The sequence below is a fragment of the Electrona antarctica genome (assembly GCF_951216825.1).
Source record: "Electrona antarctica genome assembly, chromosome: 10".
Lineage (NCBI taxonomy): Eukaryota > Metazoa > Chordata > Actinopteri > Myctophiformes > Myctophidae > Electrona > Electrona antarctica.
The window spans coordinates 31,592,830-31,664,918 of NC_136791.1; positions in this window are offsets into that span (position 1 = coordinate 31,592,830).

A 72,089-nucleotide genomic window follows, 5' to 3' on the forward strand; every position below is an offset into this window, starting at 1 on the left:
ACTATAGCCCATGGTCTCGGAGTGATTTTCGTCTTTTTTTCAAATCCTCAAAAATGATGAAAAACACTCCGAGACCATGGGCTATAGCCCATGGCCTCGGACGGCATACTATAGCATGCCGTTTTTCATCATTTTTGAGGATTTGAAAAAAATAAGAAAATCACTCCGAGACAATGGACTATAGCCCATATATATAGTTTTTCTCAGCTCAATCAACAGGACCAGAACACACCTGGGCTGGCTGCCAGGATCACATCCACCAATGGGGAGGCTGTCTGTGTCCTGTCATGGTTTCTCCTCTGTATTATCTGATTAACATCCACGATAACACTTAAAAGCACTAAAGACACCTTTGATGCACAGCACCATTCAAATGCTCTGTACATGATCCCAAGGCCCCATTTTAAAAGTAAGACCAAGAAGAACAACTTACAACCTAAAAATCACTGAGAGCTCAGTGGCACCCTTGTTAAGATGATGTCCATGTGAGCCAGAGGTTTTGAGTTCAAATCCAGCTGAGTTCCTGCTAATTTCACTTTGCAGCATGTTTTGGAGAATAACATCCAGAAGAGAACTGGAAAGAGATGGAAAGCTGAGGAGATTCTCAGAGAGCATGGTGGCCTCTGTGATAAGCTGCTGTCTATGTGAACCACAGGTCGTGGGTTCAAGTTCAGCCCATGGCCTCAGACGGCATACTATAGCATGCCATTTTTGAGGATTTGAAAAAAAGACGAAAATTACTCCGAGACCATGGGCTATAGCCCATGGCCTCGGACGGCATACTATAGCATGCCGTTTTTCATCATTTTTGAGGATTTGAAAAAAAGATGAAAATCACTCCGAGACAATGGACTATAGCCCATATATATAGTTTTTCTCAGCTCAATCAACAGGACCAGAACACACCTGGGCTGGCTGCCAGGATCACATCCACCAATGGGGAGGCTGTCTGTGTCCTGTCATGGTTTCTCCTCTGTATTATCTGATTAACATCCACGATAACACTTAAAAGCACTAAAGACACCTTTGATGCACAGCACCATTCAAATGCTCTGTACATGATCCCAAGGCCCCATTTTAAAAGTAAGACCAAGAAGAACAACTTACAACCTAAAAATCACTGAGAGCTCTGTGGCACCCTTGTTAAGATGATGTCCATGTGAGCCAGAGGTTGTGAGTTCAAATCCAGCTGAGTTCCTGCTAATTTCACTTTGCAGCATGTTTTGGAGAATAACATCCAGAAGAGAACTGGAAAGAGATGGAAAGCTGAGGAGATTCTCAGAGAGCCTGGTGGCCTCTGTGATAAGCTGCTGTCTATGTGAACCACAGGTCGTGGGTTCAAGTTCAGCCCATGGCCTCAGAAGGCATACTATAGCATGCCATTTTTGAGGATTTGAAAAAAAGACGAAAATCACTCCGAGACCATGGGCTATAGCCCATGAACTCGGACGGCATACTATAGCATGCCGTTTTTCATCATTTTTGAGGATTTGAAAAAAAGACGAAAATCACTCCGAGACAATGGACTATAGCCCATGGTCTCGGAGTGATTTTCGTCTTTTTTTCAAATCCTCAAAAATGATGAAAAACACGCCGAGACCATGGGCTATAGCCCATGGCCTCGGACGGCATACTATAGCATGCCGTTTTTCATCATTTTTGAGGATTTGAAAAAAAGATGAAAATCACTCCGAGACAATGGACTATAGCCCATGGTCTCGGAGTGATTTTCGTCTTTTTTTCAAATCCTCAAAAATGATGAAAAACACTCCGAGACCATGGGCTATAGCCCATGGCCTCGGACGGCATACTATAGCATGCCGTTTTTCATCATTTTTGAGGATTTGAAAAAAAGACGAAAATCACTCCGAGACAATGGACTATAGCCCATGGTCTCGGAGTGATTTTCGTCTTTTTTTCAAATCCTCAAAAATTATGAAAAACACTCCGAGACCATGGGCTATAGCCCATGGCCTCGGACGGCATACTATAGCATGCCGTTTTTCATCATTTTTGAGGATTTGAAAAAAAGACAAAAATCACTCCGAGACAATGGACTATAGCCCATGGTCTCGGAGTGATTTTCGTCTTTTTTTCAAATCCTCAAAAATGATGAAAAACACTCCGAGACCATGGGCTATAGCCCATGGCCTCGGACGGCATACTATAGCATGCCGTTTTTCATCATTTTTGAGGATTTGAAAAAAATAAGAAAATCACTCCGAGACAATGGACTATAGCCCATATATATAGTTTTTCTCAGCTCAATCAACAGGACCAGAACACACCTGGGCTGGCTGCCAGGATCACATCCACCAATGGGGAGGCTGTCTGTGTCCTGTCATGGTTTCTCCTCTGTATTATCTGATTAACATCCACGATAACACTTAAAAGCACTAAAGACACCTTTGATGCACAGCACCATTCAAATGCTCTGTACATGATCCCAAGGCCCCATTTTAAAAGTAAGACCAAGAAGAACAACTTACAACCTAAAAATCACTGAGAGCTCAGTGGCACCCTTGTTAAGATGATGTCCATGTGAGCCAGAGGTTGTGAGTTCAAATCCAGCTGAGTTCCTGCTAATTTCACTTTGCAGCATGTTTTGGAGAATAACATCCAGAAGAGAACTGGAAAGAGATGGAAAGCTGAGGAGATTCTCAGAGAGCATGGTGGCCTCTGTGATAAGCTGCTGTCTATGTGAACCACAGGTCGTGGGTTCAAGTTCAGCCCATGGCCTCAGACGGCATACTATAGCATGCCATTTTTGAGGATTTGAAAAAAAGACGAAAATCACTCCGAGACCATGGGCTATAGCCCATGGCCTCGGACGGCATACTATAGCATGCCGTTTTTCATCATTTTTGAGGATTTTAAAAAAAGACGAAAATCACTCCGAGACAATGGACTATAGCCCATGGTCTCGGAGTGATTTTCGTCTTTTTTTCAAATCCTCAAAAATGATGAAAAACACTCCGAGACCATGGGCTATAGCCCATGGTCTCGGAGTGATTTTCGTCTTTTTTCCAAATCCTCAAAAATGATGAAAAACACTCCGAGACCATGGGCTATAGCCCATGGCCTCGGACGGCATACTATAGCATGCCGTTTTTCATCATTTTTGAGGATTTGAAAAAAAGATGAAAATCACTCCGAGACCATGGACTATAGCCCATGGTCTCGGAGTGATTTTCGTCTTTTTTTCAAATCCTCAAAAATGATGAAAAACACTCTGAGACCATGGGCTATAGCCCATGGCCTCGGACGGCATACTATAGCATGCCGTTTTTCATCATTTTTGAGGATTTGAAAAAAAGATGAAAATCACTCCGAGACAATGGACTATAGCCCATATATATAGTTTTTCTCAGCTCAATCAACAGGACCAGAACACACCTGGGCTGGCTGCCAGGATCACATCCACCAATGGGGAGGCTGTCTGTGTCCTGTCATGGTTTCTCCTCTGTATTATCTGATTAACATCCACGATAACACTTAAAAGCACTAAAGACACCTTTGATGCACAGCACCATTCAAATGCTCTGTACATGATCCCAAGGCCCCATTTGAAAAGTAACACCAAGAAGAACAACTTACAACCTAAAAATTACTGAGAGCTCAGTGGCACCCTTGTTAAGATGATGTCCATGTGAGCCAGAGGTTGTGAGTTCAAATCCAGCTGAGTTCCTGCTAATTTCACTTTGCAGCATGTTTTGGAGAATAACATCCAGAAGAGAACTGGAAAGAGATGGAAAGCTGAGGAGATTCTCAGAGAGCATGGTGGCCTCTGTGATAAGCTGCTGTCTATGTGAACCACAGGTCGTGGGTTCAAGTTCAGCCCATGGCCTCAGACGGCATACTATAGCATGCCATTTTTGAGGATTTGAAAAAAAGACGAAAATCACTCCGAGACCATGGGCTATAGCCCATGGCCTCGGACGGCATACTATAGCATGCCGTTTTTCATCATTTTTGAGGATTTGAAAAAAAGACGAAAATCACTCCGAGACAATGGACTATAGCCCATGGTCTCGGAGTGATTTTCGTCTTTTTTTCAAATCCTCAAAAATGATGAAAAACACTCCGAGACCATGGGCTATAGCCCATGGCCTCGGACGGCATACTATAGCATGCCGTTTTTCATCATTTTTGAGGATTTGAAAAAAAGACAAAAATCACTCCGAGACAATGGACTATAGCCTATGGTCTCGGAGTGATTTTCGTCATTTTTTCAAATCCTTAAAAATGATGAAAAACACTCCGAGACCATGGGCTATAGCCCATGGCCTCGGACGGCATACTATAGCATGCCGTTTTTCATCATTTTTGAGGATTTGAAAAAAAGACAAAAATCACTCCGAGACAATGGACTATAGCCCATGGTCTCGGAGTGATTTTCGTAATTTTTTCAAATCCTTAAAAATGATGAAAAACACTCCGAGACCATGGGCTATAGCCCATGGCCTCGGACGGCATACTATAGCATGCCGTTTTTCATCATTTTTGAGGATTTGAAAAAAAGACGAAAATCACTCCGAGACAATGGACTATAGCCCATGGTCTCGGAGTGATTTTCGTCTTTTTTTCAAATCCTTAAAAATGATGAAAAACACTCCGAGACCATGGGCTATAGCCCATGGCCTCGGACGGCATACTATAGCATGCCGTTTTTCATCATTTTTGAGGATTTGAAAAAAAGACGAAAATCACTCCGAGACAATGGACTATAGCCCATGGTCTCGGAGTGATTTTCGTCTTTTTTTCAAATCCTCAAAAATGATGAAAACACTCCGAGACCATGGGCTATAGCCCATGGCCTCGGACGGCATACTATAGCATGCCGTTTTTCATCATTTTTGAGGATTTGAAAAAAAGACAAAAATCACTCCGAGACAATGGACTATAGCCCATGGTCTCGGAGTGATTTTCGTCTTTTTTTCAAATCCTCAAAAATGATGAAAAACACTCTGAGACCATGGGCTATAGCCCATGGCCTCGGACGGCATACTATAGCATGCCGTTTTTCATCATTTTTGAGGATTTGAAAAAAAGATGAAAATCACTCCGAGACAATGGACTATAGCCCATATATATAGTTTTTCTCAGCTCAATCAACAGGACCAGAACACACCGGCTGCCAGGATCACATCCACCAATGGGGAGGCTGTCTGTGTCCTGTCATGGTTTCTCCTCTGTATTATCTGATTAACATCCACGATAACACTTAAAAGCACTAAAGACACCTTTGATGCACAGCACCATTCAAATGCTCTGTACATGATCCCAAGGCCCCATTTTAAAAGTAAGACCAAGAACAACTTACAACCTAAAAATCACTGAGAGCTCAGTGGCACCCTTGTTAAGATGATGTCCATGTGAGCCAGAGGTTTTGAGTTCAAATCCAGCTGAGTTCCTGCTAATTTCACTTTGCAGCATGTTTTGGAGAATAACATCCAGAAGAGAACTGGAAAGAGATGGAAAGCTGAGGAGGTTCTCAGAGAGCATGGTGGCCTCTGTGATAAGCTGCTGTCTATGTGAACCACAGGTCGTGGGTTCAAGTTCAGCCCATGGCCTCAGACGGCATACTATAGCATGCAAATTTTGAGGATTTGAAAAAAAGACGAAAATTACTCCGAGACCATGGGCTATAGCCCATGGCCTCGGACGGCATACTATAGCATGCCGTTTTTCATCATTTTTGAGGATTTGAAAAAAAGATGAAAATCACTCCGAGACAATGGACTATAGCCCATATATATAGTTTTTCTCAGCTCAATCAACAGGACCAGAACACACCTGGGCTGGCTGCCAGGATCACATCCACCAATGGGGAGGCTGTCTGTGTCCTGTCATGGTTTCTCCTCTGTATTATCTGATTAACATCCACGATAACACTTAAAAGCACTAAAGACACCTTTGATGCACAGCACCATTCAAATGCTCTGTACATGATCCCAATGCCCCATTTTAAAAGTAAGACCAAGAAGAACAACTTACAACCTAAAAATCACTGAGAGCTCAGTGGCACCCTTGTTAAGATGATGTCCATGTGAGCCAGAGGTTGTGAGTTCAAATCCAGCTGAGTTCCTGCTAATTTCACTTTGCAGCATGTTTTGGAGAATAACATCCAGAAGAGAACTGGAAAGAGATGGAAAGCTGAGGAGATTCTCAGAGAGCCTGGTGGCCTCTGTGATAAGCTGCTGTCTATATGAACCACAGGTCGTGGGTTCAAGTTCAGCCCATGGCCTCAGACGGCATACTATAGCATGCCATTTTTGAGGATTTGAAAAAAAGATGAAAATCACTCCGAGACAATGGACTATAGCCCATGGTCTCGGAGTGATTTTCGTCTTTTTTTCAAATCCTCAAAAATGATGAAAAACACTCCGAGACCATGGGCTATAGCCCATGGCCTCGGACGGCATACTATAGCATGCCGTTTTTCATCATTTTTGAGGATTTGAAAAAAGAGACAAAAATCACTCCGAGACAATGGACTATAGCCCATGGTCTCGGAGTGATTTTCGTCTTTTTTTCAAATCCTCAAAAATGATGAAAAACACTCCGAGACCATGGGCTATAGCCCATGGCCTCGGACGCATACTATAGCATGCCGTTTTTCATCATTTTTGAGGATTTGAAAAAATGACGAAAATCACTCCGAGACAATGGACTATAGCCCATGGTCTCGGAGTGATTTTCGTCTTTTTTTCAAATCCTCAAAAATGATGAAAAACACTCTGAGACCATGGGCTATAGCCCATGGCCTCGGACGGCATACTATAGCATGCCGTTTTTCATCATTTTTGAGGATTTGAAAAAAAGATGAAAATCACTCCGAGACAATGGACTATAGCCCATATATATAGTTTTTCTCAGCTCAATCAACAGGACCAGAACACACCTGGGCTGGCTGCCAGGATCACATCCACCAATGGGGAGGCTGTCTGTGTCCTGTCATGGTTTCTCCTCTGTATTATCTGATTAACATCCACGATAACACTTAAAAGCACTAAAGACACCTTTGATGCACAGCACCATTCAAATGCTCTGTACATGATCCCAAGGCCCCATTTTAAAAGTAAGACCAAGAAGAACAACTTACAACCTAAAAATCACTGAGAGCTCAGTGGCACCCTTGTTAAGATGATGTCCTTGTGAGCCAGAGGTTGTGAGTTCAAATCCAGCTGAGTTCCTGCTAATTTCACTTTGCAGCATGTTTTGGAGAATAACATCCAGAAGAGAACTGGAAAGAGATGGAAAGCTGAGGAGATTCTCAGAGAACCTGGTGGCCTCTGTGATAAGCTGCTGTCTATGTGAACCACAGGTCGTGGGTTCAAGTTCAGCCCATGGCCTCAGACGGCATACTATAGCATGCCATTTTTGAGGATTTGAAAAAAAGACGAAAATCACTCCGAGACCATGGGCTATAGCCCATGGCCTCGGACGGCATACTATAGCATGCCGTTTTTCATCATTTTTGAGGATTTGAAAAAAAGACGAAAATCACTCCGAGACAATGGATTATAGCCCATGGTCTCGGAGTGATTTTCGTCTTTTTTTCAAATCCTCAAAAATGATGAAAAACACTCCGAGACCATGGGCTATAGCCCATGGCCTCGGACGGCATACTATAGCATGCCGTTTTTCATCATTTTTGAGGATTTGAAAAAAAGATGAAAATCACTCCGAGACAATGGACTATAGCCCATGGTCTCGGAGTGATTTTCGTCTTTTTTTCAAATCCTCAAAAATGATGAAAAACACTCCGAGACCATGGGCTATAGCCCATGGCCTCGGACAGCATACTATAGCATGCCGTTTTTCATCATTTTTGAGGATTTGAAAAAAAAGACAAAAATCACTCCGAGACAATGGACTATAGCCCATGGTCTCGGAGTGATTTTCGTCTTTTTTTCAAATCCTTAAAAATGATGAAAAACACTCCGAGACCATGGGCTATAGCCCATGGCCTCGGACGGCATACTATAGCATGCCGTTTTTCATCATTTTTGAGGATTTGAAAAAAAGACGAAAATCACTCCGAGACAATGGACTATAGCCCATGGTCTCGGAGTGATTTTCGTCTTTTTTTCAAATCCTCAAAAATTATGAAAAACACTCCGAGACCATGGGCTATAGCCCATGGCCTCGGACGGCATACTATAGCATGCCGTTTTTCATCATTTTTGAGGATTTGAAAAAAAGACAAAAATCACTCCGAGACAATGGACTATAGCCCATGGTCTCGGAGTGATTTTCGTCTTTTTTTCAAATCCTCAAAAATGATGAAAAACACTCCTGGCCTCGGACGGCATACTATAGCATGCCGTTTTTCATCATTTTTGAGGATTTGAAAAAAAGACGAAAATCACTCCGAGACAATGGACTATAGCCCATGGTCTCGGAGTGATTTTCGTCTTTTTTTCAAATCCTCAAAAATGATGAAAAACACTCCGAGACCATGGGCTATAGCCCATGGCCTCGGACGGCATACTATAGCATGCCGTTTTTCATCATTTTTGAGGATTTGAAAAAAACATGAAAATCACTCCGAGACAATGGACTATAGCCCATATATATAGTTTTTCTCAGCTCAATCAACAGGACCAGAACACACCTGGGCTGGCTGCCAGGATCACATCCACCAATGGGGAGGCTGTCTGTGTCCTGTCATGGTTTCTCCTCTGTATTATCTGATTAACATCCACGATAACACTTAAAAGCACTAAAGACACCTTTGATGCACAGCACCATTCAAATGCTCTGTACATGATCCCAAGGCCCCATTTTAAAAGTAAGACCAAGAAGAACAACTTACAACCTAAAAATCACTGAGAGCTCAGTGGCACCCTTGTTAAGATGATGTCCTTGTGAGCCAGAGGTTGTGAGTTCAAATCCAGCTGAGTTCCTGCTAATTTCACTTTGCAGCATGTTTTGGAGAATAACATCCAGAAGAGAACTGGAAAGAGATGGAAAGCTGAGGAGATTCTCAGAGAGCATGGTGGCTTCTGTGATAAGCTGCTGTCTATGTGAACCACAGGTCGTGGGTTCAAGTTCAGCCCATGGCCTCGGACGGCATACTATAGCATGCCGTTTTTCATCATTTTTGAGGATTTGAAAAAAAGACGAAAATCACTCCGAGACAATGGACTATAGCCCATGGTCTCGGAGTGATTTTCGTCATTTTTTCAAATCCTTAAAAATGATGAAAAACACTCCGAGACCATGGGCTATAGCCCATGGCCTCGGACGGCATACTATAGCATGCCGTTTTTCATCATTTTTGAGGATTTGAAAAAAAGACGAAAATCACTCCGAGACAATGGACTATAGCCCATGGTCTCGGAGTGATTTTCGTCTTTTTTTCAAATCCTTAAAAATGATGAAAAACACTCCGAGACCATGGGCTATAGCCCATGGCCTCGGACGGCATACTATAGCATGCCGTTTTTCATCATTTTTGAGGATTTGAAAAAAAGACGAAAATCACTCCGAGACAATGGACTATAGCCCATGGTCTCGGAGTGATTTTCGTCTTTTTTTCAAATCCTCAAAAATGATGAAAAACACTCCGAGACCATGGGCTATAGCCCATGGCCTCGGACGGCATACTATAGCATGCCGTTTTTCATCATTTTTGAGGATTTGAAAAAAAGACAAAAATCACTCCGAGACAATGGACTATAGCCCATGGTCTCGGAGTGATTTTCGTCTTTTTTTCAAATCCTCAAAAATGATGAAAAACACTCTGAGACCATGGGCTATAGCCCATGGCCTCGGACGGCATACTATAGCATGCCGTTTTTCATCATTTTTGAGGATTTGAAAAAAAGATGAAAATCACTCCGAGACAATGGACTATAGCCCATATATATAGTTTTTCTCAGCTCAATCAACAGGACCAGAACACACCGGCTGCCAGGATCACATCCACCAATGGGGAGGCTGTCTGTGTCCTGTCATGGTTTCTCCTCTGTATTATCTGATTAACATCCACGATAACACTTAAAAGCACTAAAGACACCTTTGATGCACAGCACCATTCAAATGCTCTGTACATGATCCCAAGGCCCCATTTTAAAAGTAAGACCAAGAACAACTTACAACCTAAAAATCACTGAGAGCTCAGTGGCACCCTTGTTAAGATGATGTCCATGTGAGCCAGAGGTTTTGAGTTCAAATCCAGCTGAGTTCCTGCTAATTTCACTTTGCAGGATGTTTTGGAGAATAACATCCAGAAGAGAACTGGAAAGAGATGGAAAGCTGAGGAGATTCTCAGAGAGCATGGTGGCCTCTGTGATAAGCTGCTGTCTATGTGAACCACAGGTCGTGGGTTCAAGTTCAGCCCATGGCCTCAGACGGCATACTATAGCATGCCATTTTTGAGGATTTGAAAAAAAGACGAAAATTACTCCGAGACCATGGGCTATAGCCCATGGCCTCGGACGGCATACTATAGCATGCCGTTTTTCATCATTTTTGAGGATTTGAAAAAAAGATGAAAATCACTCCGAGACAATGGACTATAGCCCATATATATAGTTTTTCTCAGCTCAATCAACAGGACCAGAACACACCTGGGCTGGCTGCCAGGATCACATCCACCAATGGGGAGGCTGTCTGTGTCCTGTCATGGTTTCTCCTCTGTATTATCTGATTAACATCCACGATAACACTTAAAAGCACTAAAGACACCTTTGATGCACAGCACCATTCAAATGCTCTGTACATGATCCCAATGCCCCATTTTAAAAGTAAGACCAAGAAGAACAACTTACAACCTAAAAATCACTGAGAGCTCAGTGGCACCCTTGTTAAGATGATGTCCATGTGAGCCAGAGGTTGTGAGTTCAAATCCAGCTGAGTTCCTGCTAATTTCACTTTGCAGCATGTTTTGGAGAATAACATCCAGAAGAGAACTGGAAAGAGATGGAAAGCTGAGGAGATTCTCAGAGAGCCTGGTGGCCTCTGTGATAAGCTGCTGTCTATGTGAACCACAGGTCGTGGGTTCAAGTTCAGCCCATGGCCTCAGACGGCATACTATAGCATGCCATTTTTGAGGATTTGAAAAAAAGACGAAAAACACTCCGAGACCATGGGCTATAGCCCATGGCCTCGGACGGCATACTATAGCATGCCGTTTTTCATCATTTTTGAGGATTTGAAAAAAAGATGAAAATCACTCCGAGACAATGGACTATAGCCCATGGTCTCGGAGTGATTTTCGTCTTTTTTTCAAATCCTCAAAAATGATGAAAAACACTCCGAGACGCCCATGGCCTCGGACGGCATACTATAGCATGCCGTTTTTCATCATTTTTGAGGATTTGAAAAAAAGATGAAAATCACTCCGAGACAATGGACTATAGCCCATGGTCTCGGAGTGATTTTCGTCTTTTTTTCAAATCCTCAAAAATGATGAAAAACACTCCGAGACCATGGGCTATAGCCCATGGCCTCGGACGGCATACTATAGCATGCCGTTTTTCATCATTTTTGAGGATTTGAAAAAAGAGACAAAAATCACTCCGAGACAATGGACTATAGCCCATGGTCTCGGAGTGATTTTCGTCTTTTTTTCAAATCCTCAAAAATGATGAAAAACACTCCGAGACCATGGGCTATAGCCCATGGCCTCGGACGCATACTATAGCATGCCGTTTTTCATCATTTTTGAGGATTTGAAAAAATGACGAAAATCACTCCGAGACAATGGACTATAGCCCATGGTCTCGGAGTGATTTTCGTCTTTTTTTCAAATCCTCAAAAATGATGAAAAACACTCTGAGACCATGGGCTATAGCCCATGGCCTCGGACGGCATACTATAGCATGCCGTTTTTCATCATTTTTGAGGATTTGAAAAAAAGATGAAAATCACTCCGAGACAATGGACTATAGCCCATATATATAGTTTTTCTCAGCTCAATCAACAGGACCAGAACACACCTGGGCTGGCTGCCAGGATCACATCCACCAATGGGGAGGCTGTCTGTGTCCTGTCATGGTTTCTCCTCTGTATTATCTGATTAACATCCACGATAACACTTAAAAGCACTAAAGACACCTTTGATGCACAGCACCATTCAAATGCTCTGTACATGATCCCAAGGCCCCATTTTAAAAGTAAGACCAAGAAGAACAACTTACAACCTAAAAATCACTGAGAGCTCAGTGGCACCCTTGTTAAGATGATGTCCTTGTGAGCCAGAGGTTGTGAGTTCAAATCCAGCTGAGTTCCTGCTAATTTCACTTTGCAGCATGTTTTGGAGAATAACATCCAGAAGAGAACTGGAAAGAGATGGAAAGCTGAGGAGATTCTCAGAGAACCTGGTGGCCTCTGTGATAAGCTGCTGTCTATGTGAACCACAGGTCGTGGGTTCAAGTTCAGCCCATGGCCTCAGACGGCATACTATAGCATGCCATTTTTGAGGATTTGAAAAAAAGACGAAAATCACTCCGAGACCATGGGCTATAGCCCATGGCCTCGGACGGCATACTATAGCATGCCGTTTTTCATCATTTTTGAGGATTTGAAAAAAAGACGAAAATCACTCCGAGACAATGGACTATAGCCCATGGTCTCGGAGTGATTTTCGTCTTTTTTTCAAATCCTCAAAAATGATGAAAAACACTCCGAGACCATGGGCTATAGCCCATGGCCTCGGACGGCATACTATAGCATGCCGTTTTTCATCATTTTTGAGGATTTGAAAAAAAGACAAAAATCACTCCGAGACAATGGACTATAGCCCATGGTCTCGGAGTGATTTTCGTCATTTTTTCAAATCCTTAAAAATGATGAAAAACACTCCGAGACCATGGGCTATAGCCCATGGCCTCGGACGGCATACTATAGCATGCCGTTTTTCATCATTTTTGAGGATTTGAAAAAAAGACGAAAATCACTCCGAGACAATGGACTATAGCCCATGGTCTCGGAGTGATTTTCGTCTTTTTTTCAAATCCTCAAAAATGATGAAAAACACTCCGAGACCATGGGCTATAGCCCATGGCCTCGGACGGCATACTACAGCATGCCGTTTTTCATCATTTTTGAGGATTTGAAAAAAAGATGAAAATCACTCCGAGACCATGGACTATAGCCCATGGTCTCGGAGTGATTTTCGTCTTTTTTTCAAATCCTCAAAAATTATGAAAAACACTCCGAGACCATGGGCTATAGCCCATGGCCTCGGACGGCATACTATAGCATGCCGTTTTTCATCATTTTTGAGGATTTGAAAAAAAGACGAAAATCACTCCGAGACAATGGACTATAGCCCATGGTCTCGGAGTGATTTTCGTCTTTTTTTCAAATCCTCAAAAATGATGAAAAACACTCCGAGACCATGGGCTATAGCCCATGGCCTCGGACGGCATACTACAGCATGCCGTTTTTCATCATTTTTGAGGATTTGAAAAAAATATGAAAATCACTCCGAGACCATGGACTATAGCCCATGGTCTCGGAGTGATTTTCGTCTTTTTTTCAAATCCTCAAAAATTATGAAAAACACTCCGAGACCATGGGCTATAGCCCATGGCCTCGGACGGCATACTATAGCATGCCGTTTTTCATCATTTTTGAGGATTTAAAAAAAAGACAAAAATCACTCCGAGACAATGGACTATAGCCCATGGTCTCGGAGTGATTTTCGTCTTTTTTTCAAATCCTTAAAAATGATGAAAAACACTCCGAGACCATGGGCTATAGCCCATGGCCTCGGACGGCATACTATAGCATGCCGTTTTTCATCATTTTTGAGGATTTGAAAAAAAGACGAAAATCACTCCGAGACAATGGACTATAGCCCATGGTCTCGGAGTGATTTTCGTCTTTTTTTCAAATCCTCAAAAATGATGAAAAACACTCCGAGACCATGGGCTATAGCCCATGGCCTCGGACGGCATACTATAGCATGCCGTTTTTCATCATTTTTGAGGATTTGAAAAAAAGACGAAAATCACTCCGAGACAATGGACTATAGCCCATGGTCTCGGAGTGATTTTCGTCTTTTTTTCAAATCCTCAAAAATGATGAAAAACACTCCGAGACCATGGGCTATAGCCCATGGCCTCGGACGGCATACTACAGCATGCCGTTTTTCATCATTTTTGAGGATTTGAAAAAAAGATGAAAATCACTCCGAGACCATGGACTATAGCCCATGGTCTCGGAGTGATTTTCGTCTTTTTTTCAAATCCTCAAAAATTATGAAAAACACTCCGAGACCATGGGCTATAGCCCATGGCCTCGGACGGCATACTATAGCATGCCGTTTTTCATAATTTTTGAGGATTTGAAAAAAAGACGAAAATCACTCCGAGACAATGGACTATAGCCCATGGTCTCGGAGTGATTTTCGTCTTTTTTTCAAATCCTCAAAAATGATGAAAAACACTCCGAGACCATGGGCTATAGCCCATGGCCTCGGACGGCATACTACAGCATGCCGTTTTTCATCATTTTTGAGGATTTGAAAAAAAGACGAAAATCACTCCGAGACAATGGACTATAGCCCATGGTCTCGGAGTGATTTTCGTCTTTTTTTCAAATCCTCAAAAATGATGAAAAACACTCCGAGACCATGGGCTATAGCCCATGGCCTCGGACGGCATACTACAGCATGCCGTTTTTCATCATTTTTGAGGATTTGAAAAAAAGATGAAAATCACTCCGAGACCATGGACTATAGCCCATGGTCTCGGAGTGATTTTCGTCTTTTTTTCAAATCCTCAAAAATGATGAAAAACACTCCGAGACCATGGGCTATAGCCCATGGCCTCGGACGGCATACTATAGCATGCCGTTTTTCATCATTTTTGAGGATTTGAAAAAAAGACAAAAATCACTCCGAGACAATGGACTAAAGCCCATGGTCTCGGAGTGATTTTCGTCTTTTTTTCAAATCCTCAAAAATGCTGAAAAACACTCCGAGACCATGGGCTATAGCCCATGGCCTCGGACGGCATACTACAGCATGCCGTTTTTCATCATTTTTGAGGATTTGAAAAAAAGACGAAAATCACTCCGAGACAATGGACTATAGCCCATGGTCTCGGAGTGATTTTCGTCTTTTTTTCAAATCCTCAAAAATGATGAAAAACACTCCGAGACCATGGGCTATAGCCCATGGCCTCGGACGGCATACTACAGCATGCCGTTTTTCATCATTTTTGAGGATTTGAAAAAAAGATGAAAATCACTCCGAGACCATGGACTATAGCCCATGGTCTCGGAGTGATTTTCGTCTTTTTTTCAAATCCTCAAAAATTATGAAAAACACTCCGAGACCATGGGCTATAGCCCATGGCCTCGGACGGCATACTATAGCATGCCGTTTTTCATCATTTTTGAGGATTTGAAAAAAAGACAAAAATCACTCCGAGACAATGGACTATAGCCCATGGTCTCGGAGTGATTTTCGTCTTTTTTTCAAATCCTCAAAAATGATGAAAAACACTCCGAGACCATGGGCTATAGCCCATGGCCTCGGACGGCATACTATAGCATGCCGTTTTTCATCATTTTTGAGGATTTGAAAAAAAGATGAAAATCACTCCGAGACCATGGACTATAGCCCATGGTCTCGGAGTGATTTTCGTCTTTTTTTCAAATCCTCACAAATTATGAAAAACACTATAGCCCATGGTCTCGGACGGCATACTATAGCATGCCGTTTTTCATCATTTTTGAGGATTTGAAAAAAAGACAAAAATCACTCCGAGACAATGGACTATAGCCCATGGTCTCGGAGTGATTTTCGTCTTTTTTTCAAATCCTCAAAAATGATGAAAAACACTCCGAGACCATGGGCTATAGCCCATGGCCTCGGACGGCATACTATAGCATGTCGTTTTTCATCATTTTTGAGGATTTGAAAAAAAGACAAAAATCACTCCGAGACAATGGACTATAGCCCATGGTCTCGGAGTGATTTTCGTCTTTTTTTCAAATCCTTAAAAATGATGAAAAACACTCCGAGACCATGGGCTATATCCCATGGCCTCGGACGGCATACTATAGCATGCCGTTTTTCATCATTTTTGAGGATTTGAAAAAAAGACGAAAATCACTCCGAGACAATGGACTATAGCCCATGGTCTCGGAGTGATTTTCGTCTTTTTTTCAAATCCTCAAAAATGATGAATAACACTCCGAGACCATGGGCTATAGCCCATGGCCTCGGACGGCATACTATAGCATGCCGTTTTTCATCATTTTTGAGGATTTGAAAAAAAGACGAAAATCACTCCGAGACAATGGACTATAGCCAATGGTCTCGGAGTGATTTTCGTCTTTTTTTCAAATCCTCAAAAATGATGAAAAACACTCCCGAGACCATGGGCTATAGCCCATGGCCTCGGACGGCATACTATAGCATGCCGTTTTTCATCATTTTTGAGGATTTGAAAAATGATGAAAAACACTCCGAGACCATGGGCTATAGCCCATGGCCTCGGACGGCATACTATAGCATGCCGTTTTTCATAATTTTTGAGGATTTGAAAAAAAGATGAAAATCACTCCGAGATAATGGACTATAGCCCATGGTCTCGGAGTGATTTTCGTCTTTTTTTCAAATCCTCAAAAATGATGAAAAACACTCCGAGACCATGGGCTATAGCCCATGGCCTCGGACGGCATACTATAGCATGCCGTTTTTCATCATTTTTGAGGATTTGAAAAAAAGACAAAAATCACTCCGAGACAATGGACTATAGCCCATGGTCTCGGAGTGATTTTCGTCTTTTTTTCGAATCCTCAAAAATGATGAAAAAAACTCCGAGACCATGGGCTATAGCCCATGGCCTCGGACGGCATACTATAGCATGCCGTTTTTCATCATTTTTGAGGATTTGAAAAAAAGACGAAAATCACTCCGAGACAATGGACTATAGCCCATGGTCTCGGAGTGATTTTCGTCTTTTTTTCAAATCCTCAAAAATGATGAAAAACACTCCGAGACCATGGGCTATAGCCCATGGCCTCGGACGGCATACTATAGCATGCCGTTTTTCATAATTTTTGAGGATTTGAAAAAAAGATGAAAATCACTCCGAGATAATGGACTATAGCCCATGGTCTCGGAGTGATTTTCGTCTTTTTTTCAAATCCTCAAAAATGATGAAAAACACTCCGAGACCATGGGCTATAGCCCATGGCCTTGGACGGCATACTATAGCATGCCGTTTTTCATCATTTTTGAGGATTTGAAAAAAAGACAAAAATCACTCCGAGACAATGGACTATAGCCCATGGTCTCGGAGTGATTTTCGTCTTTTTTTCAAATCCTCAAAAATGATGAAAAACACTCCGAGACCATGGGCTATAGCCCATGGCCTCGGACGGCATACTATAGCATGCCGTTTTTCATAATTTTTGAGGATTTGAAAAAATGACGAAAATCACTCCGAGACAATGGACTATAGCCCATGGTCTCGGAGTGATTTTCGTCTTTTTTTAAAATCCTCACAAATGATGAAAAACACTCCGAGACCATGGGCTATAGCCCATGGCCTCGGACGGCATACTATAGCATGCCGTTTTTCATCATTTTTGAGGATTTGAAAAAAAGATGAAAATCACTCCGAGACAATGGACTATAGCCCATATATATAGTTTTTCTCAGCTCAATCAACAGGACCAGAACACACCTGGGCTGGCTGCCAGGATCACATCCACCAATGGGGAGGCTGTCTGTGTCCTGTCATGGTTTCTCCTCTGTATTATCTGATTAACATCCACGATAACACTTAAAAGCACTAAAGACACCTTTGATGCACAGCACCATTCAAATGCTCTGTACATGATCCCAAGGCCCCATTTGAAAAGTAACACCAAGAAGAACAACTTACAACCTAAAAATCACTGAGAGCTCAGTGGCACCCTTGTTAAGATGATGTCCATGTGAGCCAGAGGTTGTGAGTTCAAATCCAGCTGAGTTCCTGCTACTTTCACTTTGCAGCATGTTTTGGAGAATAACATCCAGAAGAGAACTGGAAAGAGATGGAAAGCTGAGGAGATTCTCAGAGAGCATGGTGGCCTCTGTGATAAGCTGCTGTCTATGTGAACCACAGGTCGTGGGTTCAAGTTCAGCCCATGGCCTCAGACGGCATACTATAGCATGCCATTTTTGAGGATTTGAAAAAAAGACGAAAATCACTCCTAGACCATGGGCTATAGCCCATGGCCTCGGACGGCATACTATAGCATGCCGTTTTTCATCATTTTTGAGGATTTGAAAAAAAGACGAAAATCACTCCGAGACAATGGACTATAGCCCATGGTCTCGGAGTGATTTTCGTCTTTTTTTCAAATCCTCAAAAATGATGAAATACACTCCGAGACCATGGGCTATAGCCCATGGCCTCGGACGGCATACTATAGCATGCCGTTTTTCATCATTTTTGAGGATTTGAAAAAAAGATGAAAATCACTCCGAGACAATGGACTATAGCCCATGGTCTCGGAGTGATTTTCGTCTTTTTTTCAAATCCTCAAAAATTATGAAAAACACTCCGAGACCATGGGCTATAGCCCATGGCCTCGGACGGCATACTATAGCATGCCGTTTTTCATCATTTTTGAGGATTTGAAAAAAAGACGAAAATTACTCCGAGACGATGGGCTATAGCCCATGGTCTCGGAGTGATTTTCGTCTTTTTTTCATTTTTCAAATCCTTAAAAATGATGAAAAACACTCCGAGACCATGGGCTATAGCCCATGGCCTCGGACGGCATACTATAGCATGTCGTTTTTCATCATTTTTGAGGATTTGAAAAAAAGACAAAAATCACTCCGAGACAATGGACTATAGCCCATGGTCTCGGAGTGATTTTCGTCTTTTTTTCAAATCCTTAAAAATGATGAAAAACACTCCGAGACCATGGGCTATAGCCCATGGCCTCGGACGGCATACTATAGCATGCCGTTTTTCATCATTTTTGAGGATTTGAAAAAAAGACGAAAATCACTCCGAGACAATGGACTATAGCCCATGGTCTCGGAGTGATTTTCGTCTTTTTTTCAAATCCTCAAAAATGATGAAAAACACTCCGAGACCATGGGCTATAGCCCATGGCCTCGGACGGCATACTATAGCATGCCGTTTTTCATCATTTTTGAGGATTTGAAAAAAAGATGAAAATCACTCCGAGACCATGGACTATAGCCCATGGTCTCGGAGTGATTTTCGTCTTTTTTTCAAATCCTCAAAAATGATGAAAAACACTCCGAGACCATGGGCTAAAGCCCATGGCCTCGGACGGCATACTATAGCATGCCGTTTTTCATCATTTTTGAGGATTTGAAAAAAAGATGAAAATCACTCCGAGACAATGGACTATAGCCCATGGTCTCGGAGTGATTTTCGTCTTTTTTTCAAATCCTCAAAAATGATGAAAAACACTCCGAGACCATGGGCTATAGCCCATGGCCTCGGACGGCATACTATAGCATGCCGTTTTTCATCATTTTTGAGGATTTGAAAAAAAGATGAAAATCACTCCGAGACAATGGACTATAGCCCATGGTCTCGGAGTGATTTTCGTCTTTTTTTCAAATCCTCAAAAATGATGAAAAACACTCCGAGACCATGGGCTATAGCCCATGGCCTCGGACGGCATACTATAGCATGCCGTTTTTCATCATTTTTGAGGATTTGAAAAAAAGACGAAAATCACTCCGAGACAATGGACTATAGCCCATGGTCTCGGAGTGATTTTCGTCTTTTTTTCAAATCCTCAAAAATGATGAAAAACACGCTGAGACCATGGGCTATAGCCCATGGCCTCGGACGGCATACTATAGCATGCCGTTTTTCATAATTTTTGAGGATTTGAAAAAAAGATGAAAATCACTCCGAGACCATGGACTAAAGCCCATGGTCTCGGAGTGATTTTCGTCTTTTTTTCAAATCCTCAAAAATGATGAAAAACACTCCGAGACCATGGGCTATAGCCCATGGCCTCGGACGGCATACTATAGCATGCCGTTTTTCATCATTTTTGAGGATTTGAAAAAAAGATTAAAATCACTCCGAGACAATGGACTATAGCCCATGGTCTCGGAGTGATTTTCGTCTTTTTTTCAAATCCTTAAAAATGATGAAAAACACTCCGAGACCATGGGCTATAGCCCATGGCCTCGGACGGCATACTATAGCATGCCGTTTTTCATCATTTTTGAGGATTTGAAAAAAAGACGAAAATCACTCCGAGACAATGGACTATAGCCCATGGTCTCGGAGTGATTTTCGTCTTTTTTTCAAATCCTCAAAAATGATGAAAAACACTCCGAGACCATGGGCTATAGCCCATGGCCTCGGACGGCATACTATAGCATGCCGTTTTTCATCATTTTTGAGGATTTGAAAAAAAGACAAAAATCACTCCGAGACAATGGACTATAGCCCATGGTCTCGGAGTGATTTTCGTCTTTTTTTCAAATCCTCAAAAATGATGAAAAACACTCCGAGACCATGGGCTATAGCCCATGGCCTCGGACGGCATACTATAGCATGCCGTTTTTCATCATTTTTGAGGATTTGAAAAAAAGACGAAAATCACTCCGAGACAATGGACTATAGCCCATGGTCTCGGAGTGATTTTCGTCTTTTTTTCAAATCCTCAAAAATGATGAAAAACACTCCGAGACCATGGGCTATAGCCAATGGCCTCGGACGGCATACTATAGCATGCCGTTTTTCATCATTTTTGAGGATTTGAAAAAAAGACAAAAATCACTCCGAGACAATGGACTATAGCCCATGGTCTCGGAGTGATTTTCGTCCTTTTTTCAAATCCTTAAAAATGATGAAAAACACTCCGAGACCATGGGCTATAGCCCATGGCCTCGGACGGCATACTATAGCATGTCGTTTTTCATCATTTTTGAGGATTTGAAAAAAAGACAAAAATCACTCCGAGACAATGGACTATAGCCCATGGTCTCGGAGTGATTTTCGTCTTTTTTTCAAATCCTTAAAAATGATGAAAAACACTCCGAGACCATGGGCTATAGCCCATGGCCTCGGACGGCATACTATAGCATGCCGTTTTTCATCATTTTTGAGGATTTGAAAAAAAGACAAAAATCACTCCGAGACAATGGACTATAGCCCATGGTCTCGGAGTGATTTTCGTCTTTTTTTCAAATCCTAAAAAATGATGAAAAACACTCCGAGACCATGGGCTATAGCCCATGGCCTCGGACGGCATACTACAGCATGCCGTTTTTCATCATTTTTGAGGATTTGAAAAAAAGATGAAAATCACTCCGAGACCATGGACTATAGCCCATGGTCTCGGAGTGATTTTCGTCTTTTTTTCAAATCCTCAAAAATGATGAAAAACACTCCGAGACCATGGGCTATAGCCCATGGCCTCGGACGGCATACTATAGCATGCCGTTTTTCATCATTTTTGAGGATTTGAAAAAAAGACAAAAATCACTCCGAGACAATGGACTATAGCCCATGGTCTCGGAGTGATTTTCGTCTTTTTTTCAAATCCTCAAAAATGATGAAAAACACTCCGAGACCATGGGCTATAGCCCATGGCCTCGGACGGCATACTATAGCATGCCGTTTTTCATCATTTTTGAGGATTTGAAAAAAAGACAAAAATCACTCCGAGACAATGGACTATAGCCCATGGTCTCGGAGTGATTTTCGTCCTTTTTTCAAATCCTTAAAAATGATGAAAAACACTCCGAGACCATGGGCTATAGCCCATGGCCTCGGACGGCATACTATAGCATGTCGTTTTTCATCATTTTTGAGGATTTGAAAAAAAGACAAAAATCACTCCGAGACAATGGACTATAGCCCATGGTCTCGGAGTGATTTTCGTCTTTTTTTCAAATCCTTAAAAATGATGAAAAACACTCCGAGACCATGGGCTATAGCCCATGGCCTCGGACGGCATACTATAGCATGCCGTTTTTCATCATTTTTGAGGATTTGAAAAAAAGACAAAAATCACTCCGAGACAATGGACTATAGCCCATGGTCTCGGAGTGATTTTCGTCTTTTTTTCAAATCCTAAAAAATGATGAAAAACACTCCGAGACCATGGGCTATAGCCCATGGCCTCGGACGGCATACTACAGCATGCCGTTTTTCATCATTTTTGAGGATTTGAAAAAAAGATGAAAATCACTCCGAGACCATGGACTATAGCCCATGGTCTCGGAGTGATTTTCGTCTTTTTTTCAAATCCTCAAAAATTATGAAAAACACTCCGAGACCATGGGCTATAGCCCATGGCCTCGGACGGCATACTATAGCATGCCGTTTTTCATCATTTTTGAGGATTTGAAAAAAAGACAAAAATCACTCCGAGACAATGGACTATAGCCCATGGTCTCGGAGTGATTTTCGTCTTTTTTTCAAATCCTCAAAAATGATGAAAAACACTCCGAGACCATGGGCTATAGCCCATGGCCTCGGACGGCATACTATAGCATGCCGTTTTTCATCATTTTTGAGGATTTGAAAAAAAGACGAAAATCACTCCGAGACAATGGACTATAGCCCATGGTCTCGGAGTGATTTTCGTCTTTTTTTCAAATCCTCAAAAATGATGAAAAACACTCCGAGACCATGGGCTATAGCCAATGGCCTCGGACGGCATACTATAGCATGCCGTTTTTCATCATTTTTGAGGATTTGAAAAAAAGACAAAAATCACTCCGAGACAATGGACTATAGCCCATGGTCTCGGAGTGATTTTCGTCCTTTTTTCAAATCCTTAAAAATGATGAAAAACACTCCGAGACCATGGGCTATAGCCCATGGCCTCGGACGGCATACTATAGCATGTCGTTTTTCATCATTTTTGAGGATTTGAAAAAAAGACAAAAATCACTCCGAGACAATGGACTATAGCCCATGGTCTCGGAGTGATTTTCGTCTTTTTTTCAAATCCTTAAAAATGATGAAAAACACTCCGAGACCATGGGCTATAGCCCATGGCCTCGGACGGCATACTATAGCATGCCGTTTTTCATCATTTTTGAGGATTTGAAAAAAAGACAAAAATCACTCCGAGACAATGGACTATAGCCCATGGTCTCGGAGTGATTTTCGTCTTTTTTTCAAATCCTAAAAAATGATGAAAAACACTCCGAGACCATGGGCTATAGCCCATGGCCTCGGACGGCATACTACAGCATGCCGTTTTTCATCATTTTTGAGGATTTGAAAAAAAGATGAAAATCACTCCGAGACCATGGACTATAGCCCATGGTCTCGGAGTGATTTTCGTCTTTTTTTCAAATCCTCAAAAATTATGAAAAACACTCCGAGACCATGGGCTATAGCCCATGGCCTCGGACGGCATACTATAGCATGCCGTTTTTCATCATTTTTGAGGATTTGAAAAAAAGACAAAAATAACTCCGAGACAATGGACTATAGCCCATGGTCTCGGAGTGATTTTCGTCTTTTTTTCAAATCCTAAAAAATGATGAAAAACACTCCGAGACCATGGGCTATAGCCCATGGCCTCGGACGGCATACTACAGCATGCCGTTTTTCATCATTTTTGAGGATTTGAAAAAAAGATGAAAATCACTCCGAGACCATGGACTATAGCCCATGGTCTCGGAGTGATTTTCGTCTTTTTTTCAAATCCTCAAAAATTATGAAAAACACTCCGAGACCATGGGCTATAGCCCATGGCCTCGGACGGCATACTATAGCATGCCGTTTTTCATCATTTTTGAGGATTTGAAAAAAAGACAAAAATAACTCCGAGACAATGGACTATAGCCCATGGTCTCGGAGTGATTTTCGTCTTTTTTTCAAATCCTCAAAAATGATGAAAAACACTCCGAGACCATGGGCTATAGCCCATGGCCTCGGACGGCATACTATAGCATGCCGTTTTTCATCATTTTTGAGGATTTGAAAAAAAGATGAAAATCACTCCGAGACCATGGACTATAGCCCATGGTCTCGGAGTGATTTTCGTCTTTTTTTCAAATCCTCAAAAATGATGAAAAACACTATAGCCCATGGTCTCGGACGGCATACTATAGCATGCCGTTTTTCATCATTTTTGAGGATTTGAAAAAAAGACAAAAATCACTCCGAGACAATGGACTATAGCCCATGGTCTCGGAGTGATTTTCGTCTTTTTTTCAAATCCTCAAAAATGATGAAAAACACTCCGAGACCATGGGCTATAGCCCATGGCCTCGGACGGCATACTATAGCATGCCGTTTTTCATCATTTTTGAGGATTTGAAAAAAAGACGAAAATCACTCCGAGACAATGGACTATAGCCCATGGTCTCGGAGTGATTTTCGTCTTTTTTTCAAATCCTCAAAAATTATGAAAAACACTCCGAGACCATGGGCTATAGCCCATGGCCTCGGACGGCATACTATAGCATGTCGTTTTTCATCATTTTTGAGGATTTGAAAAAAAGACAAAAATCACTCCGAGACAATGGACTATAGCCCATGGTCTCGGAGTGATTTTCGTCTTTTTTTCAAATCCTTAAAAATTATGAAAAACACTCCGAGACCATGGGCTATATCCCATGGCCTCGGACGGCATACTATAGCATGCCGTTTTTCATCATTTTTGAGGATTTGAAAAAAAGACGAAAATCACTCCGAGACAATGGACTATAGCCCATGGTCTCGGAGTGATTTTCGTCTTTTTTTCAAATCCTCAAAAATGATGAATAACACTCCGAGACCATGGGCTATAGCCCATGGCCTCGGACGGCATACTATAGCATGCCGTTTTTCATCATTTTTGAGGATTTGAAAAAAAGACGAAAATCACTCCGAGACAATGGACTATAGCCAATGGTCTCGGAGTGATTTTCGTCTTTTTTTCAAATCCTCAAAAATTATGAAAAACACTCCCGAGACCATGGGCTATAGCCCATGGCCTCGGACGGCATACTATAGCATGCCGTTTTTCATCATTTTTGAGGATTTGAAAAAAAGACAAAAATAACTCCGAGACAATGGACTATAGCCCATGGTCTCGGAGTGATTTTCGTCTTTTTTTCAAATCCTCAAAAATGATGAAAAACACTCCGAGACCATGGGCTATAGCCCATGGCCTCGGACGGCATACTATAGCATGCCGTTTTTCATCATTTTTGAGGATTTGAAAAAAAGATGAAAATCACTCCGAGACCATGGACTATAGCCCATGGTCTCGGAGTGATTTTCGTCTTTTTTTCAAATCCTCAAAAATGATGAAAAACACTATAGCCCATGGTCTCGGACGGCATACTATAGCATGCCGTTTTTCATCATTTTTGAGGATTTGAAAAAAAGACAAAAATCACTCCGAGACAATGGACTATAGCCCATGGTCTCGGAGTGATTTTCGTCTTTTTTTCAAATCCTCAAAAATGATGAAAAACACTCCGAGACCATGGGCTATAGCCCATGGCCTCGGACGGCATACTATAGCATGCCGTTTTTCATCATTTTTGAGGATTTGAAAAAAAGACGAAAATCACTCCGAGACAATGGACTATAGCCCATGGTCTCGGAGTGATTTTCGTCTTTTTTTCAAATCCTCAAAAATTATGAAAAACACTCCGAGACCATGGGCTATAGCCCATGGCCTCGGACGGCATACTATAGCATGTCGTTTTTCATCATTTTTGAGGATTTGAAAAAAAGACAAAAATCACTCCGAGACAATGGACTATAGCCCATGGTCTCGGAGTGATTTTCGTCTTTTTTTCAAATCCTTAAAAATTATGAAAAACACTCCGAGACCATGGGCTATATCCCATGGCCTCGGACGGCATACTATAGCATGCCGTTTTTCATCATTTTTGAGGATTTGAAAAAAAGACGAAAATCACTCCGAGACAATGGACTATAGCCCATGGTCTCGGAGTGATTTTCGTCTTTTTTTCAAATCCTCAAAAATGATGAATAACACTCCGAGACCATGGGCTATAGCCCATGGCCTCGGACGGCATACTATAGCATGCCGTTTTTCATCATTTTTGAGGATTTGAAAAAAAGACGAAAATCACTCCGAGACAATGGACTATAGCCAATGGTCTCGGAGTGATTTTCGTCTTTTTTTCAAATCCTCAAAAATGATGAAAAACACTCCCGAGACCATGGGCTATAGCCCATGGCCTCGGACGGCATACTATAGCATGCCGTTTTTCATCATTTTTGAGGATTTGAAAAAAAGACGAAAATCACTCCGAGACAATGGACTATAGCCCATGGTATCGGAGTGATTTTCGTCTTTTTTTCAAATCCTCAAAAATGATGAAAAACACTCCGAGACCATGGGCCCATGGCCTCGGACGGCATACTATAGCATGCCGTTTTTCATCATTTTTGAGGATTTGAAAAAAAGACGAAAATCACTCCGAGACAATGGACTATAGCCCATGGTATCGGAGTGATTTTCGTCTTTTTTTCAAATCCTCAAAAATGATGAAAAACACTCCGAGACCATGGGCCCATGGCCTCGGACGGCATACTATAGCATGCCGTTTTTCATCATTTTTGAGGATTTGAAAAAAAGATGAAAATCACTCCGAGACAATGGACTATAGCCCATGGTCTCGGAGTGATTTTCGTCTTTTTTTCAAATCCTCAAAAATGATGAAAAACACTCCGAGACCATGGGCTATAGCCCATGGCCTCGGACGGCATACTATAGCATGCCGTTTTTCATTATTTTTGAGGATTTGAAAAAAAGACAAAAATCACTCCGAGACAATGGACTATAGCCCATGGTCTCGGAGTGATTTTCGTCTTTTTTTCAAATCCTTAAAAATGATGAAAAACACTCCGAGACCATGGGCTATAGCCCATGGCCTCGGACGGCATACTATAGCATGCCGTTTTTCATCATTTTTGAGGATTTGAAAAAAAGACGAAAATCACTCCGAGACAATGGACTATAGCCCATGGTCTCGGAGTGATTTTCGACTTTTTTTCAAATCCTCAAAAATGATGAAAAACACTCCGAGACCATGGGCTATAGCCCATGGCCTCGGACGGCATACTATAGCATGCCGTTTTTCATCATTTTTGAGGATTTGAAAAAAAGACGAAAATCACTCCGAGACAATGGACTATAGCCCATGGTCTCGGAGTGATTTTCGTCTTTTTTTCAAATCCTCAAAAATGATGAAAAACACTCCGAGACCATGGGCTATAGCCCATGGCCTCGGACGGCATACTATAGCATGCCGTTTTTCATCATTTTTGAGGATTTGAAAAAAAGACAAAAATCACTCCGAGACAATGGACTATAGCCCATGGTCTCGGAGTGATTTTCGTCTTTTTTTCAAATCCTTAAAAATGATGAAAAACACTCCGAGACCATGGGCTATAGCCCATGGCCTCGGACGGCATACTATAGCATGTCGTTTTTCATCATTTTTGAGGATTTGAAAAAAGACAAAAATCACTCCGAGACAATGGACTATAGCCCATGGTCTCGGAGTGATTTTCGTCTTTTTTTCAAATCCTTAAAAATGATGAAAAACACTCCGAGACCATGGGCTATAGCCCATGGCCTCGGACGGCATACTATAGCATGCCGTTTTTCATCATTTTTGAGGATTTGAAAAAAAGACGAAAATCACTCCGAGACAATGGACTATAGCCCATGGTCTCGGAGTGATTTTCGTCTTTTTTTCAAATCCTCAAAAATGATGAAAAACACTCCGAGACCATGGGCTATAGCCCATGGCCTCGGACGGCATACTATAGCATGCCGTTTTTCATCATTTTTGAGGATTTGAAAAAAAGATGAAAATCACTCCGAGACCATGGACTATAGCCCATGGTATCGGAGTGATTTTCGTCTTTTTTTCAAATCCTCAAAAATGATGAAAAACACTCCGAGACCATGGGCTATAGCCCATGGCCTCGGACGGCATACTATAGCATGCCGTTTTTCATCATTTTTGAGGATTTGAAAAAAAGATGAAAATCACTCCGAGACAATGGACTATAGCCCATGGTCTCGGAGTGATTTTCGTCTTTTTTTCAAATCCTCAAAAATGATGAAAAACACTCCGAGACCATGGGCTATAGCCCATGGCCTCGGACAGCATACTATAGCATGCCGTTTTTCATCATTTTTGAGGATTTGAAAAAAAGACAAAAATCACTCAGAGACAATGGACTATAGCCCATGGTCTCGGAGTGATTTTCGTCTTTTTTTCGAATCCTCAAAAATGATGAAAAACACTCCGAGACCATGGGCTATAGCCCATGGCCTCGGACGGCATACTATAGCATGCCGTTTTTCATCATTTTTGAGGATTTGAAAAAAAGACGAAAATCACTCCGAGACAATGGACTATAGCCCATGGTCTCGGAGTGATTTTCGTCTTTTTTTCAAATCCTCAAAAATGATGAAAAACACTCCGAGACCATGGGCTATAGCCCATGGCCTCGGACGGCATACTATAGCATGCCGTTTTTCATAATTTTTGAGGATTTGAAAAAAAGATGAAAATCACTCCGAGATAATGGACTATAGCCCATGGTCTCGGAGTGATTTTCGTCTTTTTTTCAAATCCTCAAAAATGATGAAAAACACTCCGAGACCATGGGCTATAGCCCATGGCCTTGGACGGCATACTATAGCATGCCGTTTTTCATCATTTTTGAGGATTTGAAAAAAAGACAAAAATCACTCCGAGACAATGGACTATAGCCCATGGTCTCGGAGTGATTTTCGTCTTTTTTTCAAATCCTCAAAAATGATGAAAAACACTCCGAGACCATGGGCTATAGCCCATGGCCTCGGACGGCATACTATAGCATGCCGTTTTTCATCATTTTTGAGGATTTGAAAAAAAGACGAAAATCACTCCGAGACAATGGACTATAGCCCATGGTCTCGGAGTGATTTTCGTCTTTTTTTCAAATCCTCAAAAATGATGAAAAACACTCCGAGACCATGGGCTATAGCCCATGGCCTCGGACGGCATACTATAGCATTCCGTTTTTCATAATTTTTGAGGATTTGAAAAAAAGATGAAAATCACTCCGAGATAATGGACTATAGCCCATGGTCTCGGAGTGATTTTCGTCTTTTTTTCAAATCCTCAAAAATGATGAAAAACACTCCGAGACCATGGGCTATAGCCCATGGCCTCGGACGGCATACTATAGCATGCCGTTTTTCATCATTTTTGAGGATTTGAAAAAAAGACAAAAATCACTCCGAGACAATGGACTATAGCCCATGGTCTCGGAGTGATTTTCGTCTTTTTTTCAAATCCTCAAAAATGATGAAAAACACTCCGAGACCATGGGCTATAGCCCATGGCCTCGGACGGCATACTATAGCATGCCGTTTTTCATCATTTTTGAGGATTTGAAAAAAAGACGAAAATCACTCCGAGACAATGGACTATAGCCCATGGTATCGGAGTGATTTTCGTCTTTTTTTCAAATCCTCAAAAATGATGAAAAACACTCCCGAGACCATGGGCTATAGCCCATGGCCTCGGACGGCATACTATAGCATGCCGTTTTTCATCATTTTTGAGGATTTGAAAAAAAGACGAAAATCACTCCGAGACAATGGACTATAGCCCATGGTATCGGAGTGATTTTCGTCTTTTTTTCAAATCCTCAAAAATGATGAAAAACACTCCGAGACCATGGGCCCATGGCCTCGGACGGCATACTATAGCATTCCGTTTTTCATAATTTTTGAGGATTTGAAAAAAAGATGAAAATCACTCCGAGATAATGGACTATAGCCCATGGTCTCGGAGTGATTTTCGTCTTTTTTTCAAATCCTCAAAAATGATGAAAAACACTCCGAGACCATGGGCTATAGCCCATGGCCTCGGACGGCATACTATAGCATGCCGTTTTTCATCATTTTTGAGGATTTGAAAAAAAGACAAAAATCACTCCGAGACAATGGACTATAGCCCATGGTCTCGGAGTGATTTTCGTCTTTTTTTCAAATCCTCAAAAATGATGAAAAACACTCCGAGACCATGGGCTATAGCCCATGGCCTCGGACGGCATACTATAGCATGCCGTTTTTCATCATTTTTGAGGATTTGAAAAAAAGACGAAAATCACTCCGAGATAATGGACTATAGCCCATGGTCTCGGAGTGATTTTCGTCTTTTTTTCAAATCCTCAAAAATGATGAAAAACACTCCGAGACCATGGGCCCATGGCCTCGGACGGCATACTATAGCATTCCGTTTTTCATAATTTTTGAGGATTTGAAAAAAAGATGAAAATCACTCCGAGATAATGGACTATAGCCCATGGTCTCGGAGTGATTTTCGTCTTTTTTTCAAATCCTCAAAAATGATGAAAAACACTCCGAGACCATGGGCTATAGCCCATGGCCTCGGACGGCATACTATAGCATGCCGTTTTTCATCATTTTTGAGGATTTGAAAAAAAGACAAAAATCACTCCGAGACAATGGACTATAGCCCATGGTCTCGGAGTGATTTTCGTCTTTTTTTCAAATCCTCAAAAATGATGAAAAACACTCCGAGACCATGGGCTATAGCCCATGGCCTCGGACGGCATACTATAGCATGCCGTTTTTCATCATTTTTGAGGATTTGAAAAAAAGACGAAAATCACTCCGAGACAATGGACTATAGCCCATGGTCTCGGAGTGATTTTCGTCTTTTTTTCAAATCCTCAAAAATGATGAAAAACACTCCGAGACCATGGGCTATAGCCCATGGCCTCGGACGGCATACTATAGCATGCCGTTTTTCATAATTTTTGAGGATTTGAAAAAAAGATGAAAATCACTCCGAGACAATGGACTATAGCCCATGGTCTCGGAGTGATTTTCGTCTTTTTTTCAAATCCTCAAAAATGATGAAAAACACTCCGAGACCATGGGCTATAGCCCATGGCCTCGGACGGCATACTATAGCATGCCGTTTTTCATAATTTTTGAGGATTTGAAAAAATGACGAAAATCACTCCGAGACAATGGACTATAGCCCATGGTCTCGGAGTGATTTTCGTCTTTTTTTCAAATCCTCAAAAATGATGAAAAACACTCCGAGACCATGGGCTATAGCCCATGGCCTCGGACGGCATACTATAGCATGCCGTTTTTCATCATTTTTGAGGATTTGAAAAAAAGATGAAAATCACTCAGAGACAATGGACTATAGCCCATGTATATAGTTTTTCTCAGCTCAATCAACAGGACCAGAACACACCTGGGCTGGCTGCCAGGATCACATCCACCAATGGGGAGGCTGTCTGTGTCCTGTCATGGTTTCTCCTCTGTATTATCTGATTAACATCCACGATAACACTTAAAAGCACTAAAGACACCTTTGATGCACAGCACCATTCAAATGCTCTGTACATGATCCCAAGGCCCCATTTGAAAAGTAACACCAAGAAGAACAACTTACAACCTAAAAATCACTGAGAGCTCAGTGGCACCCTTGTTAAGATGATGTCCATGTGAGCCAGAGGTTGTGAGTTCAAATCCAGCTGAGTTCCTGCTACTTTCACTTTGCAGCATGTTTTGGAGAATAACATCCAGAAGAGAACTGGAAAGAGATGGAAAGCTGAGGAGATTCTCAGAGAGCATGGTGGCCTCTGTGATAAGCTGCTGTCTATGTGAACCACACGTCGTGGGTTCAAGTTCAGCCCATGGCCTCAGACGGCATACTATAGCATGCCATTTTTGAGGATTTGAAAAAAAGACGAAAATCACTCCTAGACCATGGGCTATAGCCCATGGCCTCGGACGGCATACTATAGCATGCCGTTTTTCATCATTTTTGAGGATTTGAAAAAAAGACGAAAATCACTCCGAGACAATGGACTATAGCCCATGGTCTCGGAGTGATTTTCGTCTTTTTTTCAAATCCTCAAAAATGATGAAATACACTCCGAGACCATGGGCTATAGCCCATGGCCTCGGACGGCATACTATAGCATGCCGTTTTTCATCATTTTTGAGGATTTGAAAAAAAGATGAAAATCACTCCGAGACAATGGGCTATAGCCCATGGTCTCGGAGTGATTTTCGTCTTTTTTTCAAATCCTCAAAAATGATGAAAAACACTCCGAGACCATGGGCTATAGCCCATGGCCTCGGACGGCATACTATAGCATGCCGTTTTTCATCATTTTTGAGGATTTGAAAAAAAGATGAAAATCACTCCGAGACAATGGACTATAGCCCATATATATAGTTTTTCTCAGCTCAATCAACAGGACCAGAACACACCTGGGCTGGCTGCCAAGATCACATCCACCAATGGGGAGGCTGTCTGTGTCCTGTCATGGTTTCTCCTCTGTATTATCTGATTAACATCCACGATAACACTTAAAAGCACTAAAGACACCTTTGATGCACAGCACCATTCAAATGCTCTGTACATGATCCCAAGGCCCCATTTGAAAAGTAACACCAAGAAGAACAACTTACAACCTAAAAATCACTGAGAGCTCAGTGGCACCCTTGTTAAGATGATGTCCATGTGAGCCAGAGGTTGTGAGTTCAAATCCAGCTGAGTTCCTGCTACTTTCACTTTGCAGCATGTTTTGGAGAATAACATCCAGAAGAGAACTGGAAAGAGATGGAAAGCTGAGGAGATTCTCAGAGAGCATGGTGGCCTCTGTGATAAGCTGCTGTCTATGTGAACCACAGGTCGTGGGTTCAAGTTCAGCCCATGGCCTCAGACGGCATACTATAGCATGCCATTTTTGAGGATTTGAAAAAAAGACGAAAATCACTCCTAGACCATGGGCTATAGCCCATGGCCTCGGACGGCATACTATAGCATGCCGTTTTTCATCATTTTTGAGGATTTGAAAAAAAGACGAAAATCACTCCGAGACAATGGACTATAGCCCATGGTCTCGGAGTGATTTTCGTCTTTTTTTCAAATCCTCAAAAAATACGAAAATCACTCCGAGACCATGGGCTATAGCCCATGGCCTCGGACGGCATACTATAGCATGCCGTTTTTCATCATTTTTGAGGATTTGAAAAAAAGATGAAAATCACTCCGAGACAATGGACTATAGCCCATGGTCTCGGAGTGATTTTCGTCTTTTTTTCAAATCCTCAAAAAAGACGAAAATCACTCCGAGACGATGGGCTATAGCCCATGGTCTCGGAGTGATTTTTGTCTTTTTTTCAAATACTCGTTTTTCATCATTTATGACCATGGGCTATAGCCCATATCGGATGGCATACTATAGCATGCCGTTTTCCATCATTTTCGAGGATTTGAAAAAAAGACGAAAATCACTCCGAGACCATGGGCTATAGCCCATCGTCTCGGAGTCATTTTCGTCTTTTTTTCAAATCCTCGTTTTTCATCATTTATGACCATGGGCTATAGCCCATATCGGACGGCATACTATAGCATGCCGTTTTTCATCATTTTTGAGGATTTGAAAAAAAGACGGAAATCACTCCGAGACGATGGGCTATAGCCCATGGTCTCGGAGTGATTTTTGTCTTTTTTTCAAATCCTCGTTTTTCATCAATTATGACCATGGGCTATAGCCCATATCGGACGGCATACTATAGCATGCCGTTTTTCATCATTTTTGAGGATTTGAAAAAAAGACGAAAACGAGGATTTGAAAAAAAGACGAAAATCACTCCGAGACGATGGGCTATAGCCCATGGTCTCGAACGGCATACTATAGCATGCCGTTTTCCATCACTTTTGAGGATTTGAAAAAAAGACGAAAATCACTCCGAGACCATGGGCTATAGCCCATGGTCATCTTACGGTGGACATGTTTGCCTGAAAAGGAATCTTTGAAATGTTTCATAGTTTTAGAAATATAGTGCTTTCAAATTTGAGAAATCTACAATTGGGCTCAATGGCAGATATCAAAAAAGCACTGTAATGGAATTATTAGAAAGCCAAATAGATCGACACATATATATACATTATTTTGTATTGATTCCTCTTCCATTATGTCTCTTCCTTCACCAATGCTCAGTCTAATTCATGCAGCTGTCAATCTGACAGCTGTAGTCTCCAAGCCAGGATAAACTGTCAGCTAAGGTGTTACTATTACCTATTTGAGGGTGTTGGTCAACAATCAGAATAGCAACGATGGCTTCCTGTCAGATCAGAAAGGAGACTACCAACTACAGCTGTCAATCTGACAGCTGGATTTCCCATGCCCACTTACTAAGTGTGCTCTCATCTTAGATCGCTTGGAATAGGTTGTTTCCTGCTTGCTTAACTCCGACCATGAAAGGAGATGAGTGAATCACCACCTGTTATTATCTGTCTATTTCCTGTTGTATTTGAATAAACACCTGTCACTGACTGTCTATTTGGGGGGTGTGTTTGGGAAATAAAGGGGAGATAAATGAGGGACTAAGGAAAGAATGGACGGAGTGATGCTATCACTTTGACTGTACTACGATGAGCTAACAACTTGAAATAAAGAACGATGATGCCGATTCCTGATCCTGAGTCCTGCGATTTCCTGTTTTGTCCACTCTCCATCTACTAGCATAAAATAATGCGATAACAGCACTTTCACCTAGAAACTGCATTCACACTGTTTCAAATTCAGCTTACTGTGGAGACACATGCTGGAACTTTTTACTTTGAAATGTTTTGTAGTTTCTGAGTTTTTTAACTTAAACGCCCAATGCATTCTCAATGGCAATAGCACAAACTTTGGCATGCTACTAGTCCTACATGCTTACACCTAGAAACCCCATTCAAACCTATTTAGGTTCATCTTACGGTGGACATGTTTGCCTGAAAAGGAATCTTTGAAATGTTTCATAGTTTTAGCATGCCGTTTTTCATCATTTTTGAGGATTTGAAAAAAAAGACGAAAACGAGGATTTGAAAAAAAGACGAAAATCACTCCGAGACGATGGGCTATAGCCCATGGTCTCGAACGGCATACTATAGCATGCCGTTTTCCATCATTTTTGAGGATTTGAAAAAAAGTCGAAAATGACTCCGAGACCATGGGCTATAGCCCATCGTCTCGGAGTCATTTTCGTCTTTTTTTCAAATCCTCGTTTTTCATCATTTATGACCATGGGCTATAGCCCATATCGGACGGCATACTATAGCATGCCGTTTTTCATCATTTTTGAGGATTTGAAAAAAAGACGAAAACGAGGAATTGAAAAAAAGACGAAAATCACTCCGAGACGATGGGCTATAGCCCATGGTCTCGAACGGCATACTATAGCATGCCGTTTTCCATCATTTTTGAGGATTTGAAAAAAAGACGAAAATCACTCCATCATTTTCGTCTTTTTTTCAAATCCTCATTTTTCATCATTTATGACCATGGGCTATAGCCCATATCGGATGGCATACTATAGCATGCCGTTTTCCATCATTTTCGAGGATTTGAAAAAAAGAAGAAAATCACTCCGAGACCATGGGCTATAGCCCATCGTCTCGGAGTCATTTTCGACTTTTTTTCAAATCCTCGTTTTTCATCATTTATGACCATGGGCTATAGCCCATATCGGACGGCATACTATAGCATGCCGTTTTTCATCATTTTTGAGGATTTGAAAAAAAGACGAAAACGAGGATTTGAAAAAAAGACGAAAATCACTCCGAGACGATGGGCTGTAGCCCATGGTCTCAAACGGCATACTATAGCATGCCGTTTTCCATCATTTTTGAGGATTTGAAAAAAAGATGAAAATCACTCCGAGACGATGGGCTATAGCCCATGGTCTCGGAGTGATTTTTGTCTTTTTTTCAAATCCTCGTTTTTCATCATTTATGACCATGGGCTATAGCCCATATCGGACGGCATACTATAGCATGCCGTTTTTCATCATTTTTGAGGATTTGAAAAAAAGACGGAAATCACTCCGAGACAATGGGCTATAGCCCATCGTCTCGGAGTCATTTTCGTCTTTTTTTCAAATCCTCGTTTTTCATCATTTATGACCATGGGCTATAGCCCATATCGGACGGCATACTATAGCATGCCGTTTTTCATCATTTTTGAGGATTTGAAAAAAAGACGAAAACGAGGATTTGAAAAAAAGACGAAAATCACTCCGAGACGATGGGCTGTAGCCCATGGTCTCAAACGGCATACTATAGCATTCCGTTTTCCATCATTTTTGAGGATTTGAAAAAAAGATGAAAATCACTCCGAGACGATGGGCTATAGCCCATGGTCTCGGAGTGATTTTTGTCTTTTTTTCAAATCCTCGTTTTTCATCATTTATGACCATGGGCTATAGCCCATATCGGACGGCATACTATAGCATGCCGTTTTTCATCATTTTTGAGGATTTGAAAAAAAGACGGAAATCACTCCGAGACGATGGGCTATAGCCCATGGTCTCAAACGGCATACTATAGCATGCCGTTTTTCATCATTTTTGAGGATTTGAAAAAAAGACGGAAATCACTCCGAGACGATGGGCTGTAGCCCATGGTCTCAAACGGCATACTATAGCATTCCGTTTTCCATCATTTTTGAGGATTTGAAAAAAAGATGAAAATCACTCCGAGACGATGGGCTATAGCCCATGGTCTCGGAGTGATTTTTGTCTTTTTTTCAAATCCTCGTTTTTCATCATTTATGACCATGGGCTATAGCCCATATCGGACGGCATACTATAGCATGCCGTTTTTCATCATTTTTGAGGATTTGAAAAAAAGACGGAAATCACTCCGAGACGATGGGCTATAGCCCATGGTCTCAAACGGCATACTATAGCATGCCGTTTTCCATCATTTTTGAGGATTTGAAAAAAAGACGAAAATCACTCCGAGACCATGGGCTATAGCCCATCGTCTCGGAGTAATTTTCGTCTTTTTTTCAAATCCTCGTTTTTCATCATTTATGACCATGGGCTATAGCCCATATCGGACGGCATACTATAGCATGCCGTTTTTCATCATTTTTGAGGATTTGAAAAAAAGACGAAAATCACTCCATCATTTTCGTCTTTTTTTCAAATCCTCATTTTTCATCATTTATGACCATGGGCTATAGCCCATATCGGATGGCATACTATAGCATGCCGTTTTCCATCATTTTCGAGGATTTGAAAAAAAGACGAAAATCACTCCGAGACCATGGGCTATAGCCCATCGTCTCGGAGTCATTTTCGTCTTTTTTTCAAATCCTCGTTTTTCATCATTTATGACCATGGGCTATAGCCCATATCGGACGGCATACTATAGCATGCCGTTTTTCATCATTTTTGAGGATTTGAAAAAAAGACGAAAACGAGGATTTGAAAAAAAGACGAAAATCACTCCGAGACGATGGGCTGTAGCCCATGGTCTCAAACGGCATACTTTAGCATGCCGTTTTCCATCATTTTTGAGGATTTGAAAAAAAGATGAAAATCACTCCGAGACGATGGGCTATAGCCCATGGTCTCGGAGTGATTTTTGTCTTTTTTTCAAATCCTCGTTTTTCATCATTTATGACCATGGGCTATAGCCCATATCGGACGGCATACTATAGCATGCCGTTTTTCATCATTTTTGAGGATTTGAAAAAAAGACGGAAATCACTCCGAGACGATGGGCTATAGCCCATCGTCTCGGAGTCATTTTCGTCTTTTTTTCAAATCCTCGTTTTTCATCATTTATGACCATGGGCTATAGCCCATATCGGACGGCATACTATAGCATGCCGTTTTTCATCATTTTTGAGGATTTGAAAAAAAAGACGAAAACGAGGATTTGAAAAAAAGACGAAAATCACTCCGAGACGATGGGCTGTAGCCCATGGTCTCAAACGGCATACTATAGCATTCCGTTTTCCATCATTTTTGAGGATTTGAAAAAAAGATGAAAATCACTCCGAGACGATGGGCTATAGCCCATGGTCTCGGAGTGATTTTTGTCTTTTTTTCAAATCCTCGTTTTTCATCATTTATGACCATGGGCTATAGCCCATATCGGACGGCATACTATAGCATGCCGTTTTTCATCATTTTTGAGGATTTGAAAAAAAGACGGAAATCACTCCGAGACGATGGGCTATAGCCCATGGTCTCAAACGGCATACTATAGCATGCCGTTTTCCATCATTTTTGAGGATTTGAAAAAAAGACGAAAATCACTCCGAGACCATGGGCTATAGCCCATCGTCTCGGAGTCATTTTCGTCTTTTTTTCAAATCCTCGTTTTTCATCATTTATGACCATGGGCTATAGCCCATATCGGACGGCATACTATAGCATGCCGTTTTTCATCATTTTTGAGGATTTGAAAAAAAGACGAAAACGAGGATTTGAAAAAAAGACGAAAATCACTCCGAGACGATGGGCTGTAGCCCATGGTCTCAAACGGCATACTATAGCATTCCGTTTTCCATCATTTTTGAGGATTTGAAAAAAAGATGAAAATCACTCCGAGACGATGGGCTATAGCCCATGGTCTCGGAGTGATTTTTGTCTTTTTTTCAAATCCTCGTTTTTCATCATTTATGACCATGGGCTATAGCCCATATCGGACGGCATACTATAGCATGCCGTTTTTCATCATTTTTGAGGATTTGAAAAAAAGACGGAAATCACTCCGAGACGATGGGCTATAGCCCATGGTCTCAAACGGCATACTATAGCATGCCGTTTTCCATCATTTTTGAGGATTTGAAAAAAAGACGAAAATCACTCCGAGACCATGGGCTATAGCCCATCGTCTCGGAGTAATTTTCGTCTTTTTTTCAAATCCTCGTTTTTCATCATTTATGACCATGGGCTATAGCCCATATCGGACGGCATACTATAGCATGCCGTTTTTCATCATTTTTGAGGATTTGAAAAAAAGACGAAAATCACTCCATCATTTTCGTCTTTTTTTCAAATCCTCATTTTTCATCATTTATGACCATGGGCTATAGCCCATATCGGATGGCATACTATAGCATGCCGTTTTCCATCATTTTCGAGGATTTGAAAAAAAGACGAAAATCACTCCGAGACCATGGGCTATAGCCCATCGTCTCGGAGTCATTTTCGTCTTTTTTTCAAATCCTCGTTTTTCATCATTTATGACCATGGGCTATAGCCCATATCGGACGGCATACTATAGCATGCCGTTTTTCATCATTTTTGAGGATTTGAAAAAAAGACGAAAACGAGGATTTGAAAAAAAGACGAAAATCACTCCGAGACGATGGGCTGTAGCCCATGGTCTCAAACGGCATACTTTAGCATGCCGTTTTCCATCATTTTTGAGGATTTGAAAAAAAGATGAAAATCACTCCGAGACGATGGGCTATAGCCCATGGTCTCGGAGTGATTTTTGTCTTTTTTTCAAATCCTCGTTTTTCATCATTTATGACCATGGGCTATAGCCCATATCGGACGGCATACTATAGCATGCCGTTTTTCATCATTTTTGAGGATTTGAAAAAAAGACGGAAATCACTCCGAGACAATGGGCTATAGCTCATCGTCTCGGAGTCATTTTCGTCTTTTTTTCAAATCCTCGTTTTTCATCATTTATGACCATGGGCTATAGCCCATATCGGACGGCATACTATAGCATGCCGTTTTTCATCATTTTTGAGGATTTGAAAAAAAAGACGAAAACGAGGATTTGAAAAAAAGACGAAAATCACTCCGAGACGATGGGCTGTAGCCCATGGTCTCAAACGGCATACTATAGCATTCCGTTTTCCATCATTTTTGAGGATTTGAAAAAAAGATGAAAATCACTCCGAGACGATGGGCTATAGCCCATGGTCTCGGAGTGATTTTTGTCTTTTTTTCAAATCCTCGTTTTTCATCATTTATGACCATGGGCTATAGCCCATATCGGACGGCATACTATAGCATGCCGTTTTTCATCATTTTTGAGGATTTGAAAAAAAGACGGAAATCACTCCGAGACGATGGGCTATAGCCCATGGTCTCAAACGGCATACTATAGCATGCCGTTTTCCATCATTTTTGAGGATTTGAAAAAAAGACGAAAATCACTCCGAGACCATGGGCTATAGCCCATCGTCTCGGAGTCATTTACGTCTTTTTTTAAAATCCTCGTTTTTCATCATTTATGACCATGGGCTATAGCCCATATCGGACGGCATACTATAGCATGCCGTTTTTCATCATTTTTGAGGATTTGAAAAAAAGACGGAAATCACTCCAAGACGATGGGCTATAGCCCATGGTCTCGAACGGCATACTATAGCATGCCGTTTTCCATCATTTTTGAGGATTTGAAAAAAAGACGAAAATGACCCCGAGACGATGGGCTATAGCCCATGGTCTCGGAGTCATTTTCGTCTTTTTTTCAAATCCTAGTTTTTCATCATTTATGACCATGGGCTATAGCCCATATCGGACGGCATACTATAGCATGCCGTTTTCCATCATTTTCGAGGATTTGAAAAAAAGACGAAAATCACTCCGAGACCATGGGCTATAGCCCATCGTCTCGGAGTCATTTTCGTCTTTTTTTCAAATCCTCGTTTTTCATCATTTATGACCATGGGCTATAGCCCATATCGGACGGCATACTATAGCATGCCGTTTTTCATCATTTTTGAGGATTTGAAAAAAAGACGGAAATCGCTCCGAGACGATGGGCTATAGCCTAAATGATGGTCATCATTTATGACCATGGGCTATAGCCCATATCGGACGGCATACTATAGCATGCCGTTTTCCATCATTTTCGAGGATTTGAAAAAAAGACGAAAATCACTCCGAGACCATGGGCTATAGCCCATCCTCTCGGAGTCATTTTCGTCTTTTTTTCAAATCCTCGTTTTTCATCATTTATGACCATGGGCTATAGCCCATATCGGACGGCATACTATAGCATGCCGTTTTCCATCATTTTCGAGGATTTGAAAAAAAGACGAAAATCACTCCGAGACCATGGGCCCATGGTCTCGGAGTGATTTTTGTCTTTTTTTCAAATCCTCGTTTTTCATCATTTATGACCATGGGCTATAGCCCATATCGGACGGCATACTATAGCATGCCGTTTTTCATCATTTTTGAGGATTTGAAAAAAAGACGGAAATCACTCCGAGACAATGGGCTATAGCCCATCGTCTCGGAGTCATTTTCGTCTTTTTTTCAAATCCTCGTTTTTCATCATTTATGACCATGGGCTATAGCCCATATCGGACGGCATACTATAGCATGCCGTTTTTCATCATTTTTGAGGATTTGAAAAAAAAGACGAAAACGAGGATTTGAAAAAAAGACGAAAATCACTCCGAGACGATGGGCTGTAGCCCATGGTCTCAAACGGCATACTATAGCATTCCGTTTTCCATCATTTTTGAGGATTTGAAAAAAAGATGAAAATCACTCCGAGACGATGGGCTATACTATAGCCCATGGTCTCGGAGTGATTTTTGTCTTTTTTTCAAATCCTCGTTTTTCATCATTTATGACCATGGGCTATAGCCCATATCGGACGGCATACTATAGCATGCCGTTTTTCATCATTTTTGAGGATTTGAAAAAAAGACGGAAATCACTCCGAGACGATGGGCTATAGCCCATGGTCTCAAACGGCATACTATAGCATGCCGTTTTCCATCATTTTTGAGGATTTGAAAAAAAGACGAAAATCACTCCGAGACCATGGGCTATAGCCCATCGTCTCGGAGTCATTTACGTCTTTTTTTAAAATCCTCGTTTTTCATCATTTATGACCATGGGCTATAGCCCATATCGGACGGCATACTATAGCATGCCGTTTTTCATCATTTTTGAGGATTTGAAAAAAAGACGGAAATCACTCCAAGACGATGGGCTATAGCCCATGGTCTCGAACGGCATACTATAGCATGCCGTTTTCCATCATTTTTGAGGATTTGAAAAAAAGACGAAAATGACCCCGAGACGATGGGCTATAGCCCATGGTCTCGGAGTCATTTTCGTCTTTTTTTCAAATCCTAGTTTTTCATCATTTATGACCATGGGCTATAGCCCATATCGGACGGCATACTATAGCATGCCGTTTTCCATCATTTTCGAGGATTTGAAAAAAAGACGAAAATCACTCCGAGACCATGGGCTATAGCCCATCGTCTCGGAGTCATTTTCGTCTTTTTTTCAAATCCTCGTTTTTCATCATTTATGACCATGGGCTATAGCCCATATCGGACGGCATACTATAGCATGCCGTTTTTCATCATTTTTGAGGATTTGAAAAAAAGACGGAAATCGCTCCGAGACGATGGGCTATAGCCTAAATGATGGTCATCATTTATGACCATGGGCTATAGCCCATATCGGACGGCATACTATAGCATGCCGTTTTCCATCATTTTCGAGGATTTGAAAAAAAGACGAAAATCACTCCGAGACCATGGGCTATAGCCCATCCTCTCGGAGTCATTTTCGTCTTTTTTTCAAATCCTCGTTTTTCATCATTTATGACCATGGGCTATAGCCCATATCGGACGGCATACTATAGCATGCCGTTTTCCATCATTTTCGAGGATTTGAAAAAAAGACGAAAATCACTCCGAGACCATGGGCCCATGGTCTCGGAGTGATTTTTGTCTTTTTTTCAAATCCTCGTTTTTCATCATTTATGACCATGGGCTATAGCCCATATCGGACGGCATACTATAGCATGCCGTTTTTCATCATTTTTGAGGATTTGAAAAAAAGACGGAAATCACTCCGAGACAATGGGCTATAGCCCATCGTCTCGGAGTCATTTTCGTCTTTTTTTCAAATCCTCGTTTTTCATCATTTATGACCATGGGCTATAGCCCATATCGGACGGCATACTATAGCATGCCGTTTTTCATCATTTTTGAGGATTTGAAAAAAAAGACGAAAACGAGGATTTGAAAAAAAGACGAAAATCACTCCGAGACGATGGGCTGTAGCCCATGGTCTCAAACGGCATACTATAGCATTCCGTTTTCCATCATTTTTGAGGATTTGAAAAAAAGATGAAAATCACTCCGAGACGATGGGCTATACTATAGCCCATGGTCTCGGAGTGATTTTTGTCTTTTTTTCAAATCCTCGTTTTTCATCATTTATGACCATGGGCTATAGCCCATATCGGACGGCATACTATAGCATGCCGTTTTTCATCATTTTTGAGGATTTGAAAAAAAGACGGAAATCACTCCGAGACGATGGGCTATAGCCCATGGTCTCAAACGGCATACTATAGCATGCCGTTTTCCATCATTTTTGAGGATTTGAAAAAAAGACAAAAATCACTCCGAGACCATGGGCTATAGCCCATCGTCTCGGAGTCATTTACGTCTTTTTTTAAAATCCTCGTTTTTCATCATTTATGACCATGGGCTATAGCCCATATCGGACGGCATACTATAGCATGCCGTTTTTCATCATTTTTGAGGATTTGAAAAAAAGACGGAAATCACTCCAAGACGATGGGCTATAGCCCATGGTCTCGAACGGCATACTATAGCATGCCGTTTTACATCATTTTTGAGGATTTGAAAAAAAGACGAAAATGACCCCGAGACGATGGGCTATAGCCCATGGTCTCGGAGTCATTTTCGTCTTTTTTTCAAATCCTCGTTTTTCATCATTTATGACCATGGGCTATAGCCCATATCGGACGGCATACTATAGCATGCCGTTTTCCATCATTTTCGAGGATTTGAAAAAAAGACGAAAATCACTCCGAGACCATGGGCTATAGCCCATCGTCTCGGAGTCATTTTCGTCTTTTTTTCAAATCCTCGTTTTTCATCATTTATGACCATGGGCTATAGCCCATATCGGACGGCATACTATAGCATGCCGTTTTTCATCATTTTTGAGGATTTGAAAAAAAGACGGAAATCGCTCCGAGACGATGGGCTATAGCCTAAATGATGGTCATCATTTATGACCATGGGCTATAGCCCATATCGGACGGCATACTATAGCATTCCGTTTTCCATCATTTTCGAGGATTTGAAAAAAAGACGAAAATCACTCCGAGACCATGGGCTATAGCCCATCCTCTCGGAGTCATTTTCGTCTTTTTTTCAAATCCTCGTTTTTCATCATTTATGACCATGGGCTATAGCCCATATCGGACGGCATACTATAGCATGCCGTTTTCCATCATTTTCGAGGATTTGAAAAAAAGACGAAAATCACTCCGAGACCATGGGCTATAGCCCATGGTCTCGGAGTGATTTTTGTCTTTTTTTCAAAAAAAAAAAAAAAGACGAAAATCACTCCGAGACCATGGGCTATAGCCCATGGTCTCGGAGTGATTTTTGTCTTTTTTTCAAATCCTCGTTTTTCATCATTTATGACCATGGGCTATAGCCCATATCGGACGGCATACCATAGCATGCCGTTTTTCATCATTTTTGAGGATTTGAAAAAAAGACGAAAACGAGGATTTGAAAAAAAGACGAAAATCACTCCGAGACGATGGGCTATAGCCCATGGTCTCAAACGGCATACTATAGCATGCCGTTTTCCATCATTTTTGAGGATTTGAAAAAAAGACGAAAATCACTCCGAGACGATGGGCTATAGCCCATGGTCTCGGAGTGATTTTTGTCTTTTTTTCAAATCCTCGTTTTTCATCATTTATGACCATGGGCTATAGCCCATATCGGACGGCATACTATAGCATGCCGTTTTCCATCATTTTCGAGGATTTGAAAAAAAGACGAAAATCACTCTGAGACCATGGGCTATAGCCCATCGTCTCGGAGTCATTTTCGTCTTTTTTTCAAATCCTCGTTTTTCATCATTTATGACCATGGGCTATAGCCCATATCGGACGGCATACCATAGCATGCCGTTTTTCATCATTTTTGAGGATTTGAAAAAAAGACGAAAACGAGGATTTGAAAAAAAGACGAAAATCACTCCGAGACGATGGGCTATAGCCCATGGTCTCAAACGGCATACTATAGCATGCCGTTTTCCATCATTTTTGAGGATTTGAAAAAAAGACGAAAATGACCCCGAGACGATGGGCTATAGCCCATGGTCTCGGAGTCATTTTCGTCTTTTTTTCAAATCCTCGTTTTTCATCATTTATGACCATGGGCTATAGCCCATATCGGACGGCATACTATAGCATGCCGTTTTCCATCATTTTCGAGGATTTGAAAAAAAGACGAAAATCACTCCGAGACCATGGGCTATAGCCCATCGTCTCGGAGTCATTTTCGTCTTTTTTTCAAATCTTCGTTTTTCATCATTTATGACCATGGGCTATAGCCCATATCGGACGGCATACTATAGCATGCCGTTTTTCATCATTTTTGAGGATTTGAAAAAAGACGGAAATCGCTCCGAGACGATGGGCTATAGCCTAAATGATGGTCATCATTTATGACCATGGGCTATAGCCCATATCGGACGGCATACTATAGCATGCCGTTTTCCATCATTTTCGAGGATTTGAAAAAAAGACGAAAATCACTCCGAGACCATGGGCTATAGCCCATCCTCTCGGAGTCATTTTCGTCTTTTTTTCAAATCCTCGTTTTTCATCATGTATGACCATGGGCTATAGCCCATATCGGACGGCATACTATAGCATGCCGTTTTCCATCATTTTCGAGGATTTGAAAAAAAGACGAAAATCACTCCGAGACCATGGGCTATAGCCCATGGTCTCGGAGTGATTTTTGTCTTTTTTTCAAATCCTCGTTTTTCATCATTTATGACCATGGGCTATAGCCCATATCGGACGGCATACCATAGCATGCCGTTTTTCATCATTTTTGAGGATTTGAAAAAAAGACGAAAACGAGGATTTGAAAAAAAGACGAAAATCACTCCGAGACGATGGGCTATAGCCCATGGTCTCAAACGGCATACTATAGCATGCCGTTTTCCATCATTTTTGAGGATTTGAAAAAAAGACGAAAATGACCCCGAGACGATGGGCTATAGCCCATGGTCTCGGAGTCATTTTCGTCTTTTTTTCAAATCCTAGTTTTTCATCATTTATGACCATGGGCTATAGCCCATATCGGACGGCATACTATAGCATGCCGTTTTCCATCATTTTCGAGGATTTGAAAAAAAGACGAAAATCACTCCGAGACCATGGGCTATAGCCCATCCTCTCGGAGTCATTTTCGTCTTTTTTTCAAATCCTCGTTTTTCATCATGTATGACCATGGGCTATAGCCCATATCGGACGGCATACTATAGCATGCCGTTTTCCATCATTTTCGAGGATTTGAAAAAAAGACGAAAATCACTCCGAGACCATGGGCTATAGCCCATGGTCTCGGAGTTATTTTTGTCTTTTTTTCAAATCCTCGTTTTTCATCATTTATGACCATGGGCTATAGCCCATATCGGACGGCATACCATAGCATGCCGTTTTTCATCATTTTTGAGGATTTGAAAAAAAGACGAAAACGAGGATTTGAAAAAAAGACGAAAATCACTCCGAGACGATGGGCTATAGCCCATGGTCTCAAACGGCATACTATAGCATGCCGTTTTCCATCATTTTTGAGGATTTGAAAAAAAGACGAAAATGACCCCGAGACGATGGGCTATAGCCCATGGTCTCGGAGTCATTTTCGTCTTTTTTTCAAATCCTAGTTTTTCATCATTTATGACCATGGGCTATAGCCCATATCGGACGGCATACTATAGCATGCCGTTTTCCATCATTTTCGAGGATTTGAAAAAAAGACGAAAATCACTCCGAGACCATGGGCTATAGCCCATCGTCTCGGAGTCATTTTCGTCTTTTTTTCAAATCCTCGTTTTTCATCATTTATGACCATGGGCTATAGCCCATATCGGACGGCATACTATAGCATGCCGTTTTTCATCATTTTTGAGGATTTGAAAAAAAGACGGAAATCGCTCCGAGACGATGGGCTATAGCCTAAATGATGGTCATCATTTATGACCATGGGCTATAGCCCATATCGGACGGCATACTATAGCATGCCGTTTTCCATCATTTTCGAGGATTTGAAAAAAAGACGAAAATCACTCCGAGACCATGGGCTATAGCCCATCCTCTCGGAGTCATTTTCGTCTTTTTTTCAAATCCTCGTTTTTCATCATTTATGACCATGGGCTATAGCCCATATCGGACGGCATACTATAGCATGCCGTTTTCCATCATTTTCGAGGATTTGAAAAAAAGACGAAAATCACTCCGAGACCATGGGCCCATGGTCTCGGAGTGATTTTTGTCTTTTTTTCAAATCCTCGTTTTTCATCATTTATGACCATGGGCTATAGCCCATATCGGACGGCATACTATAGCATGCCGTTTTTCATCATTTTTGAGGATTTGAAAAAAAGACGGAAATCACTCCGAGACAATGGGCTATAGCCCATCGTCTCGGAGTCATTTTCGTCTTTTTTTCAAATCCTCGTTTTTCATCATTTATGACCATGGGCTATAGCCCATATCGGACGGCATACTATAGCATGCCGTTTTTCATCATTTTTGAGGATTTGAAAAAAAAGACGAAAACGAGGATTTGAAAAAAAGACGAAAATCACTCCGAGACGATGGGCTGTAGCCCATGGTCTCAAACGGCATACTATAGCATTCCGTTTTCCATCATTTTTGAGGATTTGAAAAAAAGATGAAAATCACTCCGAGACGATGGGCTATACTATAGCCCATGGTCTCGGAGTGATTTTTGTCTTTTTTTCAAATCCTCGTTTTTCATCATTTATGACCATGGGCTATAGCCCATATCGGACGGCATACTATAGCATGCCGTTTTTCATCATTTTTGAGGATTTGAAAAAAAGACGAAAAAATCACTCCGAGACGATGGGCTATAGCCCATGGTCTCAAACGGCATACTATAGCATGCCGTTTTCCATCATTTTTGAGGATTTGAAAAAAAGACAAAAATCACTCCGAGACCATGGGCTATAGCCCATCGTCTCGGAGTCATTTACGTCTTTTTTTTAAATCCTCGTTTTTCATCATTTATGACCATGGGCTATAGCCCATATCGGACGGCATACTATAGCATGCCGTTTTTCATCATTTTTGAGGATTTGAAAAAAAGACGGAAATCACTCCAAGACGATGGGCTATAGCCCATGGTCTCGAACGGCATACTATAGCATGCCGTTTTACATCATTTTTGAGGATTTGAAAAAAAGACGAAAATGACCCCGAGACGATGGGCTATAGCCCATGGTCTCGGAGTCATTTTCGTCTTTTTTTCAAATCCTCGTTTTTCATCATTTATGACCATGGGCTATAGCCCATATCGGACGGCATACTATAGCATGCCGTTTTCCATCATTTTCGAGGATTTGAAAAAAAGACGAAAATCACTCCGAGACCATGGGCTATAGCCCATCGTCTCGGAGTCATTTTCGTCTTTTTTTCAAATCCTCGTTTTTCATCATTTATGACCATGGGCTATAGCCCATATCGGACGGCATACTATAGCATGCCGTTTTTCATCATTTTTGAGGATTTGAAAAAAAGACGGAAATCGCTCCGAGACGATGGGCTATAGCCTAAATGATGGTCATCATTTATGACCATGGGCTATAGCCCATATCGGACGGCATACTATAGCATGCCGTTTTCCATCATTTTCGAGGATTTGAAAAAAAGACGAAAATCACTCCGAGACCATGGGCTATAGCCCATCCTCTCGGAGTCATTTTCGTCTTTTTTTCAAATCCTCGTTTTTCATCATTTATGACCATGGGCTATAGCCCATATCGGACGGCATACTATAGCATGCCGTTTTCCATCATTTTCGAGGATTTGAAAAAAAGACGAAAATCACTCCGAGACCATGGGCCCATGGTCTCGGAGTGATTTTTGTCTTTTTTTCAAATCCTCGTTTTTCATCATTTATGACCATGGGCTATAGCCCATATCGGACGGCATACTATAGCATGCCGTTTTTCATCATTTTTGAGGATTTGAAAAAAAAGACGAAAACGAGGATTTGAAAAAAAGACGAAAATCACTCCGAGACGATGGGCTGTAGCCCATGGTCTCAAACGGCATACTATAGCATTCCGTTTTCCATCATTTTTGAGGATTTGAAAAAAAGATGAAAATCACTCCGAGACGATGGGCTATACTATAGCCCATGGTCTCGGAGTGATTTTTGTCTTTTTTTCAAATCCTCGTTTTTCATCATTTATGACCATGGGCTATAGCCCATATCGGACGGCATACTATAGCATGCCGTTTTTCATCATTTTTGAGGATTTGAAAAAAAGACGAAAAAATCACTCCGAGACGATGGGCTATAGCCCATGGTCTCAAACGGCATACTATAGCATGCCGTTTTCCATCATTTTTGAGGATTTGAAAAAAAGACAAAAATCACTCCGAGACCATGGGCTATAGCCCATCGTCTCGGAGTCATTTACGTCTTTTTTTAAAATCCTCGTTTTTCATCATTTATGACCATGGGCTATAGCCCATATCGGACGGCATACTATAGCATGCCGTTTTTCATCATTTTTGAGGATTTGAAAAAAAGACGGAAATCACTCCAAGACGATGGGCTATAGCCCATGGTCTCGAACGGCATACTATAGCATGCCGTTTTACATCATTTTTGAGGATTTGAAAAAAAGACGAAAATGACCCCGAGACGATGGGCTATAGCCCATGGTCTCGGAGTCATTTTCGTCTTTTTTTCAAATCCTCGTTTTTCATCATTTATGACCATGGGCTATAGCCCATATCGGACGGCATACTATAGCATGCCGTTTTTCATCATTTTTGAGGATTTGAAAAAAAGACGGAAATCGCTCCGAGACGATGGGCTATAGCCTAAATGATGGTCATCATTTATGACCATGGGCTATAGCCCATATCGGACGGCATACTATAGCATGCCGTTTTCCATCATTTTCGAGGATTTGAAAAAAAGACGAAAATCACTCCGAGACCATGGGCTATAGCCCATCCTCTCGGAGTCATTTTCGTCTTTTTTTCAAATCCTCGTTTTTCATCATTTATGACCATGGGCTATAGCCCATATCGGACGGCATACTATAGCATGCCGTTTTCCATCATTTTCGAGGATTTGAAAAAAAGACGAAAATCACTCCGAGACCATGGGCCCATGGTCTCGGAGTGATTTTTGTCTTTTTTTCAAATCCTCGTTTTTCATCATTTATGACCATGGGCTATAGCCCATATCGGACGGCATACTATAGCATGCCGTTTTTCATCATTTTTGAGGATTTGAAAAAAAGACGGAAATCACTCCGAGACAATGGGCTATAGCCCATCGTCTCGGAGTCATTTTCGTCTTTTTTTCAAATCCTCGTTTTTCATCATTTATGACCATGGGCTATAGCCCATATCGGACGGCATACTATAGCATGCCGTTTTTCATCATTTTTGAGGATTTGAAAAAAAAGACGAAAACGAGGATTTGAAAAAAAGACGAAAATCACTCCGAGACGATGGGCTGTAGCCCATGGTCTCAAACGGCATACTATAGCATTCCGTTTTCCATCATTTTTGAGGATTTGAAAAAAAGATGAAAATCACTCCGAGACGATGGGCTATACTATAGCCCATGGTCTCGGAGTGATTTTTGTCTTTTTTTCAAATCCTCGTTTTTCATCATTTATGACCATGGGCTATAGCCCATATCGGACGGCATACTATAGCATGCCGTTTTTCATCATTTTTGAGGATTTGAAAAAAAGACGAAAAAATCACTCCGAGACGATGGGCTATAGCCCATGGTCTCAAACGGCATACTATAGCATGCCGTTTTCCATCATTTTTGAGGATTTGAAAAAAAGACAAAAATCACTCCGAGACCATGGGCTATAGCCCATCGTCTCGGAGTCATTTACGTCTTTTTTTAAAATCCTCGTTTTTCATCATTTATGACCATGGGCTATAGCCCATATCGGACGGCATACTATAGCATGCCGTTTTTCATCATTTTTGAGGATTTGAAAAAAAGACGGAAATCACTCCAAGACGATGGGCTATAGCCCATGGTCTCGAACGGCATACTATAGCATGCCGTTTTACATCATTTTTGAGGATTTGAAAAAAAGACGAAAATGACCCCGAGACGATGGGCTATAGCCCATGGTCTCGGAGTCATTTTCGTCTTTTTTTCAAATCCTCGTTTTTCATCATTTATGACCATGGGCTATAGCCCATATCGGACGGCATACTATAGCATGCCGTTTTCCATCATTTTCGAGGATTTGAAAAAAAGACGAAAATCACTCCGAGACCATGGGCTATAGCCCATCGTCTCGGAGTCATTTTCGTCTTTTTTTCAAATCCTCGTTTTTCATCATTTATGACCATGGGCTATAGCCCATATCGGACGGCATACTATAGCATGCCGTTTTTCATCATTTTTGAGGATTTGAAAAAAAGACGGAAATCGCTCCGAGACGATGGGCTATAGCCTAAATGATGGTCATCATTTATGACCATGGGCTATAGCCCATATCGGACGGCATACTATAGCATGCCGTTTTCCATCATTTTCGAGGATTTGAAAAAAAGACGAAAATCACTCCGAGACCATGGGCTATAGCCCATCCTCTCGGAGTCATTTTCGTCTTTTTTTCAAATCCTCGTTTTTCATCATGTATGACCATGGGCTATAGCCCATATCGGACGGCATACTATAGCATGCCGTTTTCCATCATTTTCGAGGATTTGAAAAAAAGACGAAAATCACTCCGAGACCATGGGCTATAGCCCATGGTCTCGGAGTGATTTTTGTCTTTTTTTCAAATCCTCGTTTTTCATCATTTATGACCATGGGCTATAGCCCATATCGGACGGCATACCATAGCATGCCGTTTTTCATCATTTTTGAGGATTTGAAAAAAATACGAAAACGAGGATTTGAAAAAAAGACGAAAATCACTCCGAGACGATGGGCTATAGCCCATGGTCTCAAACGGCATACTATAGCATGCCGTTTTCCATCATTTTTGAGGATTTGAAAAAAAGACGAAAATCACTCCGAGACGATGGGCTATAGCCCATGGTCTCGGAGTGATTTTTGTCTTTTTTTCAAATCCTCGTTTTTCATCATTTATGACCATGGGCTATAGCCCATATCGGACGGCATACTATAGCATGCCGTTTTCCATCATTTTCGAGGATTTGAAAAAAAGACGAAAATCACTCTGAGACCATGGGCTATAGCCCATCGTCTCGGAGTCATTTTCGTCTTTTTTTCAAATCCTCGTTTTTCATCATTTATGACCATGGGCTATAGCCCATATCGGACGGCATACCATAGCATGCCGTTTTTCATCATTTTTGAGGATTTGAAAAAAAGACGAAAACGAGGATTTGAAAAAAAGACGAAAATCACTCCGAGACGATGGGCTATAGCCCATGGTCTCAAACGGCATACTATAGCATGCCGTTTTCCATCATTTTTGAGGATTTGAAAAAAAGACGAAAATCACTCCGAGACGATGGGCTATAGCCCATGGTCTCGGAGTGATTTTTGTCTTTTTTTCAAATCCTCGTTTTTCATCATTTATGACCATGGGCTATAGCCCATATCGGACGGCATACTATAGCTTGCCGTTTTCCATCATTTTCGAGGATTTGAAAAAAAGACGAAAATCACTCCGAGACCATGGGCTATAGCCCATCGTCTCGGAGTCATTTTCGTCTTTTTTTCAAATCCTCGTTTTTCATCATTTATGACCATGGGCTATAGCCCATATCGGACGGCATACTATAGCATGCCGTTTTTCATCATTTTTGAGGATTTGAAAAAAAGACGAAAATCACTCCGAGACCATGGGCTATAGCCTAAATGATGGTCATCATTTATGACCATGGGCTATAGCCCATATCGGACGGCATACTATAGCATGCCGTTTTCCATCATTTTCGAGGATTTGAAAAAAAGACGAAAATCACTCCGAGACCATGGGCTATAGCCCATCGTCTCGGAGTCATTTTCGTCTTTTTTTCAAATCCTCGTTTTTCATCATTTATGACCATGGGCTATAGCCCATATCGGACGGCATACTATAGCATGCCGTTTTTCATCATTTTTGAGGATTTGAAAAAAAGACGAAAACGAGGATTTGAAAAAAAGACGAAAATCACTCCGAGACGATGGGCTATAGCCCATGGTCTCAAACGGCATACTATAGCATGCCGTTTTCCATCATTTTTGAGGATTTGAAAAAAAGACGAAAATCACTCCGAGACGATGGGCTATAGCCCATGGTCTCGGAGTGATTTTTGTCTTTTTTTCAAATCCTCGTTTTTCATCATTTATGACCATGGGCTATAGCCCATATCGGATGGCATACTATAGCATGCCGTTTTCCATCATTTTCGAGGATTTGAAAAAAAGACGAAAATCACTCCGAGACGATGGGCTATAGCCCATGGTCTCGGAGTGATTTTTGTCTTTTTTTCAAATCCTCGTTTTTCATCATTTATGACCATGGGCTATAGCCCATATCGGATGGCATACTATAGCATGCCGTTTTCCATCATTTTCGAGGATTTGAAAAAAAGACGAAAATCACTCCGAGACGATGGGCTATAGCCCATATCGGACGGCATACTATAGCATGCCGTTTTTCATCATTTTTGAGGATTTGAAAAAAAGACGAAAATCACTCCGAGACGATGGGCTATAGCCCATGGTCTCGGAGTGATTTTTGTCTTTTTTTCAAATCCTCGTTTTTCATCATTTATGACCATGGGCTATAGCCCATATCGGACGGCATACTATAGCATGCCGTTTTTCATCATTTTTGAGGATTTGAAAAAAAGACGAAAATCACTCCGAGACCATGGGCTATAGCCTAAATGATGGTCATCATTTATGACCATGGGCTATAGCCCATATCGGACGGCATACTATAGCATGCCGTTTTCCATCATTTTCGAGGATTTGAAAAAAAGACGAAAATCACTCCGAGACCATGGGCTATAGCCCATCGTCTCGGAGTCATTTTTGTCTTTTTTTCAAATCCTCGTTTTTCATCATTTATGACCATGGGCTATAGCCCATATCGGACGGCATACTATAGCATGCCGTTTTTCATCATTTTTGAGGATTTGAAAAAAAGACGAAAACGAGGATTTGAAAAAAAGACGAAAATCACTCCGAGACGATGGGCTATAGCCCATGGTCTCAAACGGCATACTATAGCATGCCGTTTTCCATCATTTTTGAGGATTTGAAAAAAAGACGAAAATCACTCCGAGACGATGGGCTATAGCCCATGGTCTCGGAGTGATTTTTGTCTTTTTTTCAAATCCTCGTTTTTCATCATTTATGACCATGGGCTATAGCCCATATCGGACGGCATACTATAGCATGCCGTTTTCCATCATTTTCGAGGATTTGAAAAAAAGACGAAAATCACTCTGAGACCATGGGCTATAGCCCATCGTCTCGGAGTCATTTTCGTCTTTTTTTCAAATCCTCGTTTGTCATCATTTATGACCATGGGCTATAGCCCATATCGGACGGCATACTATAGCATGCCGTTTTTCATCATTTTTGAGGATTTGAAAAAAAGACGAAAATCACTCCGAGACCATGGGCTATAGCCTAAATGATGGTCATCATTTATGACCATGGGCTATAGCCCATATCGGACGGCATACTATAGCATGCCGTTTTCCATCATTTTCGAGGATTTGAAAAAAAGACGAAAATCACTCCGAGACCATGGGATATAGCCCATCGTCTCGGAGTCATTTTCGTCTTATTTTCAAATCCTCGTTTTTCATCATTTATGACCATGGGCTATAGCCCATATCGGACGGCATACTATAGCATGCCGTTTTTCATCATTTTTGAGGATTTGAAAAAAAGACGAAAACGAGGATTTGAAAAAAAGACGAAAATCACTCCGAGACGATGGGCTATAGCCCATGGTCTCAAACGGCATACTATAGCATGCCGTTTTCCATCATTTTTGAGGATTTGAAAAAAAGACGAAAATCACTCCGAGACGATGGGCTATAGCCCATGGTCTCGGAGTGATTTTTGTCTTTTTTTCAAATCCTCGTTTTTCATCATTTATGACCATGGGCTATAGCCCATATCGGATGGCATACTATAGCATGCCGTTTTCCATCATTTTCGAGGATTTGAAAAAAAGACGAAAATCACTCCGAGACCATGGGCTATAGCCCATCGTCTCGGAGTCATTTTCGTCTTTTTTTCAAATCCTCGTTTTTCATCATTTATGACCATGGGCTATAGCCCATATCGGACGGCATACTATAGCATTCCATTTTTCATCATTTTTGAGGATTTGAAAAAGAGACGAAAACGAGGATTTGAAAAAAAGACGAAAATCACTCCGAGACGATGGGCTATAGCCCATGGTCTCAAACGGCATACTATAGCATGCCGTTTTTCATCATTTTTGAGGATTTGAAAAAAAGACGAAAATCACTCCGAGACCATGGGCTATAGCCCATCGTCTCGGAGTCATTTTCGTCTTTTTTTCAAATCCTCGTTTTTCATCATTTATGACCATGGGCTATAGCCCATATCAGACGGCATACTATAGCATGCCGTTTTACATCATTTTTGAGATTTGAAAAAAAGACGGAAATCACTCCGAGACGATGGGCTATAGCCCATGGTCTCGAACGGCATACTATAGCATGCCGTTTTGCATCATTTTTGAGGATTTGAAAAAAAGACGAAAATCACTCCGAGACCATGGGCTATAGCCCATGGTCTCGGAGTGATTGTCTTTTTTTCAAATCCTCGTTTTTCATCATTTATGACCATGGGCTATAGCCCATATCGGACGGCATACTATAGCATGCCGTTTTCCATCATTTTCGAGGATTTGAAAAAAAGACGAAAATCACTCCGAGACGATGGGCTATAGCCCATGGTCTCGGAGTGATTTTTGTCTTTTTTTCAAATCCTCGTTTTTCATCATTTATGACCATGGGCTATAGCCCATATCGGATGGCATACTATAGCTTGCCGTTTTCCATCATTTTCGAGGATTTGAAAAAAAGACGAAAATCACTCTGAGACCATGGGCTATAGCCCATCGTCTCGGAGTCATTTTCGTCTTTTTTTCAAATCCTCGTTTTTCATCATTTATGACCATGGGCTATAGCCCATATCGGACGGCATACTATAGCATGCCGTTTTTCATCATTTTTGAGGATTTGAAAAAAAGACGAAAATCACTCCGAGACCATGGGCTATAGCCTAAATGATGGTCATCATTTATGACCATGGGCTATAGCCCATATCGGACGGCATACTATAGCATGCCGTTTTCCATCATTTTCGAGGATTTGAAAAAAAGACGAAAATCACTCCGAGACCATGGGCTATAGCCCATCGTCTCGGAGTCATTTTTGTCTTTTTTTCAAATCCTCGTTTTTCATCATTTATGACCATGGGCTATAGCCCATATCGGACGGCATACTATAGCATGCCGTTTTTCATCATTTTTGAGGATTTGAAAAAAAGACGAAAACGAGGATTTGAAAAAAAGACGAAAATCACTCCGAGACGATGGGCTATAGCCCATGGTCTCAAACGGCATACTATAGCATGCCGTTTTCCATCATTTTTGAGGATTTGAAAAAAAGACGAAAATCACTCCGAGACGATGGGCTATAGCCCATGGTCTCGGAGTGATTTTTGTCTTTTTTTCAAATCCTCGTTTTTCATCATTTATGACCATGGGCTATAGCCCATATCGGACGGCATACTATAGCATGCCGTTTTCCATCATTTTCGAGGATTTGAAAAAAAGACGAAAATCACTCTGAGACCATGGGCTATAGCCCATCGTCTCGGAGTCATTTTCGTCTTTTTTTCAAATCCTCGTTTGTCATCATTTATGACCATGGGCTATAGCCCATATCGGACGGCATACTATAGCATGCCGTTTTTCATCATTTTTGAGGATTTGAAAAAAAGACGAAAATCACTCCGAGACCATGGGCTATAGCCTAAATGATGGTCATCATTTATGACCATGGGCTATAGCCCATATCGGACGGCATACTATAGCATGCCGTTTTCCATCATTTTCGAGGATTTGAAAAAAAGACGAAAATCACTCCGAGACCATGGGATATAGCCCATCGTCTCGGAGTCATTTTCGTCTTATTTTCAAATCCTCGTTTTTCATCATTTATGACCATGGGCTATAGCCCATATCGGACGGCATACTATAGCATGCCGTTTTTCATCATTTTTGAGGATTTGAAAAAAAGACGAAAACGAGGATTTGAAAAAAAGACGAAAATCACTCCGAGACGATGGGCTATAGCCCATGGTCTCAAACGGCATACTATAGCATGCCGTTTTCCATCATTTTTGAGGATTTGAAAAAAAGACGAAAATCACTCCGAGACGATGGGCTATAGCCCATGGTCTCGGAGTGATTTTTGTCTTTTTTTCAAATCCTCGTTTTTCATCATTTATGACCATGGGCTATAGCCCATATCGGATGGCATACTATAGCATGCCGTTTTCCATCATTTTCGAGGATTTGAAAAAAAGACGAAAATCACTCCGAGACCATGGGCTATAGCCCATCGTCTCGGAGTCATTTTCGTCTTTTTTTCAAATCCTCGTTTTTCATCATTTATGACCATGGGCTATAGCCCATATCGGACGGCATACTATAGCATTCCATTTTTCATCATTTTTGAGGATTTGAAAAAGAGACGAAAACGAGGATTTGAAAAAAAGACGAAAATCACTCCGAGACGATGGGCTATAGCCCATGGTCTCAAACGGCATACTATAGCATGCCGTTTTTCATCATTTTTGAGGATTTGAAAAAAAGACGAAAATCACTCCGAGACCATGGGCTATAGCCCATCGTCTCGGAGTCATTTTCGTCTTTTTTTCAAATCCTCGTTTTTCATCATTTATGACCATGGGCTATAGCCCATATCAGACGGCATACTATAGCATGCCGTTTTACATCATTTTTGAGATTTGAAAAAAAGACGGAAATCACTCCGAGACGATGGGCTATAGCCCATGGTCTCGAACGGCATACTATAGCATGCCGTTTTGCATCATTTTTGAGGATTTGAAAAAAAGACGAAAATCACTCCGAGACCATGGGCTATAGCCCATGGTCTCGGAGTGATTGTCTTTTTTTCAAATCCTCGTTTTTCATCATTTATGACCATGGGCTATAGCCCATATCGGACGGCATACTATAGCATGCCGTTTTCCATCATTTTCGAGGATTTGAAAAAAAGACGAAAATCACTCCGAGACCATGGGCTATAGCCCATGGTCTCGGAGTGATTTTTGTCTTTTTTTCAAATCCTCGTTTTTCATCATTTATGACCATGGGCTATAGCCCATATCGGATGGCATACTATAGCATGCCGTTTTCCATCATTTTCGAGGATTTGAAAAAAAGACGAAAATCACTCCGAGACGATGGGCTATAGCCCATATCGGACGGCATACTATAGCATGCCGTTTTTCATCATTTTTGAGGATTTGAAAAAAAGACGAAAATCACTCCGAGACGATGGGCTATAGCCCATGGTCTCGGAGTGATTTTTGTCTTTTTTTCAAATCCTCGTTTTTCATCATTTATGACCATGGGCTATAGCCCATATCGGATGGCATACTATAGCTTGCCGTTTTCCATCATTTTCGAGGATTTGAAAAAAAGACGAAAATCACTCTGAGACCATGGGCTATAGCCCATCGTCTCGGAGTCATTTTCGTCTTTTTTTCAAATCCTCGTTTTTCATCATTTATGACCATGGGCTATAGCCCATATCGGACGGCATACTATAGCATGCCGTTTTTCATCATTTTTGAGGATTTGAAAAAAAGACGAAAATCACTCCGAGACCATGGGCTATAGCCTAAATGATGGTCATCATTTATGACCATGGGCTATAGCCCATATCGGACGGCATACTATAGCTTGCCGTTTTCCATCATTTTCGAGGATTTGAAAAAAAGACGAAAATCACTCTGAGACCATGGGCTATAGCCCATCGTCTCGGAGTCATTTTCGTCTTTTTTTCAAATCCTCGTTTTTCATCATTTATGACCATGGGCTATAGCCCATATCGGACGGCATACTATAGCATGCCGTTTTTCATCATTTTTGAGGATTTGAAAAAAAGACGGAAATCACTCCGAGACAATGGGCTATAGCCCATCGTCTCGGAGTCATTTTCGTCTTTTTTTCAAATCCTCGTTTTTCATCATTTATGACCATGGGCTATAGCCCATATCGGACGGCATACTATAGCATGCCGTTTTTCATCATTTTTGAGGATTTAAAAAAAAAGACGAAAACGAGGATTTGAAAAAAAGACGAAAATCACTCCGAGACGATGGGCTGTAGCCCATGGTCTCAAACGGCATACTATAGCATTCCGTTTTCCATCATTTTTGAGGATTTGAAAAAAAGATGAAAATCACTCCGAGACCATGGGCTATAGCCCATCGTCTCGGAGTGATTTTTGTCTTTTTTTCAAATCCTCGTTTTTCATCATTTATGACCATGGGCTATAGCCCATATCGGACGGCATACTATAGCATGCCGTTTTTCATCATTTTTGAGGATTTGAAAAAAAGACGGAAATCACTCCGAGACGATGGGCTATAGCCCATGGTCTCAAACGGCATACTATAGCATGCCGTTTTCCATCATTTTTGAGGATTTGAAAAAAAGACGAAAATCACTCCGAGACCATGGGCTATAGCCCATCGTCTCGGAGTCATTTACGTCTTTTTTTAAAATCCTCGTTTTTCATCATTTATGACCATGGGCTATAGCCCATATCGGACGGCATACTATAGCATGCCGTTTTTCATCATTTTTGAGGATTTGAAAAAAAGACGGAAATCACTCCAAGACGATGGGCTATAGCCCATGGTCTCGAACGGCATACTATAGCATGCCGTTTTCCATCATTTTTGAGGATTTGAAAAAAAGACGAAAATGACCCCGAGACGATGGGCTATAGCCCATGGTCTCGGAGTCATTTTCGTCTTTTTTTCAAATCCTCGTTTTTCATCATTTATGACCATGGGCTATAGCCCATATCGGACGGCATACTATAGCATGCCGTTTTCCATCATTTTCGAGGATTTGAAAAAAAGACGAAAATCACTCCGAGACCATGGGCTATAGCCCATCCTCTCGGAGTCATTTTCGTCTTTTTTTCAAATCCTCGTTTTTCATCATTTATGACCATGGGCTATAGCCCATATCGGACGGCATACTATAGCATGCCGTTTTCCATCATTTTCGAGGATTTGAAAAAAAGACGAAAATCACTCCGAGACCATGGGCTATAGCCCATGGTCTCGGAGTGATTTTTGTCTTTTTTTCAAATCCTCGTTTTTCATCATTTATGACCATGGGCTATAGCCCATATCGGACGGCATACCATAGCATGCCGTTTTTCATCATTTTTGAGGATTTGAAAAAAAGACGAAAACGAGGATTTGAAAAAAAGACGAAAATCACTCCGAGACGATGGGCTATAGCCCATGGTCTCAAACGGCATACTATAGCATGCCGTTTTCCATCATTTTTGAGGATTTGAAAAAAAGACGAAAATCACTCCGAGACGATGGGCTATAGCCCATGGTCTCGGAGTGATTTTTGTCTTTTTTTCAAATCCTCGTTTTTCATCATTTATGACCATGGGCTATAGCCCATATCGGACGGCATACTATAGCATGCCGTTTTCCATCATTTTCGAGGATTTGAAAAAAAGACGAAAATCACTCTGAGACCATGGGCTATAGCCCATCGTCTCGGAGTCATTTTCGTCTTTTTTTCAAATCCTCGTTTTTCATAATTTATGACCATGGGCTATAGCCCATATCGGACGGCATACCATAGCATGCCGTTTTTCATCATTTTTGAGGATTTGAAAAAAAGACGAAAATGAGGATTTGAAAAAAAGACGAAAATCACTCCGAGACGATGGGCTATAGCCCATGGTCTCAAACGGCATACTATAGCATGCCGTTTTCCATCATTTTTGAGGATTTGAAAAAAAGACGAAAATCACTCCGAGACGATGGGCTATAGCCCATGGTCTCGGAGTGATTTTTGTCTTTTTTTCAAATCCTCGTTTTTCATCATTTATGACCATGGGCTATAGCCCATATCGGACGGCATACTATAGCTTGCCGTTTTCCATCATTTTCGAGGATTTGAAAAAAAGACGAAAATCACTCTGAGACCATGGGCTATAGCCCATCGTCTCGGAGTCATTTTCGTCTTTTTTTCAAATCCTCGTTTTTCATCATTTATGACCATGGGCTATAGCCCATATCGGACGGCATACTATAGCATGCCGTTTTTCATCATTTTTGAGGATTTGAAAAAAAGACGAAAATCACTCCGAGACCATGGGCTATAGCCTAAATGATGGTCATCATTTATGACCATGGGCTATAGCCCATATCGGACGGCATACTATAGCATGCCGTTTTCCATCATTTTCGAGGATTTGAAAAAAAGACGAAAATCACTCCGAGACCATGGGCTATAGCCCATCGTCTCGGAGTCATTTTCGCCTTTTTTTCAAATCCTCGTTTTTCATCATTTATGACCATGGGCTATAGCCCATATCGGACGGCATACTATAGCATGCCGTTTTTCATCATTTTTGAGGATTTGAAAAAAAGACGAAAACGAGGATTTGAAAAAAAGACGAAAATCACTCCGAGACGATGGGCTATAGCCCATGGTCTCAAACGGCATACTATAGCATGCCGTTTTCCATCATTTTTGAGGATTTGAAAAAAAGACGAAAATCACTCCGAGACGATGGGCTATAGCCCATGGTCTCGGAGTGATTTTTGTCTTTTTTTCAAATCCTCGTTTGTCATCATTTATGACCATGGGCTATAGCCCATATCGGACGGCATACTATAGCATGCCGTTTTCCATCATTTTCGAGGATTTGAAAAAAAGACGAAAATCACTCCGAGACCATGGGCTATAGCCCATCGTCTCGGAGTCATTTTCGTCTTTTTTTCAAATCCTCGTTTTTCATCATTTATGACCATGGGCTATAGCCCATATCGGACGGCATACTATAGCATGCCGTTTTTCATCATTTTTGAGGATTTGAAAAAAAGACGAAAACGAGGATTTGAAAAAAAGACGAAAATCACTCCGAGACGATGGGCTATAGCCCATGGTCTCAAACGGCATACTATAGCATGCCGTTTTCCATCATTTTTGAGGATTTGAAAAAAAGACGAAAATCACTCCGAGACGATGGGCTATAGCCCATGGTCTCGGAGTGATTTTTGTCTTTTTTTCAAATCCTCGTTTTTCATCATTTATGACCATGGGCTATAGCCCATATCGGATGGCATACTATAGCATGCCGTTTTCCATCATTTTCGAGGATTTGAAAAAAAGACGAAAATCACTCCGAGACCATGGGCTATAGCCCATCGTCTCGGAGTCATTTTCGTCTTTTTTTCAAATCCTCGTTTTTCATCATTTATGACCATGGGCTATAGCCCATATCGGACGGCATACTATAGCATTCCTTTTTTCATCATTTTTGAGGATTTGAAAAAGAGACGAAAACGAGGATTTGAAAAAAAGACGAAAATCACTCCGAGACGATGGGCTATAGCCCATGGTCTCAAACGGCATACTATAGCATGCCGTTTTCCATCATTTTTGAGGATTTGAAAAAAAGATGAAAATCACTCCGAGACGATGGGCTATATAGCCCATGGTCTCGGAGTGATTTTTGACTTTTTTTCAAATCCTCGTTTTTCATCATTTATGACCATGGGCTATAGCCCATATCGGACGGCATACTATAGCATGCCGTTTTTCATCATTTTTGAGGATTTGAAAAAAAGACGGAAATCACTCCGAGACAATGGGCTATAGCCCATCGTCTCGGAGTCATTTTCGTCTTTTTTTCAAATCCTCGTTTTTCATCATTTATGACCATGGGCTATAGCCCATATCGGACGGCATACTATAGCATGCCGTTTTTCATCATTTTTGAGGATTTAAAAAAAAAGACGAAAACGAGGATTTGAAAAAAAGACGAAAATCACTCCGAGACGATGGGCTGTAGCCCATGGTCTCAAACGGCATACTATAGCATTCCGTTTTCCATCATTTTTGAGGATTTGAAAAAAAGATGAAAATCACTCCGAGACCATGGGCTATAGCCCATCGTCTCGGAGTGATTTTTGTCTTTTTTTCAAATCCTCGTTTTTCATCATTTATGACCATGGGCTATAGCCCATATCGGACGGCATACTATAGCATGCCGTTTTTCATCATTTTTGAGGATTTGAAAAAAAGACGGAAATCACTCCGAGACGATGGGCTATAGCCCATGGTCTCAAACGGCATACTATAGCATGCCGTTTTCCATCATTTTTGAGGATTTGAAAAAAAGACGAAAATCACTCCGAGACCATGGGCTATAGCCCATCGTCTCGGAGTCATTTACGTCTTTTTTTTAAATCCTCGTTTTTCATCATTTATGACCATGGGCTATAGCCCATATCGGACGGCATACTATAGCATGCCGTTTTTCATCATTTTTGAGGATTTGAAAAAAAGACGGAAATCACTCCAAGACGATGGGCTATAGCCCATGGTCTCGAACGGCATACTATAGCATGCCGTTTTCCATCATTTTTGAGGATTTGAAAAAAAGACGAAAATGACCCCGAGACGATGGGCTATAGCCCATGGTCTCGGAGTCATTTTCGTCTTTTTTTCAAATCCTCGTTTTTCATCATTTATGACCATGGGCTATAGCCCATATCGGACGGCATACTATAGCATGCCGTTTTCCATCATTTTCGAGGATTTGAAAAAAAGACGAAAATCACCCCAAGACCATGGGCTATAGCCCATCGTCTCGGAGTGATTTTTGTCTTTTTTTCAAATCCTCGTTTTTCATCATTTATGACCATGGGCTATAGCCCATATCGGACGGCATACTATAGCATGCCGTTTTTCATCATTTTTGAGGATTTGAAAAAAAGACGGAAATCGCTCCGAGACGATGGGCTATAGCCTAAATGATGGTCATCATTTATGACCATGGGCTATAGCCCATATCGGACGGCATACTATAGCATGCCGTTTTCCATCATTTTCGAGGATTTGAAAAAAAGACGAAAATCACTCCGAGACCATGGGCTATAGCCCATCCTCTCGGAGTCATTTTCGTCTTTTTTTCAAATCCTCGTTTTTCATCATTTATGACCATGGGCTATAGCCCATATCGGACGGCATACTATAGCATGCCGTTTTCCATCATTTTCGAGGATTTGAAAAAAAGACGAAAATCACTCCGAGACCATGGGCTATAGCCCATGGTCTCGGAGTGATTTTTGTCTTTTTTTCAAATCCTCGTTTTTCATCATTTATGACCATGGGCTATAGCCCATATCGGACGGCATACCATAGCATGCCGTTTTTCATCATTTTTGAGGATTTGAAAAAAAGACGAAAACGAGGATTTGAAAAAAAGACGAAAATCACTCCGAGACGATGGGCTATAGCCCATGGTCTCAAACGGCATACTATAGCATGCCGTTTTCCATCATTTTTGAGGATTTGAAAAAAAGACGAAAATCACTCCGAGACGATGGGCTATAGCCCATGGTCTCGGAGTGATTTTTGTCTTTTTTTCAAATCCTCGTTTTTCATCATTTATGACCATGGGCTATAGCCCATATCGGACGGCATACTATAGCATGCCGTTTTCCATCATTTTCGAGGATTTGAAAAAAAGACGAAAATCACTCTGAGACCATGGGCTATAGCCCATCGTCTCGGAGTCATTTTCGTCTTTTTTTCAAATCCTCGTTTTTCATAATTTATGACCATGGGCTATAGCCCATATCGGACGGCATACCATAGCATGCCGTTTTTCATCATTTTTGAGGATTTGAAAAAAAGACGAAAATGAGGATTTGAAAAAAAGACGAAAATCACTCCGAGACGATGGGCTATAGCCCATGGTCTCAAACGGCATACTATAGCATGCCGTTTTCCATCATTTTTGAGGATTTGAAAAAAAGACGAAAATCACTCCGAGACGATGGGCTATAGCCCATGGTCTCGGAGTGATTTTTGTCTTTTTTTCAAATCCTCGTTTTTCATCATTTATGACCATGGGCTATAGCCCATATCGGACGGCATACTATAGCTTGCCGTTTTCCATCATTTTCGAGGATTTGAAAAAAAGACGAAAATCACTCTGAGACCATGGGCTATAGCCCATCGTCTCGGAGTCATTTTCGTCTTTTTTTCAAATCCTCGTTTTTCATCATTTATGACCATGGGCTATAGCCCATATCGGACGGCATACTATAGCATGCCGTTTTTCATCATTTTTGAGGATTTGAAAAAAAGACGAAAATCACTCCGAGACCATGGGCTATAGCCTAAATGATGGTCATCATTTATGACCATGGGCTATAGCCCATATCGGACGGCATACTATAGCATGCCGTTTTCCATCATTTTCGAGGATTTGAAAAAAAGACGAAAATCACTCCGAGACCATGGGCTATAGCCCATCGTCTCGGAGTCATTTTCCTCTTTTTTTCAAATCCTCGTTTTTCATCATTTATGACCATGGGCTATAGCCCATATCGGACGGCATACTATAGCATGCCGTTTTTCATCATTTTTGAGGATTTGAAAAAAAGACGAAAACGAGGATTTGAAAAAAAGACGAAAATCACTCCGAGACGATGGGCTATAGCCCATGGTCTCAAACGGCATACTATAGCATGCCGTTTTCCATCATTTTTGAGGATTTGAAAAAAAGACGAAAATCACTCCGAGACGATGGGCTATAGCCCATGGTCTCGGAGTGATTTTTGTCTTTTTTTCAAATCCTCGTTTTTCATCATTTATGACCATGGGCTATAGCCCATATCGGATGGCATACTATAGCATGCCGTTTTCCATCATTTTCGAGGATTTGAAAAAAAGACGAAAATCACTCCGAGACGATGGGCTATAGCCCATGGTCTCGGAGTGATTTTTGTCTTTTTTTCAAATCCTCGTTTTTCATCATTTATGACCATGGGCTATAGCCCATATCGGATGGCATACTATAGCATGCCGTTTTCCATCATTTTCGAGGATTTGAAAAAAAGACGAAAATCACTCCGAGACGATGGGCTATAGCCCATATCGGATGGCATACTATAGCATGCCGTTTTTCATCATTTTTGAGGATTTGAAAAAAAGACGAAAATGAGGATTTGAAAAAAAGACGAAAATCACTCCGAGACGATGGGCTATAGCCCATGGTCTCAAACGGCATACTATAGCATGCCGTTTTCCATCATTTTTGAGGATTTGAAAAAAAGACGAAAATCACTCCGAGACGATGGGCTATAGCCCATGGTCTCGGAGTGATTTTTGTCTTTTTTTCAAATCCTCGTTTTTCATCATTTATGACCATGGGCTATAGCCCATATCGGACGGCATACTATAGCATGCCGTTTTCCATCATTTTCGAGGATTTGAAAAAAAGACGAAAATCACTCTGAGACCATGGGCTATAGCCCATCGTCTCGGAGTCATTTTCGTCTTTTTTTCAAATCCTCGTTTGTCATCATTTATGACCATGGGCTATAGCCCATATCGGACGGCATACTATAGCATGCCGTTTTTCATCATTTTTGAGGATTTGAAAAAAAGACGAAAATCACTCCGAGACCATGGGCTATAGCCTAAATGATGGTCATCATTTATGACCATGGGCTATAGCCCATATCGGACGGCATACTATAGCATGCCGTTTTCCATCATTTTCGAGGATTTGAAAAAAAGACGAAAATCACTCCGAGACCATGGGATATAGCCCATCGTCTCGGAGTCATTTTCGTCTTATTTTCAAATCCTCGTTTTTCATCATTTATGACCATGGGCTATAGCCCATATCGGACGGCATACTATAGCATGCCGTTTTTCATCATTTTTGAGGATTTGAAAAAAAGACGAAAACGAGGATTTGAAAAAAAGACGAAAATCACTCCGAGACGATGGGCTATAGCCCATGGTCTCAAACGGCATACTATAGCATGCCGTTTTCCATCATTTTTGAGGATTTGAAAAAAAGACGAAAATCACTCCGAGACGATGGGCTATAGCCCATGGTCTCGGAGTGATTTTTGTCTTTTTTTCAAATCCTCGTTTTTCATCATTTATGACCATGGGCTATAGCCCATATCGGATGGCATACTATAGCATGCCGTTTTCCATCATTTTCGAGGATTTGAAAAAAAGACGAAAACGAGGATTTGAAAAAAAGACGAAAATCACTCCGAGACGATGGGCTATAGCCCATGGTCTCAAACGGCATACTATAGCATGCCGTTTTTCATCATTTTTGAGGATTTGAAAAAAAGACGAAAATCACTCCGAGACCATGGGCTATAGCCCATCGTCTCGGAGTCATTTTCGTCTTTTTTTCAAATCCTCGTTTTTCATCATTTATGACCATGGGCTATAGCCCATATCAGACGGCATACTATAGCATGCCGTTTTACATCATTTTTGAGGATTTGAAAAAAAGACGGAAATCACTCCGAGGCGATGGGCTATAGCCCATGGTCTCGAACGGCATACTATAGCATGCCGTTTTGCATCATTTTTGAGGATTTGAAAAAAAGACGAAAATCACTCCGAGACCATGGGCTATAGCCCATGGTCTCAGAGTGATTTTTGTCTTTTTTTCAAATCCTCGTTTTTCATCATTTATGACCATGGGCTATAGCCCATATCGGACGGCATACTATAGCATGCCGTTTTCCATCATTTTCGAGGATTTGAAAAAAAGACGAAAATCACTCCGAGACCATGGGCTATAGCCCATCGTCTCGGAGTCATTTTCGTCTTTTTTTCAAATCCTCGTTTTTCATCATTTATGACCATGGGCTATAGCCCATATCGGACGGCATACTATAGCATGCCGTTTTTCATCATTTTTGAGGATTTGAAAAAAAGACGAAAACGAGGATTTGAAAAAAAGACGAAAATCACTCCGAGACGATGGGCTATAGCCCATGGTCTCAAACGGCATACTATAGCATGCCGTTTTCCATTATTTTGAGGATTTGAAAAAAAGACGAAAATCACTCCGAGACGATGGGCTATAGCCCATGGTCTCGGAGTGATTTTTGTCTTTTTTTCAAATCCTCGTTTTTCATCATTTATGACCATGGGCTATAGCCCATATCGGATGGCATACAATAGCATGCCGTTTTCCATCATTTTCGAGGATTTGAAAAAAAGACGAAAATCACTCCGAGACCATGGGCTATAGCCCATCGTCTTGGAGTCATTTTCGTCTTTTTTTCAAATCCTCGTTTTTCATCATTTATGACCATGGGCTATAGCCCATATCGGACGGCATACTATAGCATTCCGTTTTTCATCATTTTTGAGGATTTGAAAAAGAGACGAAAACGAGGATTTGAAAAAAAGACGAAAATCACTCCGAGACGATGGGCTATAGCCCATGGTCTCAAACGGCATACTATAGCATGCCGTTTTTCATCATTTTTGAGGATTTGAAAAAAATACGAAAATCACTCCGAGACCATGGGCTATAGCCCATCGTCTCGGAGTCATTTTCGTCTTTTTTTCAAATCCTCGTTTTTCCATCATTTATGACCATGGGCTATAGCCCATATCAGACGGCATACTATAGCATGCCGTTTTACATCATTTTTGAGGATTTGAAAAAAAGACGGAAATCACTCCGAGACGATGGGCTATAGCCCATGGTCTCGAACGGCATACTATAGCATGCCGTTTTGCATCATTTTTGAGGATTTGAAAAAAAGACGAAAATCACTCCGAGACCATGGGCTATAGCCCATCGTCTCGGAGTCATTTTCGTCTTTTTTTCAAATCCTCGTTTTTCATTATTTATGACCATGGGCTATAGCCCATATCGGATGGCATACTATAGCATGCCGTTTTCCATCATTTTCGAGGATTTGAAAAAAAGACGAAAATCACTCCGAGACCATGGGCTATAGCCCATCGTCTCGGAGTCATTTTCGTCTTTTTTTCAAATCCTCGTTTTTCATCATTTATGACCATGGGCTATTGCCCATATCGGACGGCATACTATAGCATGCCGTTTTCCATCATTTCTGAGGATTTGAAAAAAAGACGAAAATCACTCCGAGACCATGGGCTATAGCCTAAATGATGGTCATCATTTATGACCATGGGCTATAGCCCATATCGGACGGCATACTATAGCATGCCGTTTTCCATCATTTTCGAGGATTTGAAAAAAAGACGAAAATCACTCCGAGACCATGGGCTATAGCCCATCGTCTCGGAGTCATTTTCGTCTTTTTTTCAAATCCTCGTTTTTCATCATTTATGACCATGGGCTATAGCCCATATCGGACGGCATACTATAGCATGCCGTTTTTCATCATTTTTGAGGATTTGAAAAAAAGACGAAAACGAGGATTTGAAAAAAAGACGAAAATCACTCCGAGACGATGGGCTATAGCCCATGGTCTCAAACGGCATACTATAGCATGCCGTTTTCCATCATTTTTGAGGATTTGAAAAAAAGACGAAAATCACTCCGAGACGATGGGCTATAGCCCATGGTCTCGGAGTGATTTTTGTCTTTTTTTCAAATCCTCGTTTTTCATCATTTATGACCATGGGCTATAGCCCATATCGGATGGCATACTATAGCATGCCGTTTTCCATCATTTTCGAGGATTTGAAAAAAAGACGAAAATCACTCCGAGACGATGGGCTATAGCCCATGGTCTCAAACGGCATACTATAGCATGCCGTTTTTCATCATTTTTGAGGATTTGAAAAAAAGACGAAAATCACTCCGAGACGATGGGCTATAGCCCATATCAGACGGCATACTATAGCATGCCGTTTTCCATCATTTTTGAGGATTTGAAAAAAAGACGAAAATCACTCCGAGACGATGGGCTATAGCCCATGGTCTCGGAGTGATTTTTGTCTTTTTTTCAAATCCTCGTTTTTCATTATTTATGACCATGGGCTATAGCCCATATCGGATGGCATACTATAGCATGCCGTTTTCCATCATTTTCGAGGATTTGAAAAAAAGACGAAAATCACTCCGAGACCATGGGCTATAGCCCATCGTCTCGGAGTCATTTTCGTCTTTTTTTCAAATCCTCGTTTTTCATCATTTATGACCATGGGCTATAGCCCATATCGGACGGCATACTATAGCATGCCGTTTTTCATCATTTTTGAGGATTTGAAAAAAAGACGAAAATCACTCCGAGACCATGGGCTATAGCCTAAATGATGGTCATCATTTATGACCATGGGCTATAGCCCATATCGGACGGCATACTATAGCATGCCGTTTTCCATCATTTTTGAGGATTTGAAAAAAAGACGAAAATCACTCCGAGACGATGGGCTATAGCCCATGGTCTCGGAGTGATTTTTGTCTTTTTTTCAAATCCTCGTTTTTCATTATTTATGACCATGGGCTATAGCCCATATCGGATGGCATACTATAGCATGCCGTTTTCCATCATTTTCGAGGATTTGAAAAAAAGACGAAAATCACTCCGAGACCATGGGCTATAGCCCATCGTCTCGGAGTCATTTTCGTCTTTTTTTCAAATCCTCGTTTTTCATCATTTATGACCATGGGCTATAGCCCATATCGGACGGCATACTATAGCATGCCGTTTTTCATCATTTTTGAGGATTTGAAAAAAAGACGAAAATCACTCCGAGACCATGGGCTATAGCCTAAATGATGGTCATCATTTATGACCATGGGCTATAGCGCATATCGGACGGCATACTATAGCATGCCGTTTTCCATCATTTTCGAGGATTTGAAAAAAAGACGAAAATCACTCCGAGACCATGGGCTATAGCCCATCGTCTCGGAGTCATTTTCGTCTTTTTTTCAAATCCTCGTTTTTCGTCATTTATGACCATGGGCTATAGCCCATATCGGACGGCATACTATAGCATGCCGTTTTTCATCATTTTTGAGGATTTGAAAAAAAGACGAAAACGAGGATTTGAAAAAAAGACGAAAATCACTCCGAGACGATGGGCTATAGCCCATGGTCTCAAACGGCATACTATAGCATGCCGTTTTCCATCATTTTTGAGGATTTGAAAAAAAGACGAAAATCACTCCGAGACGATGGGCTATAGCCCATGGTCTCGGAGTGATTTTTGTCTTTTTTTCAAATCCTCGTTTTTCATCATTTATGACCATGGGCTATAGCCCATATCGGATGGCATACTATAGCATGCCGTTTTCCATCATTTTCGAGGATTTGAAAAAAAGACGAAAATCACTCCGAGACCATGGGCTATAGCCTAAATGATGGTCATCATTTATGACCATGGGCTATAGCCCATATCGGACGGCATACTATAGCATGCCGTTTTCCATCATTTTTGAGGATTTGAAAAAAAGACGAAAATCACTCCGAGACGATGGGCTATAGCCCATGGTCTCGGAGTGATTTTTGTCTTTTTTTCAAATCCTCGTTTTTCATTATTTATGACCATGGGCTATAGCCCATATCGGATGGCATACTATAGCATGCCGTTTTCCATCATTTTCGAGGATTTGAAAAAAAGACGAAAATCACTCCGAGACCATGGGCTATAGCCCATCGTCTCGGAGTCATTTTCGTCTTTTTTTCAAATCCTCGTTTTTCATCATTTATGACCATGGGCTATAGCCCATATCGGACGGCATACTATAGCATGCCGTTTTTCATCATTTTTGAGGATTTGAAAAAAAGACGAAAATCACTCCGAGACCATGGGCTATAGCCTAAATGATGGTCATCATTTATGACCATGGGCTATAGCGCATATCGGACGGCATACTATAGCATGCCGTTTTCCATCATTTTCGAGGATTTGAAAAAAAGACGAAAATCACTCCGAGACCATGGGCTATAGCCCATCGTCTCGGAGTCATTTTCGTCTTTTTTTCAAATCCTCGTTTTTCGTCATTTATGACCATGGGCTATAGCCCATATCGGACGGCATACTATAGCATGCCGTTTTTCATCATTTTTGAGGATTTGAAAAAAAGACGAAAACGAGGATTTGAAAAAAAGACGAAAATCACTCCGAGACGATGGGCTATAGCCCATGGTCTCAAACGGCAT